This window comes from Sinohyriopsis cumingii, chromosome 11, assembly GCF_028554795.1.
Source record: "Sinohyriopsis cumingii isolate HCF-2022 chromosome 11, ASM2855479v2, whole genome shotgun sequence".
In the NCBI taxonomy this organism is placed as follows: Eukaryota; Metazoa; Mollusca; class Bivalvia; order Unionida; family Unionidae; genus Sinohyriopsis; species Sinohyriopsis cumingii.
In genome coordinates, this window is record NC_142971.1 from 57,989,952 (window position 1) to 58,053,598 (window position 63,647).

The 63,647-nt window shown below is 35.9% G+C and overlaps 1 protein-coding gene across 4 annotated transcripts; it reads left to right on the forward strand.

Annotated features, from left to right (window-relative positions):
- Positions 1–320: 320 nt before the first annotated feature.
- Positions 321–57,563, forward strand: LOC149788516 (DNA-binding protein P3A2-like). 4 transcript variants are annotated; one of them, XM_089974513.1, is made up of 12 exons: positions 321–1,521; positions 2,508–2,574; positions 8,213–8,444; positions 10,733–10,847; positions 13,802–13,964; positions 14,577–14,726; positions 15,426–15,584; positions 31,603–31,854; positions 36,718–36,946; positions 44,610–44,773; positions 45,492–45,564; positions 51,487–57,563. In XM_089974513.1, the coding sequence occupies exons 3-12, from the start codon at positions 8,285–8,287 to the stop codon at positions 51,513–51,515; spliced, it is 1,494 nt and encodes a 497-aa protein (XP_089830639.1). In that variant the 5' UTR covers positions 321–1,521; positions 2,508–2,574; positions 8,213–8,284; the 3' UTR covers positions 51,516–57,563. The 4 variants fall into 4 exon arrangements, with proteins under 4 accessions (XP_089830639.1, XP_089830642.1, XP_089830641.1 ...); XM_089974516.1 differs by having other exon boundaries at positions 13,832–13,964; XM_089974515.1 differs by having other exon boundaries at positions 1,501–1,540.
- Positions 57,564–63,647: the final 6,084 nt, after the last annotated feature.

A 63,647-nucleotide genomic window follows, 5' to 3' on the forward strand; every position in this document is an offset into this window, starting at 1 on the left:
GACCGTCGTTTAATTCTTGCGCACGTTTATTTGGCTATTATGCACGCTTGATTAAATAGTCACACTGACGTTTGTTTTGGTGTCCTTTTGAGGAAAGGTAGAACCCTTTTGAAATTTTGAACCCCACCCCTAACACTTGACCTGATCCAGGGGTGCACGCAGAATTATTTTGGGGGCGGGGTGGGGTCAGCCAAAACAGGTTTGAAGGTGAAATGGGGGAGGGGGATAATTTGGCCACAACACTGACTGTAATGACTGCCATGTATAGTAAGTCTGCTTTCAAATTCAAGTCCCCTCACCCACCCACCCCGAGGCTGGAACTGTTCTTGCAATGAATTAAGAACAAAATCTATTTGTGAGAATTCGGCAGGCAGATTGAGTAGAACCTGCTCAGGAAGAAAGTATAAGTTTGGTTTATGCCATTTAATTTTCGTTCAGTGACAGGGATATTTAGTTTGGTTGTTATTTTTTTATTTTTTATTTTTTTGTTCATGTTGTTTCTTCTTTTTGTTTTTGTCGTTTTGTTTATTTTTCTCTTATCTCGCGTAACTCATGCTTTTTTTAAGTTATTTTTTTTTATTGCATTTCCTGATATCTAATGAAATGGCCCTTGTTCATTCGCGTGCATTTCTGTTTTGTTTTATTGTGGTGGGTTATGGGGGTGAGAGTGGGGTGGGCGTGAGCGAGAGGTTGGGACCTAGGGGAAATAATAAAGAGTTCTGATTTTTAAAATGATCTTATGTTATTATAAGTCATTTTGGTTGAAAATGATGTCTAGACATATACATTGTGTATAGAAATCAAGCTCAGATGCTCCTCTCGAATTTTCTCAGGTATTCTTTTCTTCCTCTTTATTTTTTTTAAATAATAAAAATTGCAGGTATTTTTAACCTGTTTATGGTTTCATGACTTCCTCCGGTGAATTTTCACGTTTGCGCAATACGATTCCTAACAACAGACTGACCGTGATGTGACCATCTCCTTTCACATACCCCCACCCCATCACATCTCTGGGACTTCGCCTAATTAACGTCCCCGACCAGGGCGCGGCCGCTGGCCCTTATCGACCATTGACATTAATTGTTTGTTGTTTTTTTTTCTATTCGACAAAATAGCAGTCCCCGTCATTGATTTCGTGTATGTTACCGGGAGAGGGCACCGTCAATTGTTACGTATTCTCATATCCTGTGACCAAAGGCAATTAAAATGAAATAGCAGCATACGGCATTAAGCAGTGGAGGAACGAATACATTTTATCTCTTTACGTACAGACAGTTCAGTAATTGGCGCCAACCTAATGCTACATGACATCCTTTTAACTGTGCAGATAATCTCAAACAAAAATCAATGAACTGGATTTAGTCGAAATTAACGTCATGAATATTGTCCTCCTTCGACGCTTATATGCACTATTTGTTGTGTACCAAAATTCAATACAGGACCGAACAACCGCAACTACATAGAAATTGATTGGCGGAAGAATATATATGGACAAACGACAATTCGGAAGTATACTACAAGGTGGGTGATATTATTGATGGTAATGCTCTTAAATCTGTTCATAATATCTTTAATATGATATTTTCCAAAGTTTTCGTGGTACTTTACGAGTACTTTAAGTTCAACGAAAGTCGCGGGAAATTCCGTACGCCGAGTTTTTATGTGCCAGCAGTGACTGATGCGCGCAAGTCCAAGCGCAGACGCATTCATAATCTTTTGGGTTGTTAGTCTTTGCGCATGTTGACACCATGCCAACGTTGAATTATATTCTGGCTCATGAAAAACAGCCATGGGTGTCAATATTAACGCCAACCAATTTCGGGAAACCTAGATTTTGGCATCATCGGCTGAAAATCCAATAAAATCAAGATGGCGTCGCCACATTATGAAGACCATGACCTTGAACTTTTTGAGCTTGTACAAAAAATAAAATATTTGCATGCCTTATTACTGTCACTGCAATAGTTTTGTATTTCAATAAATTTATAGTAATGAATATACGTTAATAGAACAAAGAATTTGGAACCTACATCAAATTACAATCTAATGTGGAATAACGAGGGGATGAATTAGTTCCTGGTCACAAATGCCATCCTATTGTTTGTAAAACTGAGTGAGCTACCGGTATTTACTCCTGTCAAACGGCACGAGAAGGAAATAGTTTTAGTGATATTTTGTGTTTGAGCTAATGACAGATTAACATAAAGTCCCAGTTGTGATTATTTTGGCTTGATTTTTTATATACTTGAACTGATCCACAGAACCATTAAAATTGTTTGTACTAAATTTCATTGCCATGCTCTTTTGTCTTTCTCTAATTACTCATTTGAGAAAATGTGCAACATAACCTTTATCTATTTCCGTATCATTTCTTTTGTTTTTCATAATTTGGTTACATTTACAATTGGGGTTCTTGGTATCATTGATAATATTGATTGGGGTACTTTAACATTATCGATAATATTTATGATGATCCTGCCTCTGATAGTCTAATTTCTAACTTGTAGGTGGAAGAACATGGCCATTTCAACTGCAGTCATACATTGTACCTTGTGAAGTGCAGAGTCAAGACAGGTACTCGATTAACACAAATCACAAAACAGTAAGCCTTCAACAGGCATGTCATCACATGGCATTAGATAACATTTGATACAAGGCCTCTTGTAAAATTGTTATTGTGTCCATGATAAAAAAAAATTCTGATCCAGCGGAAATATTTGTGAATTTTAGTGATTGTCAGCAAATAAACTGATCGTGATGCAACATTAATTTGAAGCCCAGGATTATTTTGTGTTATGAGGGATGCAGTTAAGGAAGATGATGTACATATGGGTTACATTGAGCTTAGTGCCATGTCCACAGATACATAATAGTAGCCAGCTTTGTACTCTTTCGCATTGTGTTAGCCTTTCATGAAACATCTCAAATTGGAGTAGAAACTTGGCACAGGTATTGCATTTTGATTATTTGTATATTTGGATATTTCCAATTATTAAACTGGCATCTTGAAAAAGATTGGGCCAACAATGTGAGTAAAATTCTTTAGCTCACATTTTGTTTCATTTTCAATCTAAAAAGTAGGTTACATACATGAAAATTCATGTTACCAACAGTGGTATCAAGTATATTTGGGGATTTGGAAATTGTGTATCGAGATCCTGACATCAAATTTGACGATCTACAGATCGTGTACTGGAAAAGAATTTTGAGATGAAACTTGGGTTGAAAAGTTTAGTGAAATCTGCACCAAGTCAGGACAGAAATTTAACCCACACTGATTGCAAGTATGACATTTTGAACCCCTAAGCCAGGTCAGGGCAAAAATTTAACCCATACTGATTGCAACTGTGACATTTTGAACCGCTGAGCAACCTAAGCTTCATGGATGCCTTAACTACATTTACAGTTAGTTTGACATTCTAAGTATGGCAAAGTCTGATGAATTGGGGATGAGTTTTATGAAACTGTTGGACCTATAACTGCGTGTATAGCCCTGTGACTCATCATTCTCACCCAGCTCTGGATGGCAGGATTATAAAGAATCAATGTTGACAAAAGTCATTTTGATTAAATCTTTAGATAGAATACAAGTGCAAATAAATTTGTTGATTCTGTGATGGATTGAAATATCTCAAACATTCTCATTTGACAGCATGTTTTAAAGATATGTGAAACATACTCTGTCATCACATATCTGGCTAGCTCATTTCATTGAATCTTCAGAAAATTCTGTTTAAGGTGTAAAATGTGTTTAATCAATGCAGCAGTAACTGATTTAGAGTTTGAGGAACAGTAGTTTTCTGTTAAAATGATACACTGCCTTTAGCTATGATAATTCAAGGGGTCAGTAGCCATGATAATTCAAAGGGTCAGCCTCCATTAATGATCCTTGATAATTCAAGAGGTCAACCTTTTTTAATGTAGTGATAATTCAAGGGGTTAGCCTATTGTAATTTGTCTCGTTAATTCAGTGGGTCGGCCTTTTTTAATGTGTCTTAATAATTCAAGTAGGTCGGCCTCTTTTATGTGTCTTGATAATTAAAGGGGGTCAGCCTCTTTTATGTGTCTTGGCATATCAGCAACAAACTTAAATTGATTAAAATTTGCAGAATTGTCAAAAAAATATTTTCCGATTGTGGGAGAATTATGCTGCATATTTTTAGGAAAAGTGAACCACACCTTATAAAAACTCAACTTGCTTATGGACAATATATTGTCACATATCCCTCAAACCTTAATACATGCCAATACCTATGGAAGTGCAACCAGTACTATAGCTGGCAGATACTTATCAATTAATTTGCAGGTTGATGTATCATGTACAAATTTAAGTTCTGAATCTGTAGCTGGAATACTTACCTAGACATAGTTGTGTATAGCAGATTTGTTACCTTTGACATTGTGATTTGAATTAAATGGTCAAGATATGTGAATTCTGAGAAAGCAAGAATTTAGGAAAATACTTTTTGGAACATTATTTCAGGTGTTTTGGTGTATTTTAGTAAATTCTTTTCATATTTAATATTAGTAGGATATGGAATTTTTACTTGCTGCTAAAAGGAAGAGATAAGAATTTTGTTAATTTTGGCAGATTATAGCTTATCAGATCAATTCAGTTTGCTTTATATGTTGTACAAAACTTGTAACAGTGTAAAATTCGAAAGAAAAATAATGATATAATGATGGCATGCATATGGTTTTGTAACTACCTAGCTGCAGGCTGATTATGCAAATTTCAGCAGAAAGTTGTACAAATGTAACCTTAGTATTTTCAAAATTTGCAATTCACAAGAAAGATATAACTTATTATTATCATTATCTGTCATGATATCAAAACCACTTTATAGAAGTGTTTCAGCAAGCAGGGATGGTCCTGGCTTTTAAAAAGCTGTCGCCAAAAAAATCGCCAACCTCAATATTTTGTCGCCAATTTTCAAAAAGTGTCGCCAGAACAAGTAGTGTACATTTTTCCAAGTGTTAATTTAGTCTATTAATGTAACAGGCAATGAAAATTACAAAAGATGAGTTAGTTAATACTTTAAGTACAACAAGCATTAACAAAGTGTTACATGAAGATCCGTCGCGATTTTAGGGTTGCCCACTTGTTGAATGCAGTTTCAAAGTCTAATTTTTCACATCTGTACATGCTGATTCTCATTAAATTCTCGAGAGATGGGATGCAGAGTTTATTTCTGATGTCAGTTTTTATGAGGTTTATCTTACTGAATCCACGTTCACAGTCTACAGTGCTGACAGGTGACACCAGTAGTCTCTCAGCAGTCGCAGATGCGCAAGGGTACGTTACCCTGGATCGCACTGCCAACTGAATCAAGTCCTTAACACCTCTATACACCATACCATTCCTGAGAACTTGAACCCTAGCATAAGCCACAAAGCCAGCCAACTCCTGACTAACCAAAGCATTATCAGCTTTAGTTGACATTTTAATAATAATAAAACCCTATGATTGTACATTGCAATGTAAGATAAGTGACATATAATGCGACCGTCGATTGCATGCATTCCGTAATTAAATGCCCCCCCCCCCCATGGCTAGCTTCACAAAGCTTGTAGTGAATTGCTTTTTAAATCCCAAGAATGATCACTGAATGTTGTATACATTTTCTCGACAAGCAAAATAGGATCTCCATTCCCACGAATGAAACTTACACGAGTCAACACCTGGCAATATTGGACCGTATATATAAGCATAAATTCACACCCAATTTAGGGATTCTTTCACTCCTGTATTTTGAGAAATAAATAATTATTTTTGTATTTATACACAGTAGTCGGTACTTCAAAGGTTATCAGTTTTCTGTGAAGGTTCAGCAAAACTATTGTATTGGTATATGTAAAAAAAAAACAGAAGGATTAGCCATTCAATTAATTGTATCTGTTCTATTCGCGTCTTCAGAAGTCGGCCAGTTGTAGGTATAGTTCGGTAACATGATGGACTGTATCACAGCATACAGTACTCGGCCCAGATGTCAGCATAAGCAGATTATAATGTAACAATGTACTGTAAAGATGGGGTTGTCAATACGAACAAAGGAACGTTTGTGTAACAGATAGATTCCAATGCATTGCTTAGTCAAGTTTGTGGCTTCCTTTCGTTCTTCCTTTTAATTTATCCAGTCCAAATCTATGATTGTATGTACAAATTAAATAACCAAAAAGTCTGTCGCCAAATAAATCGCCAGATGGGATATTTTTGTCGCCAATAAGGAAAAAAAATCGCAATTTGCGACATTGGCGAAGCCCAGGACGATCCCTGAGCAAGTATTTTCCTTGGATATCACTTTCAATAGCATAATGATTTTGTTGCTGTCATCAATTGACATTTTTATAGAAATGAAGAGAAATGTTGACTTGGTTAAAATTTGTGTATTGACCAATTTCTTTCGACAGATTGTTACATAATGACTCTTGGTGATGTAAGTATCTCACAACCTACAGGTAGTTTGCAAGGTTTAATTGCTTTTTGAAGATACCATACGTCATTATTTTTTTTTAGATTGCATGGTATTTAAAGGAGTTAGTAACATTGTGAGGCTTGTGAGCCAAAGATTCTTAAAGAGTATTGACATTTGCCATATATCGAATCTCATTGTCAATGTTTGGGTCAGTTGCCATGTACATTACTTTGTATTTGTTGGCTTTTCTTGATGACTGTGTTAGGTATAACTGTATTATACCACATTACTTGTAATGTTTGGCTTGAGTACAGTGTTAAACATATAAGAACATTTGTTGGGATATCATATCGGTTTTAGTCCTCTTTTGTTTTATTTTTAAGTTGCCATATACAGACTTTTTCTTTTGCCAGTTTGGTGCTACCTTAAATGATCTAGTATGAGAAAAAATCCTGCCAAGATGTATGAAATTTTCAACCGATTCGGTGCTGTATTATGAGAAAGAAATATGTACATAGGTTTACTCACGTTAAGAGTGAAACAATACCTGTCTGCCACATATTGATACAAATCACGTAACACGTCCTACTGTTATACAGTATTGATACACATATAAACTTGATGATCTTTTTAGCTTTAGACATTGGTATTGTTTTGTGTGTTGACATTAGTTGTATTTCTAGCATGCAAATTACAGACAGACATAGATTTAACAGTTGTTCTTATGCTATTATCCTTAGCATATTAATGAAAACTTCATAACAGTCTCTTTATTAGGTGTCATTGAATTTTATTGACACCTTAGAGCAGGGGTCTAAAACCACCCTCAGGGTGGCATAAGAGCATTTTCAATGATCCGAGAGTCGCAGTCTTTTTTATCTCATGATATATTGTGAAGCCAAATATTTTGTGGACCACAGGATATGGTTTAGCTTTCTGCAAGTGGCCTGTAGGCCACGTGTCTAAGGCCCCTGTTTTAGACCATCTCAGACTGTTCCATTGGATCAGGATTGGGAGTCATCTTAGTCACCACACCCTTTATTTTGCACTGCATTAATGCTTTTAAACAATTTTTTACCAATTTTATGTCTTCACTTAAAATTGGAATGAATTACAGTATTATATAAGCTATCCAACGGCTCGTTTTTTTATATATATAAAACTTGTAGAAGGTAAGAAAGCAATAAGACTGTTAAAACTATAACTATGATTGCTTTTTTAAAAATGTAATTCAAATTTGTATAAAAAATGTTTGATAAGTTCTTTGGAGATTATCGACTAGTTTCCAAAGGCTCTTGTCCATGGGTCAAGCACATTAAAATAAGTGTATTTGTTATGTTTTTTTACCCCATAATATTATTTGGGTCCCAAAGTTGATGGAATTTGATAATGCTAATAGAAGTGGAGTCAGATATACTTTTTGGTCATTTATGTTATATTGCCTTTTTTACATTTCTTCTCTTCAGTCATTGGAATTCACAGTGTTCTGTACGTAATTACCCTCTAACACTTGGAACACAACCTTTGCAGAGATTATTTGCAGTTACACATTTAGAGAACTTTGATCCAAAGTTATATTATCAGTTTGTATATATCTGATACAAGTGACAGCTTCCCCTTTTAAATACATGTACAGTCAAAAAAGTGTGCATGAAAACCGTTTTGGTGACCACCTGAGAGTGGTCTTAGAAAACAGTAAGTCTTTATACACAGGTGATATGTATATACAAGTGGTCACTAGAGCAGGTTTGATTGTACACAGTAATATAATCATTAGATTTTCCTTTGTTATACAGGACTACCAGTATCAAACTTTACTCCCAAAATGTTTCTGCAAGGGCTTTAGACTGATTATACTGCATTCCACAATGAACTCCCTGTCAATGAACTCGGGACACATGAGTGCTGGCGACATGATGGTGGATGACCTGTCTGAACCCAGTTCTCCAGAAAGTGACAACTATGATGCATCAGACTTGTTGAGTTCTTCAGTGAATGATGATGTTACATCACAGCTTGCAGCAGCTGGTAATTTTTCAATTCATATATATATATATAGAGAGAGAGAGAGAGAGAGAGAGAACCCTAGCTATAACAAAATCCCCTCAAGATCAAAAACTTTTTTGGTGAATTTCTCCTTAAATATCAACATTTTTTTAACAGTAAACTGAAACCTCTCTGCTGTGAAATCCCCACATAAACCATTTCAGCCCCAAATATCAATTTTTCATTCACCCCTCACACACACACACACACTGAAACTCTCTTCACACTTTGAAATATATTTTAGTTACCTAATTGGATAAAGCATTGATATTTATTGGTCCTGAAATATGCTGTGTTTGTCTTTTAAGTAAACCACATACTTGACAGAAACGGAACAAGTTTATTAAAAATCAGATACTAGATTTGGTCGCAAGGATATTATTGGTTGGGTCGGGTCACTGTATAATATATAACAATAATGAATTAGAATTATTATTCATTCCAAACACGAGTTGGACCAGTGCATTAACTAACTGCACATATAACCTAGCTCACACGTACCTGCACCCTAACCCACTCTGCCATGTGCATATCGTCCAAAACAGATGGAACAAGGATGACGACCTCTAGGTGAATAAAGAGTCACTCGCTAGGTAAGTGGAATTTGGAGCTCAGCTGTATGCACAAACCTGTCCGATTTTAGTTCAGAAAAGCAAGTTATATACATGAAATTGAATTAGAAACTATCACCAAATAGGAAGGCACTTGCTGTTGGATTCCATATTAAGTTACATTATTATATGGATACAACACAATCATAATCCAACAGATTAGAGAATTATAATTTGTTCCAAGCATGACTTGAACCAGTGTTGTGAACATGGCACATTTTTTCTTGATCTTGTGAGCTGACCACTGAACCACTTGATTAAGAGCTCATTTTTTATATATAAAAAAAAACATGGATGGAACAAATATGTGGGTAATGACTAGAGGTGCATGGGAACTTCTTTTCTAGACCGGTAAAATTTAACACTTGGCAAAAAACCCACCAGATTTTGTTTTAGAAATACAAAGGTATATATAATATGAAATTATTATTATAAATTGGCATGTATATGCAAAACAGGAAAGTACTTGTTCCATGATCTCACATTATATGTGTGAATATTGCACCTAGACAATATAGGGGTAGGTGTGGATCCCAGTTTTTCTTGTAAAATATCCAAAAAATGTAAATATTATGAAAAGAACTCTGTATACTGTAAATAGCAATACATAACAAATTATTGACTATTTAAAATGTCACTAATGCCAACACTTCATAAATAACTACCATAATACCATTTAAACAAAGTTTAGCTTTTAGTTCAGTTTCATTGTAATTATCGTGCAATATGCCCTCATGTATTGAAATGTGTCATGCATATCTGTGATGCCCATGTAGATTTCTGTGTGAACCTAATTAAGTACTAACTCTGTTTTGATATCCAACTTAGTGGTCACAGTGATATGGTAAGTCAACTCATTTCAGTTGACTAATCAAACACTGAAAATGCTGTAAGTATATCTTACATAATTAAAATATCTAATATGAATCAGTTAATTTATCAAACTCATTTGCAATCAGTATTGGCAAAGGAATCAAGTAAAGAGTGTTCAGGTGGAAATTGTTAGAAATGAGTGCCTTTTATTTCCAAACACACTTGTCAAAGAAATCCCACAAGTTAAAATGTTAATAGTTTTCAAAGTTGCCTTGATAGGCATCAAAACTCAGTCTTTGGCAAGTTGGCAATCTCAGCACATTTATAGCTCAAAATTGCCCTAAATAGGGAATTACTTGGCAAATATGTATATGAATAGTAAATGTAACTGATAAAGTAATACTATTTATTTCCTATTTGTCAAAACTGTAACTATTTGCATTATTATGTCTGCACAAGAAAATATGATCTGACAAGATAGAAATGACAGACTTTAACAGTTAATCTTGTAAAAAAAATAGATTGATAGATGAAAGAAAATGGGTTATGAGACTGAAGAGTGTTAAACTTGCAGAACATAAAGCATTCCTAAGTGAACATGATCCATATTTCTGTGACTTAAATGTGAGCATGTACCTTGCATACTTTTAGCTTGCCAGGGCCATATTTGAGTTTTTCTTGGGTGTCAGGTAAGTGGATTTGTAAACCCGTCTATTTGAATTTTGCTTAGAGGTTTTTGTTTTTGAATATTCACTGCTGTAAAAGAAGAAGAAAAGAAAAATAACATTGTTTGGAATTTGCCTTGTCATGGATAAAATAATCCAATATATTAATGATTTATGACAGGTCCAATAGGAGTTGCTGCTGCTGCTGCCATAGTGTCAAGCAGGAAGAGGAAACATCCTCATTTCTTTGAAACTAATCCATCACGCAGGAAAAGACAACAGACTAGACTTCTCAGGTTTGTACTTAGAACAAGCTTCAGAGATGATGTACATTTACCCATGTCACTTTAACCCATTGAGGCCATATGAAAACTTTCATATCTCCTTTGTATGCACAGTTTTTATGTATGGCTTGCAAATGACAGCAAGAGATGGATATACATTTTTTCTGGCCACAATAATAATGTCATTAACAATTATTGAGGCTTTCTTTTGGTTGACGTTTATGAAGTCATGCAGCAGAAATAATAATGCAGCTTGAAATTTAGATGTGTTGATTTTAACTCCTTTCGTTATAAATGATGTACTACTAAGATCATGTATGTACACTTTTTATTTTGAATCAAATAGTTTGCACTGCTTTTTTGGTATATATTTGCTTACTGCAAAACTAATTGGATGAAACTTTTCTGGTCTGGGTATGTCGAAGTCAGTACTGGCATAGGTATGTCCGTAGATTGCAGTCATGCAGTACAATGGTCCAAGTATGTCGAAGTCGGTACTGACATAGGTCTGTCCGTAGATTGCAGTCATGCGGTACAATGGTCCAAGTATGTCGAAGTCAGTACGGACATAGGTCTGTCAGTAGATTGCAGTCATGCAGTACAGTGGTCCAAGTATGTCGAAGTCGGTACTGACATAGGTCTGTCAGTAGATTGCAGTCATGCAGTACAATGGTCCAAGTATGTCGAAGGCGGTACTGACATAGGTCTGTCAGTAGATTGCAGTCATGCTGTACAATGGTCCAAGTATGCCGAAGTCAGTACTGACATAGGTATGTTGATATAGATGAAAGTGGCAGGTTTGCTGCCCATTGAAACATGCGTGATAGAAAAGCTCCCATTCAGCCTTGAACTTATCCGTCATTGTGCAGCTGTATACTGTATTGCCTGCTTTTTATTTATAGTTATTTACATGTCTATAGATTAAAAGAATATACTGATGATTTTGATGAGAAGAAATGAATACCAGATTTTTCTATTATATTTATTGATCATATCCGAATATAATTAAATATTTGACTATATCTGTAAGTGTGATTAATTCATTGTCACTACCTTTTCTCCCCTCACCCCACTCCCAAAAAGCAAATCAGACTACATAACCTCTATTACCAATGGAATAATTCATTGTAGTTGTTGCCTAAGCTGCCCTACCCCCCCAATTCCTACCCATCACTACCTCTCCCCCCCATTTCCTACCTCTCACCCCATCGCCTAAAAGAAATTACTTAAATTGTGAACCCAAGTTATCATAACTGCACGCAATCTACAGATATTTTAAAATGGGGGTGGTGGCAGTTGGCATGGAGGGGTATCTATTGGGACAAGTAACGTGCAATCTTGCCAGATCAACTTGCCACTCCGTTTCAAAGCAAAATATAGATGAATCTTTAATCAATAATCTATTCATTGTCACCATAAAAGTATTATTTTATCTTGTTAATAAGTGTTGTCCTGTTTTATTTTTTCTTCTGGTTAAATATCTTGGCTTTCAACATATGAAACTCCATATCATAAATAAATAGCATATTAACATTTTTGGAATGAAAATGTAGAATTTATTCAGGTATTTGGATGCTCCTTTGTGACAGTAAGTAGAGTATTATTAACAAGATTTTGTTTTTAGCTAAAAATTTTAAGGACATGTCGACATTTATAAATGTTACAGTTATCTTGAGGAAATGATGCCATACCATGTTTTAATTGTGAAAGCTGTGTTATTCTTTTCATTTAAAAAAATATAATTCTGATTTTTACAGACTGTTTAAGTGTGAAAATATTAACAATTACGAACAATACCATGGGTGAACATCATAAGATGGAAATTCCATCTTGAGATGCCAAATCGTATAAAATAAATTGGGCATGTTTTTTTTAAGGGGGAGGTCTACGTAGTGGGGTTAAAGTGGTTGGATATTAAATTTTAAACTTATGATTTACTGTTGAGCCAGCTAAAGAAAGTTTTCATGCAGTAATCAGTTCACTTCAGCACAGTTACAAATGTATAAATGCCTAAAAGAAAAGCACATTTCTTTGAGTTGAAACTTTAAAGCACAACCGACTATTTCTCTTTACCTGATTTTCCGGTGTGGAGGAAAATACATTGTCTATTTCAGTGCTTTATACAATGTATTTATGCTGACTGAATTTCATGGTGAGTATATGCCGGATGGACAGTCTTTTAGAAAAGAAAGAAAGAAATAAACAGTTCTGTCCCAACAAATATGTACTGAATAAAAAATAAAACATCAAGCACCATAATTTTATTAATATTTAATTTTCTTGACAAATGTTCAGAATATCTGATCATATTTTTTTAGTTGTCGAATGCAGTTACGTGTTTCCTTTTTGATGACTTAGTGTTAGAGAATTTCTGAAATACAGGTATGGGAAATTATTAGCAGATATTATTTAGTTTGTTGTCTGAATAATTGTGTTAAGATAGAGAATGGACACTTGTTTCCTAAATTTACAATGAGAAATTTATGTATTAATTATTAAATTGATGGATGCATCATACTGTATTAAAGAATCAAATTTTGGATTGTTCAATTACATTTTCATGTAAAAATATTGTCAAACTTACTGCCTTTTTAGCTTCAAAGGCATTTTGCTCCCCAGACCCTCACCAGGGCTTTGTCTTTGACCCTCAAAGGGGCCTGGTCAGCCCCCTTGACCCCATGCCTACTTTCAGTATTATGGTATTTCCCAACTTTCACCCATACAATATAGATTGAGTAAGAAAGTATGAAGAATTATGGACAGTACAGAAGTTCATAGAAAGTATGAACAATTACAGACAGTACAGATAGAAAGTATGAAGAATTACGGACAGTACAGAAGTTCATAGAAAGTATGAACAATTACAGACAGTTCAGAAGTTCATAAAAAGTATGAACAATTACAGTACAGAAGTTCATAGTTTTGTGCTGTTATGTTTGTTATTTTTATGCTAGCTATAATTGCAGTGACCAGGCGGTTGTATCTTCCATTATTAGGAAGCTGCGACACACAATAGATGAATATACAACCCGTGTTGGTCAGCAAGCAGTAGTACTGTGCTGCACGCCTGGCAAAATGCAGTCGATGCAGATGTTCAAGGTCTTTGGATCCCAGCCCTTAGAGAATGTGGTGAGATATTTACACATGCAGTTGACATATGGAGATTTCAGTATTTTGGGGTAATTTATGTAAGATTTAACAGTCTGTATTGTTTTATCATCTTCCAAGACATTCATTCAACTCATTTACCCACTAAACCAAACAATACCATGGAAAAGAATATCTTTATAATGTGATTTTACTGTATTTTTACTGATAATATACTTTAAAATTTTTTGTGTCTAGTCATCTATTCAAATGTTTAAACAAACTAATATATAATCAGTCATTAGTTGTTTTTTTGTTTTGTTGTCCAGTCCAGTTAGTAGTAAAGCAAAACATTGTGGTCAGAATTCCAATGGCACAGGCAGCAACAACTGTGTCAACAGTTCCACTGTTTCTGGTTTTCAGTTTTTTGCACAGGTTCAGTATGCAGCCAATAGCCTCTGTCTTGCGTATTTGCTCACAATTCATTGAAAGTCAGTGTGATCTTCAACAAGAAAGACTTCATGTCGGATCATGTTTGGATAGTTGTGACATGATTATATTTTGCCTTGGCTCATATTAGAGGACAATTTTGAATAATTGTTAGATGATATAAAGTTGTGAATAAGTTCTGTTAGTTGAGTGTCCATTTTCTAGATACGAAGCAACAGGAATGTAATTCTTCAGGATCTGGAATCTACATTAGCTGAGCAGGCTCCCCCGTCACAGCCCGACAACCCACACCTGCATGAGTTACCTCCCCTTGTTATTGATGGCATACCTACTCCAGTTGACAAAATGACACAGGTAATATAAGTAATAATTGGAAATCTTGGTGAAATTGCATCTTTGGTTTACTATTTGCTATTGAAAAATTTTGTGTTTTTGTTCAATTTCTTGCTGATTAATTGGATTGTTTATGAAAGTATCTTTGGAAATTAAGCGTTTAAGAGACATATTAGTTAGTTTGGATTTGGACAGTCATTGGATATTTTTGGCCATTGATGTGCAAATCAGTCAAGATGTCATAAGATCAGTTACACCTCTGTTATATTTTTAGTTATTTTCAGAATGACAAATCTCACAATTTGTTCCTACCTTAAATAATGGTTACATTCCAGTCATGATCAGTTTTATGAATACTTTCTTGACATGTACTGTCACTGTTTTGTTGAAGAAATAGGGACCAAAAATTAAAATAAAATTCCTGTTTTTTTTATTTCAATGGTAAATACTTGTCATGATAAAAAAGGTAACAAATGATCTATTCATGCAAAATAATAGCTTGGTTTTGTAAAAACAGCGATAAGTCATAACATTTAAAAAAATTCTCAAGACCTGTTATGTTATTATTGTTACATTTAACTGGTTTTATGTAGAATTTTTGGTCTGTCTTTTTTTTACAAGTATTTTACGATGATTGAGCATAATTGTTCCAAACAAACTTCTAAAGTATCCAAATTTATCAGTTGTTGCCAAAATGTGAACTTTTTTGTTCCTGTGCAGGCTCAGTTACGGAATTTTATTCCTGAAATGTTAAAGTACTCTACTGGTCGGAGTAAGCCAGGGTGGGGCAAACCTGAATGCAGACCTCCATGGTGGCCCAGCGACCTCCCTTGGGCTAATGTCCGAAGTGATGCCAGAACCGAGGAGGAGAAAAAAAGAGTAAGTTATTGCATACATGGGGCTTGAAATCACCAGTAGTCGGCTGAGGCTAGTAAATTCTCGTCAGGCTGTTTAAGTTTCAGTTGTTGCCAATCATACACGGGGCTTAAAAGCAGAAGTAGTCAGCATGCCAGAAGCTAATAATAATCTTTTCTGGCTAGTTAAGTTTCAATTCTTGCCAATCAGCTAGCTAAAGATTAGTGAATTTTCAAGCTACTGTTCCTTCCGGCTACTAATTATATGAACCATGATTTGTATTTGTTAGAAGTTAGTCTCCTGTACTTTATGTTTATCTGCCAATATATTTTATATGACACCATGAAAGTGGCAGTCAGTTAATGAATTGATAGAGATGAAATAACTACAACTACCTTTCTGTAAAAATCTTCTTGAAAATTTTATAACATTTTGATGATCTGCAGGTTGGATGAAAATTAATTCAGTTCTCAAAAGAGTGTACCTAAACAGGTTCTGTAGCACAAACTGTCAAGGTGTCAAACAGTAGGGTAAAATGTCAGATGTCCTCTTCTATAGACAAGCTTTACACTGCAAGTTTTATTATACAGACATGATTTTTCTCCGTTTTAAAACGGAATACCATTTTTCTCCTTACTTGAATAAGATTTTTCTTGATATAGTTCAATCCCATTCCGCAGCAACCCTTGTAACGTATTTGTTCCATATATTAGTTAGCCCACGACTCTTGTAAAGAGTATTCTGATTGGTCAAAAGTTTAAATTCATACAATGAATCTTCACTTAATGGAAATTGATGGCTATGGAAAGGAGAAGCGTGCTTGCAGCACAAAAAAATGGCATCCTGAGTTTTTGAGAGAGACCATGACACAAGAAGTTTAGATAAAAGTTTTGAAAAAAACGTATGGAAATGGGAATGGCTGGAGCAAAAATTCAGCGGAGATTTAATTGGTCAGTTTATAAGAAAACCGAATGCTAGAGAACTGACATTTTGTGACCTCTGCTCTATGTCAATCGCGGTTGGAAGGTTTAGGAATAGCACCTACAAAAGAAGCTGCATACAAAAAAATTGAAGCTCAAAAGGCATCTGGAAAAAGTGAAATTAATTACTGTTAGAAGAAAGATTTCTTGCACGAGAGAACAGATACAATAACAATCCTATGAAATGAAACTAAATAATGTTTTTATAATTACAATAACAGTCTTATGAAAGAAAATTAAATAATGTTTTTATAATTACAATAACAGTCTTATGAATGAAAACTAAATAATGTTTTTATAATTACAATAACAGTCTTATGAAAAAAATTAATGTTTGTATAATTACAATAACAGTTCTATGAAAGAAAACTAAATAATGTTTTGATAATTACAATAACAGTCTTATGAAAGAAAACTTAAAGGGAAAGTGAACAAAAATATTGCAGTTCTTAGAAAATCTCAAACAAATTTAGGACCTGCAACAAATTGACTTCACAGGCTTATGGTTGCAGAAAATGAGTGTGATCTCAGTATTATCATACTGACAGATTCACTCACCATCATATTCTTTGTGTATTTGATAGCGAGTTTTCATCCTGTGAAGATTGGATGAATATTTGAATACTTTTACTGGTTCTGAATGAATATGGTGCTTATCTGTCTTTAAACAAAGCAACATAGTGGCAGTATAAAAGATATTGTTGTCATTACTCGTCATGAATAAATTCCAGCATTCATTGACCTCATGACCAAGAGAGATCACCTACCATTTAAGCAGGATGGGTCACAGATATCTAACATTGCTTGGAAAGATGGCTTCCTTACCCATGTATCAGCAGGTCTTGTCCCAGTACCACCTGTTTAATTTCATCAAGCATTAAAATAACCATCTGTCTTGACATTGGTTTAGGGTACCCACGCCCGGTTTTACTTCCAAGAAGTAAGTGGGGTATGGCCCCCAATTGGAAAAGTAGTTGCATCTAGCGGGGAAGATTCCAAGGAAATTCATGCAGACATGTTGCCTGCTCAAACAACCACAAATACACCTGAATCGTGTGTTGGCATCTGTTGTCTTGAGAGACAATGGAACTGCACCCGTGAGAGATGTCCCGGTTGGTGGTTGTGCAGCGTCTGCTGTGGCTATGTAGTCCAATGCAGGAGTGGCGGCCCCTGCTGCACTTGAAGGTTGCGTCTGGTGTTGGTTGGAGCTGCTTCTTCTTCCTCTGCAATTGTCTTTCATCAGCTAGCAATCAGAGCATGTCACCAGCTTGATCTGTCTTGAGCGAGCTGTTCCCAGGTGTTGACATCGATATCAAGGGCATTCATGTCGTGCTTGCAGACATCCTTGAAGTGGAGATGTGGCCGTCCGATCGACCTTTTGCCAGAAACGAGTTCTGAATAAAGAATGTCTTTGGGGATCCGTCCGTCATCCATCCGACATACATAGCCCAGCCAGCTGATGCGACATTGGCAGAGGAGTGTGACCGTGCTGGGAATCTTGGCATGCTTGAGCACCTCGTTGTTTGTTACTCGATCGCTCCAGGTGATCCCGAGTATGCGTCGGAGCCATCACATGTGAAAGGCGCTCAGTCTTTTCACTTGTGAGGCGTACAGAGTCTAGGTTTCACTGGCATACATGAGAGTGCTTAGCACGCAGGCACGGTACACTGTGATCTTAGTGTTCAGGGTCAGCATGCTGTTGTTCCACACTCTCAGTTACAACCTGGAGAGAGTTGTTGGTGCCTTTCCAATCCGCTTGTTGAGCTCTGCATCGAGCAAGAGATTGTTGGTGATGGTAGAGCCGAGGTACATGAACTGACTCACCACCTCAAGTTCATAGTTGTTGATGATGGTGCTTGGGGGGTCCGCATCCTGAACCATCACGTTTGTTTTCTTTAGGCTTATGGTTAACCCAAAGTCATTGCATGCTTTAGCAAAGTGGGCCATCAGGCACTGAAGCTCAGCTTCTGTGTGGGTGGCTAGAGCACTATTGTCTGCAAAGAGCATGTCCCTGATGGTTACTTCACGCACTTTGCTCTTTGCCTTCAGTCGTGCCAGGTTGAACAGTCTGCCATCTGATCGCGTGTGCAGGTAAATCCCTTCTGTGGACGTCCCAAAGCCATGCTTGAGCAGGACTGCGAAGAAGATGCCGAAGAGCGTGAGGGCAAGGACGCAGCCCTGTTTAACTCCACTGCTGATGTCAAAGGAATCAGATTTTGAGACATACTGCACTGTGCCTTTCATGTCATCATGGAAGGACTGGATCATGCTTAGCAGCTTTGGAGGGCAACCAATTTTCGCCAGGATTGTGAAGAGTCCGTCTCTGCTGACCAGATCGAATTCCTTGGTGAGGTCTTTAAAGGCTAGGAAGAGGGGTCTGTGTTCTCTGTATTTTTCCTGCAGTTGCCTGACAGAGAGGATCATGTAGATTGTGGACCTCTCTGTGCCGAACCCACACTGCGACTCTGGGTACACTCTGTCAGCAAGCGTCTGCAGTCTGTTCAGGATGACGCGTGCGAAAACGTTACCCACGATGCTGAAAAGTGATATGCCCCTGTAGTTGTTGCAGTTGCTTCTGTCGCCCTTGTTCTGGTACAGGGTTATGATGTTAGCGTCTCTCATGTCCTGAGGCACTGCACCCTTGTCTCAGCACTGTCAGAGGAGGTCCTGCAGGTGTGTGAGCAGCACGCTACATCTGCACTTGATGAGTTCTGCTGTAATGCCATCCTTCCCTGGAGCTTTACCTAGGGACAGTTTCTCTAAGGCCTTCTTTAGTTCGTTCATGTAGGTTTCTCGTCCAGTTCGGCCATGAGAGGGAGGTTTTCAATGGCGTTGAGGGCATCATTGGTCATGTGGTTCTCTTTGGAGTACAATTCAGAGTAGTATTCCACCCAACGCTCCATCTTCTTGCTCTTGTTGTGGATGGTATCACCTGCGAAAGACTTCAGTGGTGCTGTCAGTTTCTTCGTGGGACCCATTGCTTTCTTTATGCCATTGTACATGCCTCTGATGTTTCCAATATCTGCTGCTGACTGGATGCTCTGACAGAGCTGAAGCCAGTATTCATTGGCACACTGCCGTGCTAATCTCTGCACTTTGCTTCTGGTAGACCTGTATGCCTGTAGTGTCTTCTGGCAGGGGGATCGCTTGTATTGCAAGTGAGCACTGCGACGCTCTTCTATGGCTGGCATGAGTGTGGCAGAGTTAGCTTCAAACCAGTCATTGGTATATATTAATGTAATTCATCAGTTGTTTATTGGTATATATTAATGTAATTCATCATTTGTTTATTGGTATATATTAATGTAATTCATCAGTTGTTTATTGGTATATATGAATGTAATTCATCAGTTGTTTATTGGTATATATGAATGTAATTCATCAGTTGTTTATTGGTATATATTAATGTAATTCATCAGTTGTTCATTGGTATATATTAATGTAATTCATCAGTTGTTCATTGGTATATACAGTCGACTCCGGTTAACTGCACAGCCTCGGGCCTGTCACGAGACTGTGCAGTTAACCGGAGTGTGCAGTTAACCGAAGTACGGCACAGTACAGCTTTAAATCAGCATGGCATGAATATAGGTGAAGAATAACGTAAAAAGATGATTAGAATCCACTCTTTCAACGTTTACTTAAATGAAACAAGATTCTACAATGAACAGCACTAATGTCATATTGTTGAATCAAACACAACGAAATTTATGATTTCTGAAAGAAATCAGCAACTGATGTCTGCACACAAGTTTTACTACTAAGTTGGTGAATTGCCGACTCTATTTTGTAAAACGGTTCAAACAGCTCACATTCTCTCTGTTCCATGAATTTGCGTAAATTCTGGAGTGAATGTATAGCGACTTTAGGTGAAACCTGGTCATCTACTGCGTCGTCGTCATCACTTCTTTTGTCCTTTTCTTCTTGTTTTGTCTCTGTAAGAGCTGCAATGATGGTTGAGTCGTCAATTTCACCTTCCGTCTGAAGACCGTCATCTATTGCAACATATTGTTCGAATTCTTCTACATTCATGCCGTGTGGCGTTTTGAATGGGGTTTTGCCGATATAGGTGGGGTCATCAAGTGACTCGTCATCAGAAGGCACCGCAAAACTGGCCCGCCTACAGCAGTTTGCTACGGTTGACTGTGTTACATTGCTCCAGGCATTTCTAATCATATGAAGTGCATCTAAAACGTCAGCTTCCTTGTCTGGTTGGACGCTTTTTCTTCGGGAGATGATCCATCAATGTCTGACAGCAGTTTTCGAATAACAAGCGATCTATAGAATTTCTTGAAATTCGCTATAATTCCTTGATCCATAATTTGAATCAGTGAAGTTGTGTTCGGAGGAAGGAAAACAATCTTAACATTTGACAGTTTGATGCCATCGCCATGAGCTGCACAATTGTCGCACAGCATAGTGATGCTTCTCTTTTGCAAATGCATTTGATTGTCAACGCGCTTCAGCCATCTCTTCCAAATTTCTGTCATCATCCAGGCGTTTTTGTTTGCCTAGTACTGTACTGGCAGCTTTTTCAAATTCTTAAAACATGCAGGGGATTTGCTTTTGCCAATCACCAAAGCATCCAATTTTTCGCTACCATCCATATTGCATGCAAAGAAAATTGTCAAACGATCTTTGGCAATCTTACATCCCAGTGCTTCTGCTCCTTTGAAAGACAAAGTCGCATCAGGTAACCACCGCCAGTACAACCCAGTTTCATCGGCATTAAAGATGTCTTTTGGTTGGTAGTCTTTAAGGATTTCGGGTAGAACATCAATTACCCATCGTTCAGCTCCAAAGTCGTCTGCATTCTGTTTTTCACCATATTGTCATTTAAATTGAATTCCATTGCGCATTTTCCATCTTTCCAACCATCCATTTGTTGGTTTGAAATCATGCAAACCCGAACCATTTGCCAATTGATTAGCTTTTTCATGCAACAGTGGTCTACTTATCAGAATCTGTCAACTGTGAGCTTGAGCGAACCACTGTAACAGCACTTCTTCAACATCTTCGGACTTGCCACCTCGTTTGCGCTTCTGAGAAGGATTGCTGTTATTTTGCCAGTCTTCAATGATTTTCTCCTTGTTCTTGAGGATTCGCGAAATCACACTGTGACTAACACCGAACTCAAGTGCAACAGAGGCCTGACTTCTGTTGTTCTCAACGCATTTTATGACCTCAAACCTTTGAGCTAACGTCAGGGATTTACACTTGGAGCTAGTCATTTAGACTGTAAAATAAATGCTCATGAATTCAAGGTTGAACTTCCGATGATTACCCCCTAGTTCAAATCACGGTTTAGAGACATGTTTCCCATGCTGTACTATGATTGTTCCCACGCTATTGCTCGCTGGTGGGCAGGGATATACATGTATCTACCATATCTACCACCTATGGCATCCTTTACATGTCAATCATTTACAAAGTCACATTTACCGGCTTAATTGTCAGCTTATTTGAAGCACTACAGCAGTGGACTGGCAATAACTGATCCTGACTATACATTGTGCAGTTAACCATAGTAAAATTGTATTGACTAATGTGCCACGGGCAGAAAATTTATCGTGCTATTATCCGGAGTGTGCATTTAAGCGAAGTGCAGTTATCTGAAGTTTGTTCCCATTGAAAAGCATTGGGAAAAAATGGGACCGGCATGACTACTTGCAGTTATCCGGAGTGTGCAGTTAACTGATGTGCAGTTAAGTGGAGTCGACTGTATTAATGTAATTCATCAGTTGTTCATTGGTATATATTAACGTAATTCATCAGTTGTTCATTGGTATATATTAATGTAATTCATCAGTTGTTCATTGGTATATATTAATGTAATTCATCAGTTGTACATTGGTATATATTAATGTAATTCATCAGTTGTTTATTGGTATATATTAATGTTTATAGATATGCATTCATTTGTACCAAAATTTTCAGAAGAGCAGCATTTCTCTTTAAAATTTTATGTAATTTCTCTATCAACGAAATAATTACTTGTTTGTTGAGGTGTTGTTTTATGTTTAATGGCTATCTCTGATTCATATCATGCTTGGGTGTTGGCATCTTACTTAAAGTTTCCTTGCATATTAAGTTTTGTTGGTGGAGTATAGGCTTTAGTGACAGCATTTTTGGTTTTCATCCTCAAGGTCTCTGATGTCTTTAACAGGTGTTGGATATAGTGTAAGGTCTATTATCCAACTTTATTTTTAGTGTTAGATCACAGCATATGCAACAAATAAAATAGGCATTACAAATTTCCTTCACTGTAAAATGATTGCATTATATGGTAGTGTGCATTACAGTATACAGGGAAGTTCCATGAGATAGCACGGTACATACATTTTCTTGGTGCCCAGCTTTAGCTTGGTCACATTGTATTAATTGTGTTGACTCTATGGTTGTTAATTATGTAACAGAAAGAAGCAAAACCAACAAGTTTTGTAAAGCATAACAAATAATTTAATTATCAAAGTTATGAACGGAAAATTTGAGAGGAAGTTAGTGTTTTGAATAGAATCCAAAAATAAGCATAAAATGTTATATTCAGGCCCAAAAGAACTGAATGATCCGAATGAATAATTCATATTAGTCCAGAGTAATATTTTAGTCCAATGAGCACTTTGTAATTCCACTGAATATCTAAACAAATGATTCCTCTCAAGTAATATTGGAATACAACACATTAACTATGCCTGAAGACTGATATACCATAAGAAATAAGATGAACTAAAATTGTCCCGCTCCAAGTACTTATATACAAGCATAAGGGGTGAAAACGTATTTTGCTACTTCTAGCTACATGACTTTTGCAAATATCCCACATAGTTTAATAACCCACCTGACCTACCAACCAATAAGAAATTACTCTATAGTTGTCAGCAGGTTTTATTATTAATTATTTTAAACACCTACATCAACAACCAATTATTGATCCTATGCAATCTACACTTTTAATATAAATCTTAAAATAGAGCTTTATACCCCTGTACAAAAATTAGCTATCTCATATCTAACTATAGATGATCATTTCAGTTTACAGTAATGAACAAAATTGACACCATATAGATACATTTATGTAGCAAGAGGTACTAAAATATAGATGGCAATTGTCATGAGGATAGCCATTTTTAGGTCAGTCAGGTCTTGATTTGACAACATCCCTATTATCCTCTCTTTCATTTAATCGAGCAATTGCCTGAGACAGATACCATTCATGTGGGCATGCTTTGAGTTCCTCCATACAAACTTTGTTGATGGATAAATCAGCGTGGGGTGGGGCATGCATTTGGCACAAAGGCATATGCTACCAGTTTCCTTTAAATAAGACCGCAGCATCTCCCTAAAATGTGCTTTGAAAACATCAGTTGGCACTACCTCGCTATTTTCACACTGAGAGGCAACAAGTCACATAAACGGTTCACATGGTATCAGAATCTGGTCCTAAAGGACTCCTAGATTCAGACAGCCCATAATGGTAAGGACTCCTAGATTCAGACAGGCCCATAATGGTAAGAGACATTACTTAGTTTTCCACCCTTCGATCACTGTGTCAGCAATATTATGATTGTTTAGGGAGTGAAACTTCACTTTGAGATAAGCACGTATATATTTAAAACATGTAAGCTTTGCTCTGAAAGGATGGTTTTCTTGTCATTTAGATTTGTTTTAGAGCCTAATCTGTAATTGTTGAGGAATATGTGTTCATTTCAGTATGTTAGAAAACTGAAAAACCTAGTTGCAAGGTTAATGAGAGTAGTGAAATTAAGCTGGTTTGCACTGTGCAGCATTTTGATTCATATCTCGGCATTTATGCAAAGTGTTAGTAATGAAAAATGGACCTAAATCAACCTCTTTTCAACCTCTTTTACTACAGTCTGTTTGCTCAGTGAATGACAGCATAGTCATTTATAAAGATATATACAGTATAGTCTTTTATAGGGATATACGCAGCATAATCAAATGTAGATGATTACAGTATTGTCTTTTATACTGATACATACAGTCTTTTCATAGTCATTTGTAGAAATATACAGAATGTCTTTTATAGGGATATATACAGCATACTCATTTATAGAGATATATACAGCATAGCTTTTATAGGGATACATACAAGTCTTTTAAGTTTTATAGGGATATATACAGTAGTCATTTATAGAGATATATACAGCAGTCTTTTTATAGAGATATACAGTAGTCTTTGATAGGGATATATACAGTAGTCATTAAAGAGATATATACAGCATAGTCTTTGATAGGGATATATACAGCAGTCTTTTTATAGACATACAGTAGTCTTTGATAGGGATATATACAACATCACTCAAAATATTATCTAGTAAACTGGTATGTTGCCATTATAATTAACCACAATTTTTTTAATCAGATTAAGAAATGTGTTGTGATTCACTGCATTTACAGAGATATCTTAAAAATTGGTTCATTTGCAATATACTGCAGTACTAGCAGGCTGTGCAAAACTGCTCACCTCTCATAGTCAGTGCTTGGATTTTGACTTTAAGGTCAGAGGTCCAGACTCGAGATTTAACTTTATTATATGCTCATTTTTTCTCCGTTAACTTTGCATTGTCAGAATCATTCAGTATTTTACGATATTGCACACCTTCATATTGCACTCACATGCAGGACATGTGTGCCCAATAGTGTATTAGGAATTACTTTTTAAACAAATCATGTACTGTCGTGTGACAGATGCTTTACGTTTTGGTTGATTAAATTTGTTTCTGAATTAACTAAAAACAGATGTTTCATGGACTGACACATACCAGCTGCTTTGCTACATTCTGTGTTAACTTTTTTGATACAATGTTTCAGATTTTGGCGATAGATGCCAGATTTCATAAAAATTGCTTGGTACTTACAAATAACATGCAAGTTACAAAGGCATAAACTGTCTCCTTTAGCTGGTAATAAGAATTGCAAAACATATATTTGCAGTTTTACATTCTGAATTTCCTCAAAATGTACTTTCTTAGTTCTGTAAATCTGAATTACATGAGCCATGTCATGATTTCTCAAGCTTGATTACACATTTCAAAATTGTACTGTAATTTCGACTATATTCCAAGTGCAGTTACATCCTCCTTATGGCACTCAAAATGAAATAAACATTAAATTCAATAGCGTCTTTCTGATAATTGCAATTGAAACACTTCATATTTTTCCCACATTATGATTTCAAATAGTCAATGACAGAACAAGCACACTTGCAGATGTAAACATGCTTCTCCCATGCTGCTTCAATCTGATGTATTTCATGTACAATTTGCACAGATGAATCCAGTCCATAATCATGAAATTTCATAGAATCAACAAAAATACCAAAATCTATTCATTCCAGATCAAATGGAAAACTTCTTGCAATCTGCATTCATACACAATATGACTTCAAATTTCAATTTTAAGTAGACAAAAACGCCATTTTCTTTCAAACTTATGTCTAGTGCGCAATAAGTTCAAATTTATCTGAGTGGAGTTAGGTGCACATTAATAATGTTGTGTAATGATGAATCTGTGCTTATGTATTTAGTTTGGAATACGACATACATTCAGTTACGTTGTTTCTTTTTTGTATTTTGTTTATATAATTAAGCCTTAGGTAGAATAAGAAAATGAGCATATAATTAAAAGGTTACTGTATTTGTATGGGAAAATATGAATTCATTTTGTCAAATGGATATACTACACTCCCAAGGTCATGCAGTATATCCATCCAAAAAAACTCGTTCATATTTTCCTATACAAATGCAGTAACCTGTAAGTACTGGCTTATGAGCTTGATAACAGAAACAAGTATGCAAAGATTTTAAAAAAATTAGGCTCAGTTTTTGGATATACAGCCAAATCAGTTTTTAGCAGCCACCCATGCGAAAAGGCAAAAGTGATCTTTGTAGACAGACAACCTCAGAAAGCAGGTTCAGCTCATAGCTTTGGTTCATGATAAGTATATGTACTATGAACCAAATATCATTATTATTATAGTTATTATTATTATTTTACATGTATTATTATTAGTATAGTTATTATTATTATTATTTTACATGTGTTATTATTAGTATAGTTATTATTATTATTTTACATGTATTATTATTAGTATAGTTGTTATTATTATTATTTCACATGTATTATAATTAGCAGTAATAGCATGCTACCAAGACAGCTTATCTGTAATTGTGAAACACATGACTGACTCCTTGTTAAAACAGTTGGTATAATTGGGCATAAATATAGGTCTTCACATTTTAAACAACCTATGGATTAAGCTGTTGTTCAAAGTCACCGGTCTGCTTTTAACAGTGTATCCCCCAGGGGTGTAAATTTGAGGGTACAAAAAACCCTTTGGTGTCAAAACTGGGGGTCAAATAAAAAATGTGGGGGTCAAAAATGTACTGACACATTTTCATACGACTCATACTTTTTCAGCTTGAAATAGGATATTGCAACTTGCACTACTCTCTCTCTCTCTCTCTAAACATACAAATACACCAACATGCACAATTAACAAACAAGTGCACTGTCCATTCAAAGAATAATTTTATTAGTTCATTTTTCTTTTAAAGTCGTACTTTTAACAGTCTCCTCAACAATATTATAGCCAAACATATTACATATAAGCCAATACAAAAAGCAAAAAAAAATCTTTTTAACCAAATGGGAGTTAATTTACTGCCTTTAATCAAATGTGTACTATCATAGGTTTCATCGTACTTTGTCCTAGAACACATTTATCCAAATATCAAGGAGGATACTGATTCATCTTCTTTCTAATAAGTTACACTTGAACTTTAAGATCTTTCTTTTATTGCAGTAAAAGTTAAAAACCAACCAAATCTGCAATGACCCGCTGACTTTGTAATCCAAATAACGCATTTGTCTCTGCAAGTTTACTGATTTCTATGTTGTGAAATAATATCTTAAGTTATAATGTGTTCTCCAGATATCTTATGGCAAACGAGGGCCAATTTTTTAAAACTCTAAAATCCTGTCACAAAAGGATTACTCACTTTTGCAGTCATGCGATCAGAAGTCACACCGGTAATCATAATGAATATTCCAGTCAAGGGAATAACTTTCTCCATTTTTCATTAAAGTTAGATCCACGGTTACTCTTTAGTGTTCTGCTTCTTTCACTTTCTTCGCTAATGCTTTTTAGTGCATGACGTTTTAATTTGGCATTCACTTTCTAGTGCAATTAGCCTTGATGTTAAATATCTAGAACAGCTTGCTGAGCTCGATGACAATCGCAAGAAGCTCACGAGATTAGGGGAAGCTACTCCGTCATAAAATTGCCTATGCTAGTCTGGTTCATTGTTTTTTATGTTCCCTGGGTTGCACTTTGCTATACGAATAGAGGAGAGCAAGGCAGGGAGCAAACAAAGCGGGGAACCAGTCAATGCCTATACGCAAAGTATATACAGTGCCATCCATCGTCCAATGCATTGGGTATTAAATAAATCCTGATCATATTATGAAAATCCTTTGCGTCATAAAAACGCAAGGTAACAAAATGTGTGCGTCAATTTTCTCCAGCATGCGTCCCTGACGCACAAATATGCGTAAAGGGAAACACTGGCTTTTGACCTTTGACGATTGGAATGAAAAGAAGCTTCCTGAAGCTATTATTAGTAACACCTAAGTTGTTGATCCAAGTTTCCTCTAACCCTTCTCACCCAATCTTTGACAGGTTTCTGATCGCTGTTCTCGGAATAAAAGTGTTGAGATTAAATGTCCTTTGTTCTTTCACAAACTGTATGTGACCCTCATTTAATATTTTCGAAGTGTTATACAGCTACGTTGGAGTGGGGTTTGTTGTTGATATTATGTGATTAGCAATGCAGTTAGTGAGTTCAAGTGAAATTTCATCAACTCTAGTTTCTTCTCCTGTGTCAGTGGATTAAAGACCTAATGATTATAATACTTGTAATTTCTCAGAAAATAAATAATTTTCCAATCAATTTCATGCAGGTATGACTTTTGATGCAACATCATTTGAAGCAGATACCCTGTGCTGTCCCCTCATGGTGGTGGCAAATTCAGGTGTTTCGATAAGAATTTGATTCTGACCAAGCATACCCATCATAGATGTCCAAATATCAGAGATTGGCTGGGAACGCTAACAGAAAACTTGATTTACTAAACCATAAGGAATGTCACTTGTGCAGTATATCTCCTATAAGGATAAAAACTGCCTTGCTTTTGGATCAGACATGTTGACACCTTTGCAGACCTACCAACATGTAAAATTTGCTCTGTCTTACAGAAATGACCCATAAAATATGAATTTACAGAATTAAAGCATAAATTATGGAAATATGCATGTGTGGGATAAAAGCCAGATACTGGCCTGTTTCTGTTTGATTGGTATTAAATTAAATGCAATTAGTCATGGAACTTGGATAACTTTCCCAGAGTGCCTCAGACATTGTAGACTGCATATTTTATGATGCAAAATACCTGCATGACTAAGTTCTTGCTAATATATTTTTTTAAATGGCATAGAACAAGCGACTTGTCAAGATGGAAGGGACAATAAAGCTCTGAAAAATATTTAATACTGCATAAGTATAAAAGGGAATATTCAGATTCTTGGAGAAGAAAGCAGGAAGGACACCAGTTATGTTTGTTATACATCATTTATTGATTTGAATATGTCACATGGAAGGAATGATGATTGCCATCACCACATGATATTCATTTTTTAAGGATTTTAAGGAATGCCTCAAGTTGAGAGATATCAAGAAGCCATTGAGTACTGTAGGGTTTATGAAACTGTACTGTAGGTTGCAGTCAAGTTTACAAAACTTCTGAGTTGAACACAGTTTTTACCTTCACCATCTTGTTATGCCTTACTAAAAACTGATCCAAACTTGCAGAAATAAATTAACTGCCTTACTGAGAAGGTCTTGTTAGAGTTTGGCAGGTCTGCCTTTGAGTTTCACTGGATTACAAAGTACAGTCGAAATATGAATATAATGATTCATGTGACATACTGTTAGATATACCATGCCTTGTTCATCATGAAGTTTAATTTGCATGCTTGGAGCAGTCACTGCTGATATGTTTAAGTGACCGCAGGAGGCAGGTTAAAACCACTGCTTGGTTAAGAAAGACATGGCCACTGATCACAGAAGACATTGACCACTGATTACATGACATTTATATAGGAATTTGCCACAGTGAAATTAGAATGACTGTTTTTATCATGGAACCACTCTACTCTGGTGACCTTTAGGATAGTGTTGTTCCGATTAACAATTATAATTGATCATCAGTTGGTTGAGCGAACCAATAACGTAATTGATTGTGAAACTCCATAATCGATTATGTGTAAAGGGAGACTACTTTTTAGTTGTATGCAAATTACAAAGGTTAGTAAAACTCCCAGCCGCTAAAGTTGACCTGAAATTTATTAATTCCCTTCACAACTACAAATATTAAACCATATGATATTTCATAGGTGCAAAATTTCATAATTAGGAACATATAGCCATTATTACATGATCAAGTTGTTAAATAGTTGAGTTAATAAATTTAAACACATTTTGATGATCTGTTTCAGTTTTAAATGCAACATTATTTGTAGTATTTGTAAACAATGACAAACAAGAAAACCATGTCCTTCTACACTTAAAATTATAGACACATCACATATGAATGAAAGGTTTTTGGGGGCTTGTAGCAGTATTTCAGTTGCATATGACTTATCAGCCATAAAAAGTTGCATTCATTTAACAAAGATGTAGAACAAAATTACACAACACAATAGACAAAAATGTAATAATATTATCAGGTTAAAGTATACATGTCATTAAAAGAGATTAAACCTGTACATTTACTAACATTTGAACTATTGATCAAAGATATAATTGAATAACAAACAAAAATTAAAATTTGCTCTTAGTAACCGATTATAATCGATTATCAGTTGGTTAAGTGGAACTGATTATCGATTGTGAATTTCTGACCGATTCCCATCACTTCTTTAGGACAGGTTTGACTGTATTTGAAGAATACACTAATGATGCCAGCTGATTAAATTGGGTTTTAAAGAAGGAAAAGGAAAATATTGATTTATATTTATTGTTATTAAAGACTTTAATTATTGATTTATCGTGACAGTGTATTATAGAGTTCAAGGTCAAAGGTCATGACAAAGAATGTGTTGTGCACTTAGATACTTCATTACAGGTATCTTGTGAACATATTAACTCCGGTATATTTGAAAATACTTTGGCTACCAAATGAAATACATTGGAGTTTCTCAAGAACATAGAAGATATATTTAATCAGAAGTTCAAGAGATTAAAAAGTCATAAGAAATGAACACATTATGTGGTCCTGGAAATTCTTTAATGCCATGCTTTTCATTGCTTTTACAGTTCTCTTTCACAGTACTATGAGTAATAAAGTTGTATAAGCATTTTTTTCTCCATTACTCCATTATTTTATGCCCAATCTTTCAGTGACAAAAGTCACAACGATGTTATTTTATGTCCAGTCTCTCTTATCCAAATTCATAGACAGAAGTCACAACCATTTATGTCCAGTCTCTTGCAGAGTTTGTAGAGACAGTAGTCACAACCAAGTTTGTAACAGTATTATACACCTAGCTGAAAACAAAATTATGAAAGGCTGATGTCCCTATGGAACTGTACAGTTAAGCTGATTTTGCAAACTTGGGCATTTAAGATTTATTCTAATCCTAATACAGCATAAACTGTTCCTCTTAAGTATATTAATTAAAATAAATTATTAAGAGTGTTGGATAAACAAACTTGTTTAAAACTGATCTATTATTATTTCTGCTTTTGTGTCTATGTCAAAACCATGGTCAAATACAAGGAAGTAAAACCAAACAGAATGACTTTATACCATCACATGTAAAAGGGTTTCAATACATTCATTGAAGGGTTGCCATCTTTGTAGAATGAATAAAACTGCAAACATAATGAATTTCTTGTGTTTAGATTGAACATTTAGACAAAAATTGTTATTAGAATATTTTACTTTTTAATTTATTTTCTTTTCTTTAATTTCTGCTACAGGTTTCATGGACAGAAGCATTAAGAACAATAGTAAAAAACTGTTATAAACATCATGGTCGAGAAGATCTCTTGCATGTATTTAATGAAGATGCTACAATGAACACCACCAGAACACATCATACAACTTATACTGGGACCATGGTCCAAACCATCAACAACCCTGATGGCACAGTTTCTATTATACAGATAGATCCAGGCCCAAACTCCGTAGTCACACTTCCAGATGGAACTCAGGCGACAGTTGTACATGCTGTAAGTCAGATTTATAGTTATTGATTACCTCCCTTCACTGCACAATTTAACTAGACAAGAAGTCGTGGGAATCATCGACTTTGTTGATTCAGATATTCAAATTTGCTGATGAAATAAAATATTTTTCATGTCCCACAGATATTTCCATTTTTTAACTTCAGCATTTATTCTGGATTAAATAACTGAAATAAAATATATAAAAATCAATAAATAGAAAATTATGCTAATTATCTGACCCCATACCAAAGTTACTGATATGTCTTATGAAACTAGATACATTTGCCAAGTTGGCATCCTGGAAGGAAGAAAAAAATGCATATAATTAATTTTTTTTTAAAACCACAATAAAGGACTGGTTTATTATTATACTAGGCAGAGAATTACTGCATTTAAAAAACAAATACTCTTGATATTTCACTCACTGGAGTGAAAAATAATAACAAACTTTTTCACTGGCCATCAGTAGACATGGATAACGTTATAGGTGCTTATACTCTCAAGAAGTTAATATGGGAGCAAATGTGGGCATAAAGAAAGTTCCATGGAATACCTCCCCCACCCCATTGCTTGTACTATTTGTCAATGGACAGACTAGTGTCTGTTTGCTGCCTTTGGTCAGATGAGATCTGGCACCTTGGAAAAAGTACATGTACTTGTATGGGAGGAGGAAAGGACCTTCTTCCTCCTAAAATCATGAACACCCTGGATCATTCTCAGAGTGGTGATGGGTACATTCAAACCCAGGAGCATATGGGCAGAGACATGAAAGGTCTTTGGACCACTGGCAGTTTCATCCTAGTTGGCATTTGTTAAGTTTATGTTCAGGGACTCTAGAAATACTAGAACTCGGAGAAAGTTGTGCCAGCCCATTAGGGAGGAACAGCATCCTCTCCAAATCCACAGCACAGTGACAGTGGAGAGTGAGCCACACACCCCTTACCACTACCCGTCTGAGGAAGGAACAGCACTCTCGCAGAGCCCATATCTCAGTGATGGCAGAAGGTAGATCTAGCTACTGAAGAATGGGAGAACATGGCTCTAGCTCAGTAAGTTCCGAGGAGTGGTCTTCCTGTAGATCAGTCACCTGACCAATTATTGACTGTTGATGAAGTACTTGGCACAAGTACAAATCACCTGTCATTAGTGCCCTTTCATTGTGGGAACTTGGAGTTACTGTACATGCACCAGAATAGGGATGGGGATAGTATCCATGTGCCCTATAATCCTTTTAATGCCAACAGAATGTAGAGGCATCCATTAGGTGAGTTGTCCTTCCTGTTTATGCACCATGGACAGCAGGGCTTTCGCCTCATAGCAGGGTTGATATTGTGAGTCACAGGCAGTCATCATTTGCTTCTTTGGAGACAAAAGGGAGAGGAGACTTCACTCCAGGAAGGTCAAGAAGTGTTCTCATTCTGCTGCCAAGTCTGCTACAATGGGCAGTCCCCTCTCAGCATAAGGAATTATGGAATGAGCCATCACCAAAACACTGGTTTTCCTTGCATCAAAGAGGCACAGGTATGCAAAATCTTTCCTCACTGGACTCGCAGGCAAAAAGGTTCTGTCAGTCTTAATGGGCTGTAATGGATTTGCCAAAGACCAGGATGAGAAGGGGCACCTTTTTCTCCTTTCGGGTTCCTTGTCTCCTCCCACATTGATTCAGGCAGTGGAGGATGAATATTTTGATACTGTGGTAAGCAAACCACCTTTTACCCCATGATTTGTGTTGCAAGCTCAGTGGACAAGAATATAGTCTCAGGTTCAGAGGGACTCTGTGGCTGCCTCATGCCCAGATCACCTTTTGCACCACCTTTTTGGCTATGGTCAGAGAGCTTTCTCAAAGGTTTGCTAATGACCAAGAGTTTGCAGTGGGAGGCTGATGGTATATACCCCATTACAGTAGGTATGTCTAACTATAAGCTGGTATCCACCTGGACCAGTTTTTGTACCACAGCCACTGACCCTAAAGAAAAAATGCCTTAGAACTGGTGTGCCTAAGAAAGAAGGTAAAAGGAGGAAGTAGTGTGTGAAATGCAGCTCTCATAACATCCTCAAATGCTGATTTCTGGGCTTTAATATCTATGCATGTAAGGTCAATCTCAATAAAGGACTCATCTTGTTCATTAGGACAATAAACCTTGGAACAGTTGACGCTGAAATAGCAGAACTGTTTAAAGTAAGGAAAATATACTTCCAACCCTTCCTTCTCCCTTTAGAAGCAGCCAAACAAAACTGTAAAGCCATAACTGGGCATGTAAATCAATTCTGAGCATCCCCAGCAAAGATACAACTGAGATGTCTATATAGAGTGGAGTTGCAGAACAAAGCTGTTTTTGTTTTGCTACAAAATCTGGTTGGCAAATGAGCATTCTGGTTGGCAAATGAGCATTCCCATAGGACCATAAACAACTTCTACTGATAGATCATGAACCTGGCTCCTTCATCTCACAGATGCCAAGGATAGCAGGAAACTAGACTTAAGGCAAGGCACATTCTTTTTTGGGGGGTAAAAGATGCCAACACACTCAAGATACCATCTAGACATTAGTGAGCAGCACACCAGTCTCTGTAGCATGAAATACCTGAAAAGGATCCAAACCAATGGCTGGGCCTTTTGAAAATCTGAGTGTGTTGGAAAAGGCTGCTCTATAGTCCTTAATAGCAGAAACTCTCTCTTCAAATAGGAATAGAATAAAATCAGTCACTGCAATCAAAGGTCTGAATGCTGTACTTTGCAACTTTGTTTGCAACTTGTCATGGCAAAAAGATTACTTGTGTTGAGCCAAATATGACGGTGAAAAATCTGGATTGTTGTGCAAAAGAGAGCCTGTGTTATGACAGAAGATCCACCCTATGAGGCCATGTTCAAGGCTAGTCTATCAACAGGTCAAGAAGGTCACCGAATAACAATGGTTGAGGCCACAAATAAACTTTAAAATGAGCTGAGTAATGGAGATCCTGACTTTGCGTGGACCATTTGCAGAATCATCCTGCATAGTGGAAATGTGTAAGCAAACAGACAAATCCACTTCATACTGAAGGCATTCCCTGCCCAGGCCAGCTGGTCTGGTACTGGAGGGAAACATTAAAAGGGAGCTTGCTTTTATCATAGTTGAAAACCAATCCAGCAAGAGTCTCTCCCCAGTCTGAACAGGTACTCTGCCATGGATTGGTGCAGTGACCAATCCATGAGGACTACCTTGCCTCTCCTGGACAGATTATCAACCAAAATATTCTTCTTGCCAGGAATATGATGAACTCAGAGGATAATAGCTTTTGAAGTTGCCCAGAAAAGGAGGTTCTAAAGCAAAACTGCCACACAAAAAGATGGAGCATGCATGCCTCCATGTTGCCCAAGGTCTGCTATCAATAATATGTTGTCTGAAGAAACCATCACACAGCAATTCCTTGTTTGGTTGATGCATAACTGCAGGGCTATAACTACAGTTCTCATTTCCAAATTGTTTATTTGCAAGGTAGATTCTTCCCAGGACCACAAGCCCTGAAGGACTAGCCCTTTGAGCTCCAAGTGAATGCCCTGAATCTTGGGAAAAACAGGTCCAGGACCCCACAGAAATGCTCACTTTGATGCCCAAACATCTAACAGGGAGGTTTAAGGAGCCTGGCAGGGGAAAGTGCCCATCAGCTATGCACAGAGACCACATATCTTAACAAAGTTTCTCTACGCCTAGGCCTATGTGCTTGCCATTGACTTGTGGTCCTGACCAGCTGCAGATAATGATTCAGTAGGCAACATACTCTTGTTTTTCAAAAAGATCTCTTTCTGCAAGGTGATTGGTTGATCCAAATTGTTTCAAAAGGAACAATTGGAACTGAATGTGTTAAGAGTCTGTGTGGAGAAGAGCAGAAAAAATATTGAAGCATCATGTGACAAGATGGTTGTCTCTTGGTAAAAGTATAAAAAGACTGCTAAAACTTATACAGTGTATATTATCAAAGAAACATAAACATTTATTACTCCAAAAATTGGTTTCAAGGACTTAACTTTTTTTTTACAATTATCTTTTATTTTATATACAATCTACAGAATTTTAAGATCTTATCTTTTATCTTGTTGTGTGCCATATTTACATTTATTGGAAAGGTTTCTCTTCCTAAAATGTTTGTTACAGTTCTTTATATTTACATATTTTGAGCTTTTTTTAATAGAGCACCATTATGTTATTATTGTGTTGGTGTGATCTTAATCCTAAATATGTACATATATTGCTATTATTGTGTTGGTGTGATCTTAATCCCAAATATGTACATATATTGCTATTATTGTGTTGGTTTGATCTTAATCCCAAATATGTACATATATTGCTATTATTGTGTTGGTTTGATCTTAATCCCAAATATGTACATATATTGATATTACTGTGTTGGTGTGATCTTAATCCCAAATATGTACATATATTGCTATTATTGTGTTGGTTTGATCTTAATCCCAAATATGTACATATATTGCTATTATTGTGTTGGTGTGATCTTAATCCCAAATATGTACATATATTGCTATTATTGTGTTGGTTTGATCTTAATCCCAAATATGTACATATATTGCTATTATTGTGTTGGTTTGATCTTAATCCCAAATATGTACATATATTGATATTACTGTGTTGGTGTGATCTTAATCCCAAATATGTACATATATTGTTATTATTGTGTTGGTGTGATCTTAATCCCAAATATGTACATATATTGCTATTACTGTGTTGGTGTGATCTTAATCCTAAATATGTACATATATTGCTATTATTGTGTTGGTGTGATCTTAATCCCAAATATGTACATATATTGCTATTATTGTGTTGGTGTGATGTTAATCCTAAATATGTACATAATTATATTGTTCAGGTTCAAGATATACCACAGCAGGAGGCCAACCAAGCTGTACACACACTAGCTGAGGTGGCATCCAATCAGATAGACATTAGCTCTCTGGGCACACATATAGTTCCAATGCATACTGATCTGGATGGAAACCCCACAACTAGCAGTCACCATGCCATGGCAGCCCTTGCAGCATCCATTGGGCAGTCGGGAGGACATGTTATATTAACTGGAGGAGACTCTTCACTTGGCAGTAAGTAAGACTAAAATGGTGATATCACATTGCTGTTGCCTATTTCAGGGATGGACATATTTGTGGCTATTTAAGGAAGATAACTCTTGAAGGTGATGATGTGAGCTAGAATGTCAGAATACGGGATATGAGAAGATATATATTTATGAGGTAAAGCAGTTGATGGGGGGGAGGAAATCCTACAATTTTATGGAGTGACCCATTTTTTAGATCAATGCATCTATGAAGATGACAAACAGTGTCCTGAAAGATAACCCGAAGCCTCTAACGTTCCAGTTATGCTGCCGCTGTTTTACTGTTTTACACCAGGACCTTGGGTGTCAGATTTTCATGCATACTTGTTCACTGACCCAAGACATCTGTGTTGGTCCCTCACCCCCTACTACTTTGTGTGGGGGGTAGGGGTATAAAAATGTAGCTGTCAGGTGACGTAATTAAATCATTATATCAGTAACAATGAGCAATTCTTCGCTCACTTTGGAATCTCATATAGCTCAAGAGCGACTGGAGGTATTTAAGAAATATCTCCCTGTCTGTGATTCTGTCATGCAGTAACTATAACAGCATCAGGAAGCTTGAGTGAAATTTTCAGAAGATACAGCAGAATTACTTAAACCAGTCACAGAGACTACTAAAGGTTTTCTTCCCACATTAGAGCAAACTGCTAAGTCAACTGGGAAACTCGTGGAAAGAACTATAAATAAAAAGATTCTTCGAGAATTCCAGCCAAGACAGCTGCTGCTCAGCCACAATTACAGCAGTTGATAGGTACTGTTGATAACATTGATGCTTAAATCGGCACTGTGAAGGATCTTGTTATGCCAGGACCAAAACCAAAACCACCAGCCTGATTTACCAAAGAAAGTCATAGACTACTTCGAGAGGAATCCATATCAGTTGCAGCATTTGGATATTCAAATAGTGATAAATTACTAGTCCAGCCACTGCCAGTGTTTCAGAAAAAAAATTGGGTTCCTTTTATATTTTGAAAATCCCGTTATTACTAGAATTTTGCTGGTAATAAATACAAGAACAAATTTGCAAATTTTGAGGGACAAGTTAACGAAGCATCATTACCTGGAGATATATTTCCAAAAAAATCACTATTGAATCCCCTTCGTATTGAGGAAGAAGAAACAACTGGAAGTGGTCTGTCCAATGCTAGCGATTGGGTCACTCGAGGTAGTGACATTGATAAACTTTGTCCCAATAACTGCTGATTTTGATAGACCACAAATTCTAATTGGTGGAAGACGAGCCCGCAATAATTCCCCAGAAATAATCAATGGAGCAGCTGCTATTTGTCAGCGATTATTCACATGTAGTATCATGGATATTAATGTTTATTGGGTACTTGTTAATGAAATTACTGATGATTACTATAGTGATTAATCTCGACATGAATCTCAACAATGACCAGGTATGAAATTAGATCAGTGACAAGAAAATAATATGATCATACATATTGCTAACTGTAGACATGTAATGGTCAGGGTGATAAATTCACAATTACCAACATATAAAGTTATCTACGAAGATGGAGTTTTTGATGTTGTACAGGGTCTAATCAGAATGGTAGGGGCAAAGGCAGTCCTGATTGCAAAGCAACTTGGAATGAAAGCTATTACCGTTGTTTGTGATAAGGCTGTTTGCACCATTGGGGATGTTGCTAGTAAAGCATTCTTAGCTATCAAGGATAAGCTAGCACAATTAATACGATGAAAATTTCAGCCAGTAAAACTGTGGAAAGTTAGACTTCTGAGCACTGAAGTTATACCAGCAGGTGTCGTTAAAATAATAAATCAAGCTGCAAATCAATGACTAATGGAGTTGGCTGGTGTGCACCTACCACAGGTAGGATCAGAAAAAGAAAAAAAATATATCTGCAAGTCTAAAAGTGGGAAGTGGTTTTCATGTTAGACAATAGCAAACAATAAAATGTTCATGCCTTTATCTGATCCAGCATTTGTCATGGTCGCACCAGTCCTTAAGAATGAATCGTTATGTGATTATCAGTATTATTCTTATGATGCGCATGTACCTTAATCATGTGGAAGTTTCAAATTACAAGTTCAGGATACAAGCAGATATTTTCTACCCAATGAAGCATTCATTGAGTTAGAAGGAGAAATTATGAAAATAGACGATACAGCATAAAAGGCAGATGTCCAAATTGGTTTTAATCTGTGAATAATACCTGTCCAAAAATAGCATTGGGGCATGGCTTATTATGACAAGCACTACTATTATCATCTATAGACCCCTTGACTATGTCAAGGCTAAGAACAAGAACCACGTAAAGGCACGCGCGACATGTGAAAATGTTAAAATTGACCATAGTTTAGACAGACAATTATAACTTCATAAAATTACTAGCCCTACCACTGACAGTGGCAGGAATTCTGACTGCGCAAAGATCTGAATCTACATTATGAAGCCAGTGCTCCACAGAACCCATTATTGATCAGTATTTCTTGTAACACAGATACAAGCAAGGTTATAACTGGATTGGTACTGTTTAATCTTAATGGAGTTATCCCCTTTCACCACTTTGATTAACAAGTCATACTGCTTAGTTTTACTGTGGAGTGTTTTCCAGGGTAGTGCCAGGGGGGCACTGGCGAGTGAAATCTGAAAATTTTATGTTTTGTTCATATTTCTTTTAAAAATGGTGAGTTATTTGTGTGATCTGCAACACAGCGTACTGAACGTCGATGAATATCAAAATAGTTTCCAGCCTCGTACATTGATGGAAATATTATTTCTTCACTTGTGTCCTGATTTAAGATTTAACTGGTCCTGGATGATTATTATTTTTTCCACTATTTCCCCATGCATAATTCTGACCCTGTGTAATAGCCTGAAGATTTTCTAAAGAATTATTAATTTTATTTGAATCATTGTGATTAATTACAGTGATTTTTCTACCTAAATCCATTGCAACTGACATCTCACAGCCACTGTCACTTTCCGGTCCTGGCATCCAAACCTGTCTTTCTGAGTGATATGAGATTATTGCTTCACTTACAGTTAACTACTCTGTATCTTTGCATCAAGCATATATTATAATAACACTATTGGAGTCCAACCACGTTCAGTTTTTATATTGCAATCCATCGGATTTATCTCTGGATTAGGTTTATTAAAATGATGACCAAACCAAACAACACTAATAGGATGAATATTCTCAGCAAACTCAAATGACTCAATTCATGTAAATCTAGTTAAATCAAAATCTGGTACTGAGCCATTTATCAATAACCTAGTCATCGCATATGTAGGATGTCCAAATCGTTTAAATACTCCTTACATTCTCCCATCCCAAGAAACCTACCAGGATAACATGCAACCATGTCAACTGCAATAACTTCATTAAAATCATAATTGGAATTCCACAACCATGCCCATACTCGACACACGATCGCTGAATGTCTTCAAGAAAGTGTCCATGAATTTGTCTTCTGAGCAAAATGAGCAGCAACAGACAGAACAGTAGTGGTAATTGAGTATCTTAAGGAATTACTTGTAATTGTTCATGTACAAATCCACATTGAGGAGCAGTTGAATCTAATCTGTAGATTGCAGGTCTTCCCGTGGATCTTACCACATTGGAAATTTTATGTGTGGTTACGCTTCAGACAGGATCAAGTGCTCTTTTTTACCACCTCCAAGTTCACCAGTTTCTTAGAAATATCTGACAATCACATTACTGAGTAATGGTTTCTGAGAGGAAGAGTAATGTTGCTGGTGCACGCTCAGTGGTATTTGTTTTTCAAGATTGCATTGATGGGTTTCATAGAAATTCGATGATTAATTTCGTTATTTAACACAGCTATCACACTTGGTAGTCTTGCAACCCATTCATGAGATCTCTTGTCTGTGGATATTTCCTGAGCATACTGATATCCAAAAAGTCACTTAGCTAGTGTTCAATTAAATTGCTTAATGGTTGCTTGATTGCGATGAATTGTAGTGTGATGTTACTGCACCATGAAATTCTTTGCAAGGATAAACCTGTAGCAACTGTGGCCATGGTAGGCTGCCATGCGGCCTGGATCCATGTTTATAAATCCGTTCAAATGCAGATGCAACTTCAGTTGCTGTCTTTGTTAATAATGGTTCTGCTTCTTTATATCTAATTGCAATGTCAGCAACAGTCAGTGCATATTTTAATGTGAGCAATTGACATCTACCAGTTTTAATAGTATCATGTGGTAAAAATAAAGTATCTGCCTGATGAACTTCAATGGGAGTGTTGACATAAAAATGTGCATACTGAACTTTTTTAGAAGGTGGTAAGTAAATCTGCCATATTGCCTGTTGTGCTAACCAATCTGCAGCAATAGGACGTGTGACTCCTGCTGCATCTGCAAGTTTACTAATCGCTGCTCTACCCCTCCAATATCCTCTTGGGCTGTAATAAATTGACTCCTTTTAATAGTTATCTATGATTAATTACCAGCCCCTAGCATTGTTTACCTTTTGTCACACATCTTATTAAAAAAATTAGCAAGCGATTCTCAGATTTTTACTTTTACAGACTTTAGAGTGTGAATCAACTTCATGTCTGCAATATGTTGTAGATCTGTATTTGTATACCTGATGTCATGAACATGGCATGCTTGATCAATTTCATTTATTGGATACTCTCCTGGACTTGGTTGATCTTTCTTGTCAAGTCAGATATCAAGTCATGTTCTAGGACCACAATAATTATACCCAGGAAGCTGTTTCTCGCCAGGATGCTTAGCCCATGGAGTTCCTGGTAGTTTTCCCAGTGAAGTAGAAATACCACCATATGTCACTTGGGAGACAAATTTGTATTTTTCGCACCACCATTTCACACACTTGTATTACCAAATTCTATCAGAGCAATTATCATTGGTCCATCTCGGTCTGGTAAGATGCAATTGTTACTTAACATGATAATGAGATGGCTTAAGTTGGATAAGATGTATTTAGCGGCACTGCTATGGTGTAATTAAGGATTTTAATGAAAATGCAAAGTCGTTGGATGAGGATGGCAATGATATTATTGATATTATCACTGACATCGATGATGTTCTATCGGTTGATGATCTTAATGGGAACATCAACAATCTCGTAGTATATGATGATATGATGCTAGACAAACAATCAAATCCAGCTTGGATATTTTCTTGAGGCAGACACAGAAACACAGATATTATAACTGTTACTAAGCAATAGAAGCAGATACTTAAAGTGATCAGAGATAGCTGCAATCTTCTGGTTGTCTTTAATGGCATTGATATGCATAATATGTTAAGAAAGATCCATCAGACCTGGTGCTCCTGGAACCATGGTTATAATTCCATTTAAAAACTTCTCATCACAGGCTCAAAAAAATTAATCATGGATTTAACACGGTAAATTTACATGATCCTCAGTCATGATATTGCATGGGTCTCAATCAAATATTTGATTGAGAATCCAGTCACCTGACCGCTACTTTTTAAATTTAAAAAAAAAACACACACACAGAAGCTGGGGGGTAGGGGAGTGAGGACCAACACAGATGTCTCAGGTCAGTGAACAAGGATGTATTAAAATTTGACACCCAAGGTCCTGGTGTAAAACACCAGGGTGTAAAACAGTGGCAGGGGTAAGTGGCATTTTAGGGGCCTCTGTTTATCTTTCTGGACCCTGTGTGTAATTTTTGTAGACACGTTGATTTTAAAAAAAATGGGATGCTTGTTAAAGTTGTAGGATTTGCCCCCCCTCCCCCACTGTTGCTACATTAGGAATGTGGAAGGATTATTGTATTTATCAGGTAGAGATAATTGCATTTTAATCTAGTGATGTTATGAGTCCAGATATTGTGATTGTGGAGTTTAGCTGTCATGCTGTTAATTAGCTTTTCAATAAATTGATATATTTTCTCCTGCTTGTTCTAATTCAGATTTTGGCAAGTGGAAATGTATGCAAAGTCCAAATACATATTTGTCTAACTTTGTGACTTTAAGCTTCACAGGTTCATTCTTCTTATGACCTGCACACTAAAAAGAGAAATAACAAAAAAGACTGAAAATGTATTTTGGTTTACAATCTAATGGAAATACATGTTCTTGAATAACCATTCTTTGGTATAATGCATGTATAATGTGTCAAATAGATCAATGGCATTGTTTGAATAGAGTTTCATTTAAAACAGTTTATCTATAATAATGAGATAATGAGAAGTTACTCTTGTCTTGAATGCTAAACAAAGCCTATCATTCCAGAGTTAATCTTGCAATGTCAGCAATCAGCATGGGCATGTTATAGAATAAACATTACTTGAAGATGGTACCCAGTCAGAATGGATGCTTATATTGACATTTTTTTTTACTAAATACATAGCTTCTCATGATGTCAAGTGGATCCTAATGGTAGCCATTCAGACATTCATTGTGCCTGTCACAGAGGCTGTCTTGAAAATCTTGCTATCACATTTTCTCCTGAATGGCTGGTTATGTTGATCTTGTGCATTCAACAAAGGACTCCTTATAATGTCTAGTTGGTACTAAATAGAAATGGTGCCAGTCTGATTCTGAATATGGCCACCATGACAGCCATCTTGAAAATCTTGTCATTACTCCTGCTTAATGGAAAGTCAAATCAACATAAACTTTCCAAGACTTCTTATGAAATCCATTTTTTGTCTCAATGAAAATGGTGCTATGCTGACAGACAAAGTGTCCACAAAGCAGTTAATTTGAAAATCTTGTTATTACTGAAGAATATCAGTGATAGTTTCAACACCCAGAAGGAAGAAATGATTTTGCCTTGAAATTTTGGAAGTCCTTTTTGGCCCATATGGCAGCAGATGCTTTGAAGGACTATTGTTTAAAATGTATAATGGTGCTTGTATGTGGTCAGCAGGGTGTTATGAGTACTTGAATTTCAGAAAAGAGTGTTTAAGTAACTGTATGGACAAAATATATAAAGTAGACTTAGATTTTTATTGTGTTGTCACATTTGGTGCTTTTACATACTCCATAACCTTTCTAGACATATATTTATTTTTTGTTGTCATATTGGGAGGGGGTCAATATATTCCAGAACCTTTCTGGATAGGTTTCCTTCTGGTGTGTTCACCACTTGTGTCCCATTTTCAAGAAGCTGCTATGCATGAGGGTGGGTTGCTGCATTTGAAACACCTTAGCTGATATCCCTCCCCATCAAACTACAAATAACAAATATACCAAGTAGCTGACATGGGTGCTGTGCTTGAAGTATGACAGCATTATCAGACTGGAGGATACTTTTACAGAGAATAACAGAAAGGAACTTTATCATGTTTATAATTAGCAGGAAGTAATGTAGCTTACATGTTTGAGAAAAAGTGAACCAAATCAATTATATGGATTGAAAAATACAGGTCTAAGAAGACAGCAAATAAAGATGTGAAAATTCTGTCTATGATATGGACCCTTAAAGGTTACTACTAAATCAGTGTAATTTTTGTCTTTGGAATTTTTTAAAATAAGCTGTAAAAAGTTATTTTTAAAAAAATGCCATTAATTTTTTCAGGTTTTGACGAATTGCAAACCTGAAAATCTTATGACATTACTGATGTTGAACCCCCTGTTAAAACATAAGATCTAACTTCCATCGGAAAACATCTTGTTTTTTTGTTCTAATCTTCAAATTTTCATTCCAGGCGTGATGACAATGGTCCCAGTCACAATGTATCAGACAGTTCAGACATTACCAGCCTTCTCCACAGCAGTTACTACCCAGAATGTCCAAATTGCCTTGGCAGCCAACTCAGACAGTGGGGATGGCATCCTGAGAGGTGTCCCAGATGCCACGCAAGCTGTTGAGGTTATTGCAGTAACTCCAGCGGTTTCTTCCTGACGTTTCTGAGGCCTTTGAGAGGCCATAATGAATGGAAAAACAAATCCTGAATGTTGTAGTCATTTTACTGGCAGATTATTCAGTCAGAGCTACACTTGAGTTTTACATCTGGCACTATAGATTCATATTGTTAGAGAGTGTTTTTTGAGAATAAGATAATCAGGAAATGAACTACACATTCTTCCACAAGGAAAACAATTGTGTCTACCCACGCTGTGGAATATGAAATTTGTACACACGTTCCACAAAACAGACAAATTGTTATGGAGTGGCGACATTGTAGCTTGCTTCCACATGGACCTGGCTACTGTCTTCATATCATTCATATAACTTGATCCTTTAATATATTACTTAACATCAGTTGAGGTTTTACTGCATCAAGATGTGTCAGTAGCCATTGTGCTACATCATATTAAGTAAGTGTTTTTGATGTCATTATAAGTGAGACAAACTTTTTCCCTTCTAACCAATTCAGTCACCAATCCAGCCAGTTGGATAAATGGCCTGAATAAAATATGTATTTCTCCAATACAATTTCTATGCAGTCATGCAGACAATGAGGATTTTAGATTGCTTCTACTAAGTAAAGGAGAGCTAGAGTAATGCACTGGCATCGGAGTCCATGCATATAAAAAGATATACATATGTGCAGCCTCATTGCATCTCAACCATTCTTTCTTCCTAGGTCCTAGGCAACAGTTTGGAGTGGATTCATAGCACCTACCCTCTGGGACAAGCACTACACCCTCGTCACAAAAGTAGGTTACTGTGACCAATATTTCAATTTTGACTGACTTTAATAAAATTTTAGGGTTTTTGAGAGCTTATTTTGTAAGCACTGCTAATGCTAGAATCATTAAACTAGACAAGTATGCATCTTTCTTAGTACAAACCTTTTCAATAAAAAAGGTCACTGTGACCTATATTAAAACTTAACTGATTTGGTTACCTTTTTGCATTTAGCTCAAGACCATATTGAATTTTTTTTGCATCCTTTATATATATTGTTGGAATGATTAAGTCAGGTGAGAGGATGCATCTTGATATTTGCTACACCCTTTCACAAAGTAGGACTGTTCTTGCAAGAGTTATTGAACTTGATTGTATGGACCTCTGCTAGTATCACACTCATACAGCAAAAGAAGGCCTCTACTAGTATGACAGTTGTACAGCAAAGGAGGGCATTTTCCTACATTATTTCATTTTACTGGCTTTGGTCAACTTTTTGCATCTAGCACATGGCCACATTTTCTGTTTGCTGTGTACATACTGTCCTATGTAGAATCATGAAACTTGGTAAGGGATACATCCTGTTGAGTCCTTGATAAGGGATACATCTCGTTGAGGCCTATTCCTTCATTGCAGAAGTACTTGGTAAAGGATACATTTCATATAAACCTTGTTATGGGATACATCTTGTTGAGACGGGGGTAAGGGATACATCTTGCTGAGGCCTTGGTAAGGGATACATCTCATTGTGACCTTGGTGTGTAATACATCTCATTGAGGGGTGGCCGAGTGGTCTGAAGTGCTCTCTGTCATGGATCATTGCCATCTCACCTCTGTCTGCATGGGTTCGAGTCTTGGGCTCGGCTAATGTGGATATGTGAGAAAGCTTGCCGGTTGCTTATCGTGGGTCAGTGGTTCTTTCCTGGGTTTCCCATTTATACTGGCCACCATGTATAGCCTATCTTGTGCTGAAAAATGGCATTAAACCCTATAACAACAACAACATCTCATTGAGGCCTTGTTATGGGATACATCTTGTTGAGTCATTGATAAGGGATACATCTTGTTGAGGCCTTGTTTAGGGATACATCTCTTTGTGGCCTTGGTAAAGGATACATCTTACTGAAACTTGTAAGAGATATGTCTTGTTGAGGCCTTGGTATAGGACACATCTCATTCATACATCTTGTTGAGGCCTTGATACGGGAGACATCTTGTTGAGGCCTTGGTAAGGGATACATCTTTTGAGGCCTTGGTGTGTAATACATCTCATTGAGGCCTTGGTATGGGAGACATCTTGTTGAGGCCTTGGTATGGGATGCATCTCTTTGAGGACTTGGTATGGGATACGTCTCATTGAAGCCTTGGTAGGGGATACATCTTGTTGAGGCCTTGATAAGGGATACATCTTGATTTGACCTTGGTAAGGGATACATCTTGTGGGATAATCTTGTTGAGACCTTGGTCAGGGATAATCTTGTTGAGACCTTGGTCAGGGATAATCTTGTTGAGACCTTGGTCAGGGATACATCTTGTTGAGACCTTGGTCAGGGATACATCTTGTTGAGGCCTTGGTCAGGGATACATCTTGTTGAGACCTTGATAAGGGATACATGTTGTTGAGACCTTGGGAAGGGATACATCTCATTGATGACTTGGTACAGGAATTATCTTGTGGAGATCTTAGTAAGGGATTTATCTTGTTTAGACTTTGGTAAGAGATACACCTTGTTGAGACCTTGGCAAGGGTACATCTTGAGTCCTATTCCCTCATTACAAAAGAAAGTTATTATGGCTCCACATTTATGCTACATTCTCATGGGTTACATTTTTTGTTTGATGTTCAATTTTTACTATGACCTATATTTAATCTTTTACTAGTTTTGGTTAAGTCTTTGCGTTTAGTTCATTGCCACATACGTTTGTGGCATGCAATATGCATAATATTCTACCTAGAATCATACAACTTTGCAAGAGGATGTATCTTGATGGGTGCTGCACCCTTATTGTAAAACGAGGTACATTGTGACCTTTATTTCATGCTTCAGTGACATTTCTGAAAAGTTAAGTTTAAAGTTCATTTGTTAAATACTGTTCATGTTAGAATAGTAAAATTTGATTGATGGTTACATATCTGTTAATAGTTCAACTTGTATCAAAGGTCACCATGATCAGTATTTATGATGGCATCAGTAGAAGTTGTGATCTTAATGTATTGCTAACAAAGTAATTGTGGCAACATAAATGATATGATTCTCTTTGCAAAATGCCCGAGTAATCACAACTGCTGATTTTCTCATAGCTGCATATTTTTATTGCATTGTTTGTAGCACATTTCGAAATTTAGCAGATTTCTCATTTGTTTATAAAATTAATTTTGGTTGTTGTGATATCTCTCTACATAATGTAAAATCCTGAAACATGATGAATTGACTGACTTTCACTAGCTATCACGATAGATTAAATGCCAATCGAGTTAGATGGCATGTAAAAAATATGACTGAAGGAAAACACTAAACATTTTACCTCAAGCTTATTGATGTCAGAAAGTTTGGTTTTATTCGAGATTGAAATATTCGATTTATATTCACACAGTTTTAAAAATAATTGGTGTTGTGCTCTGAAATGTGCAACAGCTTCAGAATATATTGATCTGTTATTTTTTATTATTAAATTCAACAAGTTTATGGTTGAAAAAGTATCATTCATGCCAAAAATGCCCCAGACCTGCCAACCCTTACAATTTTGACACAAGTCTTACGAAAATGACTCCTAAAATACTGCCTTATGGAAAAATGATTGTTGCTGAAATAGCACGATGATTGGTTCATCCGTGTTTGATTTGAATCTGGGTTTCATATTAGAATTAGTGGAATTGGTCAAGGAACCAGACTAACTTTAAAGCAGTACTTCAGATGCTTAAAACTGCAGATATTTTTTAATGCGAAGCATCTACATGATCAAACTGTTGATTATAACATTTTTTTAAATCGTGTCCAGCAAGTGATGCATGTTGAATACAAAATGGAAATTAAGCCTCTTAAAATATGTTAATAATCAGCACAGAATAATAAAAAGGAATATTCAGATTCTTGTGAATAAATGCAGGAAAGGACACAATTACGTTTATTGGACTTCACTTGTCAGTTTGAGTATGTTTCATTACTGTCATCTTGTGAAATGGAAAATACACATCCAAAATTACATCAATTTGAGAAATAGTAACATGCCATTGAGCTTCATAGGGTTTGGAACTCAAATTTGTGCAACTTATCTAGTGGTAAATAAGGTCTGTGTGTACTTCACAAACTTTTGGTTGAAATAATGTTAACTATCGCTGCATGTTTCAAAAAACAAACTTTAAAATGTTTTCCGGTTTTACTATAGCAGTTTTATATTTTGTTACACCTTACTGAAAACTGATCAAACTTACAGAAAGAATCAACTGCCTTTTTGAGATGGTCTCATCAAGGTTGGCAGGTCTGACACCCTTTAAAAAAAAAATACAATTTGTGGAAAAAGATACAGTGTGCTCAGATTCTTTTTCCCAGAGTTGCTAAGTCTGTGTATATATTCGAAATAAATGTTGAACTTAGCAGAACTTTTACACAAGGCACATGTATGGTAAAATAAGTCTACTGGCTGCACTAGTGCTATATGTAGCTGTGGACAAATTGACTGAGAACTATATGTAGGTAGAGACAACTTGACTGAGAACTATATGTAGGTGGGGACAACTTGACTGAGAACTATATGTAGGTGGAGACAACTTGACTGAGAACTATATGTAGGTGGAGACAACTTGACTGAGAACTATAAGTAGTTGGAGACAACTTGACTGAGAACTATATGTAGGTGGAGACAACTTGACTGAGAACTATAAGTAGGTAGAAACAGCTTGACTGAGAACTATAGGTGGAGACAACTTGACTGAGAACTATATGTAGGTGGAGACAACTTGACAGAACTATAGGTAGGTGGGGACAACTTGGCTGAGAACTATATGTAGGTGGGGACAACTTGATGGAGAACTATATGTAGGTGGGGACAACTTGGCTAAGAACTATATGTGGGTGGACACAACTTGACTGAGAACTATATGTAGGTGGGGATAACTTGACTGAGAACTATAAGTAGGTAGAAACAGCTTGACTGAGAACTATAGGTGGAGACAACTTGACTGAGAACTATATGTAGGTGGAGACAACTTGACAGAACTATAGGTAGGTGGGGACAACTTGGCTGAGAACTATATGTAGGTGGGGACAACTTGATGGAGAACTATATGTAGGTGGAGACAACTTGACTGAGAACTATAAGTAGGTAGAAACAGCTTGACTGAGAACTATAGGTGGAGACAACTTGACTGAGAACTATATGTAGGTGGAGACAACTTGACAGAACTATAGGTAGGTGGGGACAACTTGGCTGAGAACTATATGTAGGTGGGGACAACTTGATGGAGAACTATATGTAGGTGGGGACAACTTGGCTGAGAACTATATGTGGGTGGAGACAACTTGACTGAGAACTATATGTAGGTGGGGATAACTTGACTGAGAACTATATGTAAGTAGAGACGACTTGATGGAGAACTATATGTAGGTGGGGACAACTTCACTGAGAACTACATGTAGGTGGAGACAACTTCACAGAGGACTGTATATGTAGGTAGAAACAGCTTGACTGAGAACTATAGGTAGGGACAACTTGACTGAGAACTATATGTGGGTGGAGACAACTTGACTGAGAACTATATGTAGGTGGGGACAACTTGACTGAGAACTATATGTAGGTGGAGACAACTTGACGGAGAACAGTATGTAGGTGGGGACAACTTGACGGAGAACTATATGTAGGTGCTACATTAATAGTACTATCAGTGGGATATTTTTGAGCCTTTATTGCAAGAGCTATATGTAGGTAAGTCGCTTTGCAACAGTTAAAGACTTATTTTATTTTTTACTCTAGTTTATTTATAATTTTATTCATAACATCAATGAATATATTTAGTAAGTTTGATGATGCCGTGTTTTGTAGAAGTTGGAGGACATCACACTGTCATGATAAGCATCTTTGTCAATGTGTACCATTTGATATGGGAACAATTTTTTAATTTCCACCTATCTTAAATGTAAGTGACAAAATCAGTATATAATAATGAAGTACCTTTCAAAATAGAATTGTTGACAGAGAAAACGAATGAGGTGATATGTGGTCAGGGTTTCAAATGAAAGACATTTGAAAAGTTGCCTATCCTTATCAAGTTATTTCATGTATGGCCTTTTATATACTGAGTTGGTAAATTAGAGTTGTTACTGGTAAGAGATGTTATTTATATTGGAAACTGAATTGAAATGACACATGTAAGAGAGGTCATTTCAGCATTTGCCATGTTTCGTACTTCAGGATTCAAATGTGCACTTGAATGATTAGGATGTTGATGTTTTTGTTTTTGTTTCCTAAGATAATATTCCTTTACCTTTTTCACATCGTGCTAGCAGTATTTTAAATCAAACATTATTTTATTTATTGGTCATTAGGATTAAAAAGCAAAAGGTTGCCAAATACACCATATTTTTCCTCTCAAGTCCACATAGATTTTTTATTGTGGCCACTAGTTGACAGATAACATTTGATATATGATTACACCCTGAGCATAAGAAATTTTACTCTTAACTGATTTCTTATGATCAGTCACAGGAATTTTTCCTTGTACTTCAAACAACTGTAAATTTTTGTAGTTATCAGTCCCCACACATCCTATTGGTCAATGATTCAAATGGAAATACAAGTACAATTAAAATCCATATTTCCCATCTGTATGGTATTCTGTATTAAGAATTGAAAAAAGTAGAACTAAATGACTTTATGAAATGACAGTATGGAAATTCTTTTTTTATAAACTTGTATCAATGTTATAATGTCATGTATCATCTTCATATTTTCAGTTGCTAAGCTGTTTAAGGATGTCTGCTAGTCTACATGGCCAGGTGTGATAGCATATGAATGTTCTCATGCTTGCCCAAGCTTGGTGGTATTGTGAAGTTCATAATGATTTAGGAGTCATGATGTTCGTCAGTGAAACTCGATGTAGATCTGTAGTTTTCATGTGCAATACCTGATCGTATTCAGGAAATGAGGAATGAATACCAGATGGAAGTAGATAATCCCCGTGGTCTGGTATTTCTGAAATTCACATTGATGTAACCAAAACCTTTATTCTGTGATAGTTGTGTTATTTTAACTCAGATGATAGATGGGTAATCTGCTGTTCTGTAAAACGTCTCATTTTCACATTAAAAAATGTATGTATATTGATTTTTTTATACCACTTAGTCATAAGGCCAAATGAGGTTGTGGCACTGCATTCATCATGCATCGTGTCCCGTGTGTTGTGCCTCAGTTAGCAAGTACCACTTGACCAAATTGGACCAAATTTTGCGGAACATGATTGGATTTTTTAGAAGTTTTTGTGCAAATGATTCCGATCTGCTTTTAAAAATGACCACCATTACTGAAAAGAGTAAAATCCCTTTAAACAAGGTCTTAAAAAAACGATCAACAGAACTTTATCAAATTTGACAGCATCCTGGCATGAAGCCATTTCAGGTTTATAGAAATTACACTGATCAGCTTTTAATTTTGGGTGCTGTTACTCAAAGTAGAGAATTTTTTTAAACTACTTATCCAGAAATGCAGAACAAAATTTGACAGAAAGCATAATGGCAAGAAGACCTTTCAAGTTTGTATACTGATGTTGATCGGCCTCTATATATGGCCACTGTTACTACAAATAGAAGAACCATTAAACCATTTTTTCTTGAAAACATCCTGGCATGAAGAGTTTTCAAATGTATTCAGAGTGATGACAGTCCACCATCAAAAATGGCCATCATTACTAAAAAGAGTAAAACTTAACAACTTCTCAAAAACCACGGAACAGAATTTAATAAATTATGAAAGCATTAGGGTAAGAAGAAAGCATTAGGGCAAGATGAAAGCATTAGTGCAGTTGATCATTAGATCAGTCATTAAATGTGGTCACCGTTAGTAAAAATAGAAATATCATTAAATGAACTCACCAAAACTATACAACAGGCTAACGAAATTTTATAGAAAGCATCCAGAGGGCTTTAAAATTTATATAAATGTAACTGATCTGCTAACAGTTATGGCCACTACTACTAAAAATTACTTTTTTCACCGAAACTGTTGAATAGAATCTGATAAAAATTGTATTAAAAATTCCTGCTTGAAGACCGTATCAGTTTTTTTATATACAAAAGATTAGAATCCACTGCCAAATATGTCCACTGTTACTTGAAACAGAAAAATCTTTAATTGACTTCCAATACTGTTTATTAGAATATGACCAAACATAAAACATCCTGGCTAGCAGATTTTTCAGACTTTTACAACAGATGTGGAACCACCATCAGACATGATTGCTGATGCTAAAAAAGAAAAACCTTGAAACTTCTCCAAAACTATTGATAGAAAGCGCTAGGGCATGATGACCTTTCAACCTTGAAACCTTGAAACTTCTCCAAAACTATTGATAGAAAGCGCTAGGGCATGATGACCTTTCATTTTGTACCAGAGATGCAGATATTTAATCAGTCAGGGCTACCATTGCTAAACATTTAAAGAACTACTCAACAAAAAACTGCTCAACAACATTCAACACATTTTTTTTCTGTCTTACGCCCAATTTCATATTGCTTCAATTGATGCCACTACACCCAAAAAATCGGGAAAAATATTGGCACTGCTTCAAACACTGCTCAGCGGAATTGAACCAACTTGGTCACAAAATGTCCTGGCATATTTAACCAATACTGCAGAGCTGTCATTAAAAAAAGGATGAAGATACAAGATCCTACCCCACCCCCACACTTTGGCAACTAACCCTCCAACTGGAATGTTAGTGATGAAACTGAAGATGAATTAGATGGGGCATTGAATGTTGTATTTCAGTTTGCTTTTTGAACCCTCAGGGTAGACATGTCAACTAATATAATTCTATCGGAGGTATATAAACTGCACAATTCATCATGTAAACTCAGCCCAAATACTTCACATTTAATGAATGACTTTTTATGTGCCTGTGTTTCCATCTTGCTGTTACCAATTTCTTTTCCACACTATTACTTGAGTTTTATACCATTTATAGTTATCATAATTATATGGATGGCTTGCACTAGGGGTAAGGAAGAGTCCTATTGATTTGGGGATCAAAGGTCAAGGTCATTATGACTAAAAAGGTGAAAGTGGTTTGCACACAGTAACATTAGTCCCATATCACATATCTGAACTAGACCAAATAGATGGCTTTCACTTTGATAAAGAAGACGCCTATCATTTTGGGAATCCATAAATCAAGGTCACCCTGAAAGAGAAGGAAAATGATTTTCAGTTTTGTATGGAAAACTGTTAAACACAGGGCAAGCATATAATGTGTTATTCACAGTACTTGTGTTCATTTGTTATTGGATGTTAAAATATCAGTGACAAAATTAATTTGTATGGCTGCAGCCAACTCCTCAAAAAAAAGGTCATATCTTTACAAAAATAATAATTCAAACATAGCCAGTTCTGTTTAACCCAAATATTTTCACTCTTCAATTTTCCAAATACAATATTTTCATGACAAAAAAATGTGTTTTGTAGCCCTCAAAGAATTAAGTTTTGGTGGAAATGTTAATTTAGGTATGTTTTGCCTGAACTGTGTAGTATCTGGCTATGAAACTGTTTTGACTACCACTTTGACTACCATTTTGACTACCACTTTGACTACCTTTGATATTGATATCACATGTATGAACAGAAGATGTTTTCAGTAAGTAACAACAAAATAAAGCCAATTCACTCCACAACCCATGATCAAAGTGAGCCATGAGCTTGGTAAAGATAATGGTAAACAAAAAACAACTTTAGCACTTTAGCCTTGAGATAGCAGAATTAATAAATATTTTGATAACTGTAAAATCAGTGGTCATCAGCATTACATCAAGCCAACATGAGATTGCTGGCATTTTTATGTTTTCCACTGGAGAGTGACAAAGGGAAACAGCATTTATGGATGTAAATTTTATTGTCGGTAAACTAAACTAATACATTTATTTCAGACAACATCTTATGTGAGGTTTTATTCAGTGGCATATTTTCCATAACCTATTTTGGATGTAGTTGGTTTGGTCTTTATGCCTTAAATCAAGTACATAAAATGGTATTCTGCAATTAAATTCTTACACCAGTCAAAGTGAATTGGCAACATTTCATTTTTAGGGCAATTAAATTCTTATACCAGTCAAAGTGAATTGGCAACATTTCATTTTTAGGGCAATTAAATTCTTATACCATTCAAAATAATTGGCTACATTTAATTTTTAGGGCAATTAAATTCTTATACCAGTCAAAGTGAATTGGCAACATTTCATTTTTAGGGCAATTAAATTCTTATACCAGTCAAAGTGAATTGGCAACATTTCATTTTTAGGGCAATTAAATTCTTATACCATTCAAAATAATTGGCTACATTTCATATTTAGGGTAATTAAATTCTTACACCAGTCAAAGTGATTTGCTACATTTCGTATTGAGGGTAATTAAGTTCTATACCAGTCAAAGTGATTGGCTACATTTCATATTTAGGGCTGATATCACCATAGACCTCTCCTTCATTAGCTCCTGCACAAAGACCACATAATAGGAATGGGTGCAAATTATCGAGGTACCTCTGACATTCAGAAAGGGACTGTGAGCAATAGCGAAAAAGGGAGGGTAGTGGGTATGAGTGGTTGATTCCTTATTTTATATCACACTGGAATTTTTTTAAATTAAATGGTGAACTTGTTTACCTTTCTGTATAAGTTACCTTTATTTTCAATGTCACCAGTCTTTGTAGGATAGTTGAAAATATTTCTCACAAGTTGTTTCAAGACACTTTGTACCAGTGAAAACTTGCTTGTGAATATGGATACATTTCTAATAGTATTGTTGATTCAGAACAGAATTAGATTATCTTTTTCAAAAAACATAGTTATTTTGAGAAACAATAAAGCTGAAACTATTTTCTGTTCTGTTGTTAAATATTTAGGCTGCAATTTCATTGAAAAGTAAAATTGTGAGACTTTAAGCTAGTGTAAGGTCTGCCATCGGTAAAAGATGGCAGACATCCCAGGCACATAGATAAAATAAATAAAGTATCCACAAAGTTTAGCATGGCAATTTGCCAATCACATATTTGTTAATGTTTGTTCTAAACTGCCTGGAGGATTGCCATGAGCTTTACATGCAGATTCAACCCCTGGTGTCATTGGTCCTAAATGAAAATGAGGCTAAGATGTCTGGCAGGACCACAACAGTGGCCATCTTGAAAATCTTCCCATTGCTTTTCATGGGTTTTTCAGTTAACGACTTCTTTGTTATAATATCTATTGGTTATATATCAGTCTGGTGCCAGTCTACTTTGTTATAATATCTATTGGTTTTATATGTGTCTGGTGCCAGGCTGACAGCCATTATAGCAATCACAACATCATCTTGTTTTCACTGTACCTCCTGGCAAGGTTTGGTTTGGTGTCTTATGGCAAGATATTAATAAGGGCACACCCCAGTATCCATTCTATGCTGATATATTAACAGGATTAAAACTTGCACTCGTTTGATCGTTATCAGGCATGCTAATTTCCAAACTACAGCAACTCCTTATTCTGTCACAATGGAAAGTTGTATTGACACGGGCTTTTCACAAATGATTTCTTACTGTGTCTAGTTGGTTCTTAAAGAAAATGATGTTAATACTAATTATTATATCAAGTTATCCATCAGTAAAAGTGGTGCCAATCTTGCATCCAACATGGCTGCCATTACATTCATCTTGAGGACGTCTTTATTGCTCAATAATACTTGAGATGATATAAAGACTTCATAGATTTTTGCTATAATGTTGTGCAATCCAATAATGACAGATACATTTGATTAACGATACTCCCACAAAGGGACTGATGTTTTACGGTCTGAAAAGAACATGCAGAATTCAAGACTATTTCTTTTTAACTGCTGAGTGTTGAAATTGTCTCAGATATTCTTGAGAAAACAATTTTCAAATAGCAACAGTGACAGCCATGTTTGGTGTAAGATTGATACCATTTTTATTTAGGACTTACTAGAGTTTTCAGAAGTATTGGTGACAAGATTTACCATGTGTTCCACTGTGGCAATCACATCAGATGTCTTTGGGCACCATTTTCTTTTAGAACCAAATAGATGTAGATGAAAATCATAGGTTGATATGACCATAATTTCTGTAAGAGTAGCAATAATGACATAAAATTAGCAGCATTTTCATTCATGACCAACTGTATATTGAATGTTCAAGCAAAACCATTTTCATTATGAACCCAATAGACCTTGGGATCAATGTGCATGTAAAGTTTCATGCCAATCCTCCACGTAGTTTACAAGTAGTACGAATAACAAACTGTGTGCTTATGGACAATTGGATAACAGGCTATCCCATAAGCTCATCAGACAATTGACCAAAATAGCTAAAAATAGATACTTTGTATTAACCCATTCTTCAGGGCGTGTTTATAGAGAACAGTTTTAGTGTTGGTTCATAATGTGTAAGTGTTAAAAAAAACATTTTGTAACAATCAGACTGTTCTAAGAAGATTATGGTAAACACCAAATTTTGCCTCTTCCATTGGTGATCCTATTATGGAAATAATTTAAAAAAACTTGGTCATAGAAATTTCTGTCAGATTTTTTTAAAGATAAAAAATGCTGAAAAATAGTTGGCAAAAAGTTCTAACTAATTTAAAATGAGATTGCCTTTAACACATTTGTTATTGCGTGTATATATATAGAATAACTTGTTATTAAGTTTTCATCTGACAGAACATACTTATATTATTTATAATGTAAATTATTTGAAAGCAGAAATTGTGTTATAGTGTAATTTTTAGTGTAAGATTTTGATTTGTAAATAAAATGTTATTGAATTAAAATTTCATATTGATTTTCTCCTTTGTCATTGTACCTTATAGTAGAATCAATTTTATCCTCACATGTACTTCAATAAAATTAGAATGTTTTACATCAGAGTATACTGCTATTATGCTGACATGGTCGTTAGATATCCAATAAAGATTGTGGCATTTTCAAGATCCCAGACCAGTATGATTAGATATCCAATAAAGATTGTGGCATTTTCAAGATGCCAGACCAGTATGATTAGATATCCAATAAAGATTGTGGCATTTTCAAGATGCCAGACCAGTATGATTAGATATCCAATAAAGATTATGGCATTTTCAAGATGCCAGACCAGTATGATTAGATATCCAATAAAGATTATGGCATTTTCAAGATGCCAGACCAGTATGATTAGATATCCAATAAAGAATATGGCATATTCAAGATGCCAGATCAGTATGATTAGATATCCAATAAAGATTATGGCATTTTCAAGATGCAATATCAGTATGATTTGAGGATGCTTTCAGTAGACAATATGTTGCTGCCAAATCAACTAGGGATCAATAATAATGTTGGCATGGTCTAGCCTTGAAGCAATTTACAGGCACACTGGGCACTTGTCTGAAGATTTGCCTTAATGTCCATCTCCTAGTTGAATGCCATTGCATCGTATACAAGTTCAGTTCATCATATTAGCACATTGGATAAATATCTGATTTGATATAATGTATTATGGTAACATGATTGATCAATGAACTGGTGAATGCTCATTTATTTCTCTACAATGAATTATTGAGGAATTCTAGTTTGAGTTGGATTATTTTTTTCCCTGGGATGAATTGATGAGGAATTCTAATTGGAGTTGGATTGGTTATTTCTGTAGAATCAGTTGTTGAGGAATTCTGGTTTGGGTTGGATTGGTTATTTCTCTGGGATGACTTGTTGAGGAATTCTAGTTGGGGTTGGATTGGTTATTTCTCTAGAATGAACTGTGGACAAATTCTAGTTTGGTTATGTGCAAATTGTGGGAATTCTAGTTTGGGTTAGATTGGTTATAGGCAGATTGTGGGGAATTCTAGTTTGGGTTAAATTGGTTATAGGCAGATTGTGGGGAATTCTAGTTTGGGTTAGATTGGTTATGTGCAAATTGTGGGGACTTCTAGTTTTGGTTAGATTGGTTATGTGCATATTGTGGGGACTTCTAGTTTGAATTAGATTGGTTATGTGCAGATTATGGGGAATTCTAGTTTGGGTTAGATTGGTTATAGGCAAATTGTGCCATTACTAAGAAGTTTATGCATCTCTGGAGTGGGGGTGGGTATATGGCATGGATAGATATCATGCTTACTGATAACTATTCATTTTTTATCTCTCCTTTCTGTAGATCATTGTTCAGGATATTCATAACATTAACATTCATCCCCCGTATTTTAGGGTAAGGAAGATGTATGAAATGGGGGAGGGTGTCTCTCAAGAGCAAGTCATTCTCAAGTATCTGCATTCATTCAAGCAAATTGCTATTTATAATTTATAATATCAAATAGGTTTGAAAGATGTCAACTTTAGCTATTGTGTTCGTGTGAAGCCCATAATACTGAAACAGGAATTACAAAATTTAAGAATTGGATAATTTGGAGGAATTCAACAACAAGTATGGAATTATACATTTCATAAACACATCTGATAGGTCAAAAACATTCTGGCATGTCCATTTCATTGCCGAAGTTTTCTATTTCAGTTATTAGTCCAGTTCATTTTATTTCAATTCTAAAGAAAATGCCCTTAATCTAGTACAGAAATATTTCGTATTTCCTGGAGCATTTTGGTCTTGTGTATATGTTCACCTTAGGCAGAGATTCAACTTCTCCAGTTTTAGTCACAAATCCAGCGTTTTAATACTTGTTAAAATTTCCAGTGGACTTTTTCTATTTTTTTTTTAAATTGGATATTGTTTTCATGGATATTTCCAAAAGTTGGAAAGTAACAAAACACAAAAGCACCAGAAGTTGATCATGCACATAGGAAGATTTCATGGTTTCATTATTTCTGTGTGCATTTTCTTGCAGCTTTGACTAATGTCTTGTACAGTCTAGATCTTTTGAAGTAATATCTTATCTTACGGAGAATTTAAATTCATTAAAAGAGGAAAATTTATAGAGAATTTAAATTCATTAAAAGAGGAAAATTTATAGACATCAGTAAATTTTTACCAGTAAGTAAAAATTCAATTCAGATGGAGCTAGATAGAACAAAAAGGAGTTTTTTCAGGAATATTTTTGGAAATTGGAGGATGCATGGAAAATTGTCTTTATTTATTTTTGAGACTGTTTCCATCCTTGCACAAGGCAGAGCATATTTTTTGTGATTATGTCCGTCCATTTGCCTATTACTAATATTATTTCTGCATAATATCTCAAGTTCACCATCAACAGATGCCATACTCTATGGAAATCTTGCACTTGGGGTAAGTAAGGATTATATTAAGGGTCAAAAGGTCAAGTTAAGTGTCAATGAAAGAAGAATAATGGTGTTTGCACAACATTTGTTCCATTTACCAGCTCATTACCTTGTCCAAAGTTTGGATGGCTTGCACTTGCACTTTTAGGGTCTATAGGTCATGGTGACTCACTAGAAAATGTTTTGCAGAATTATTTTTTTCAAGAGCATATTCCTTAAACAAACTTTGTGGATAAGTCGCACTTAGGGTAATAAAGAAACAGATTCTGGGGTATAACAGTCAAAAGTCAGTCTGGCAAGGTTTTCATTTCCCATTCCAAACTGCCATCACTTCAACAGCAGATATGGCACGTTCTGCTTGATAATATCATGGAATAAAATCTGTTGATTGTCAATTATAATTAGTATAGGCATTATTAAGCTCTGAAAACATCTCCAAAACAGGATATTCTTTGAAACGGACAAATGTTTGAAAACATCCTCTCCCACATTTTCTTTAAGAGCTCTACTGGTCATAGACCATAAAAACTTATGAGATGGTCTTGTCTGTTGTTCATACATCATTCAGCCATACATTTGCTCAGGTTCTGTGATACCACTGCTACTGAACTATCTGCCATGAAATTTGCACACATTCATCCCATGGTCTAGTTGGTCCTAACTGAAAATGATGCACCTGAGACATCCAATATGACTGCCACATTGGCCATCTTGGAAATCGTGTTATATCTACTCCAAAAGATAGGTCACATTAACATAGTTACTAAATGAAAATGGTGCTGATCTGACATCCAGTATGGTTATCTTGGAAATTTTGTTATAACTACTCAAAATGGATGGTTATATTAAAATGGAATTACTTAATGAAAATGGTGCTTATCTAAAGTTCCATCACAGAGGCCGTCTTGGAAATCTTGTCATAGCTATTCCAAAAGAAAGGTCACATTAACAGGATTTTCTAAATAAAAATGGTGCTAATCTATTGTCCTGTATGGCCATCACAGTGACAGTCTTGAAAACCATGTACCGATAATTCTGAATGAAAGCAATGCTGCCATGTGGCTAAGTGAAAATGGTGTTATCTGCACATCCAATATAGCTACCTCATTGGTCATCTTGAAAGTCTAGTTATCACTACTCCCCCTGAATGGATGGTCATATCAACAGGGTTTGTACTAAATGACTTCTTATAATGTCCTAGTACATGTAAATAAAAATGATGCAATCCACAAATCCATCTTGAAAATCTTTTATTATTACTCCTGAATGAATGGTCATAATTGGATCACTTTTTCCAAGCTACCAGGAAATTTTGGTACAATTAGAAGAATACATTGTTCACGGGGGGGGGGAAGCTTTAATTTTGCAGATATTAATCAAAAGTTTTGAGGTGAAAAACACGGGCATTTTCAGCCACTACTTTTGCACAGACAAATACGTAATGGAGTCGTAATGGAACAGATTCCATGTAAAATGTATTAGCTAGTTCAGGTACAATTGCTGTATTTATTACTTGCCCTGATCATATTTATAGTCAGTCCAAGTGCCCAGGTGACTGAGATGGGTCTTGTAGACCTGTAACAGCATAATCAGGACCGTAACTTGTTTTTTGTAGGAATTATGAAGACAAGTCTAGCATCATATTGTGCCAACATCTTATTTCAACAAGAGGAAAATAAAGCTCACCAACCCCAGTTCCCCTTTTGGCACGTAATGTTAACAGAAATGCACCATAATACATCTTTGCTTAATATTTGGGAGTTAATACTGGGAACACTGTTAAACATTGTCAGAAGTAACCTGTGAAACCACTCCCACACCAACTTCCATTTGCAGTGAATTTACAATCAGACCTTGCTAAATATGTACAAATCTGCCTGGGATTTTTTAATGCAGAATTCCATTTTTTTTGGGCACACTCTACAATGGTTGCAATAAACAAGATATAAGTGGATTATTTTTAAACATTAAATCCTTATTTTTATTTACAGGTGTACATACTTTTTAGGAGCTTCTTGTGACAATTTTTAACAACCCTTTCCTAAAAGCTTTCTTCAAACAAACATATGCAGCTAAGGAGTCAACATTTTTATTCTCTAAAATTAACAAGTTACTTGCAGATTTTTGATATTTTGATATTCTTCTTTCTTGTGATAGATTTTGTTGCTTAATACATGATTATATGTCTGATTCCAATGTCATGGGACAGTCGCAAGCAAGAAACCCCTTTTGATGGTAAAAATAAACACTTTCAAAGACAAGTTGGTGTTGATTCAATTTAGAAAGGGTAAGAAGTGAACATTTTCATCCTGGAAAAGAACATTTTTCTTTCAGTAAGTGTTGGAACCAGCTAAAGACTTATGACTAGTCAGTTGTAAATGAAAATGGTGCTAATCAGATGTCCAAAATGGCTGCCACATTGGCCATCTTGAAAATCTTGTCACTATTTCACCAGAACAGAAAGTCATATAAACATGGGGTTTTCATCAGCAGAACAGAAATTCATTTAAACATGGGGTTTTCATCAGCAGACTTCTTATAGTGACCAGTTGTTATCATTACTTTTTCTAGATGGCTCTTTTACTGATAGTATTTTTACCCCCAAATATGTCATCATATCCAGTTTGCTCTAAAAGGAAAAGGTGTCTATCTGATGTCCAAATTGACCACCAGTTCTACCTTCTTGAAAATCTTATCTTCTTCAAAAGAAAGTCACATCACATTGGGTTTCCACTTATGATGTTGTGTTAGTCATAAATGATGTTCTGTTTTACAAAAATTAAAATGGTGCCATTAATTAGATCCTTGTTTATGCCAAAGAATATAGAAATGGTTTCAAGCACTCGGCAATTAAAAGAAATAATCTTGAATTCCTGGAAACTCTATCTGCCAGTAGAGCATCAGTCTCCAGGGGGTCATCTGTTTCTTGTTATGGATACATTTTTGAGAACTCTAACTTTTCCAACCATGATCATGAAAGGTGTACTTAGTTAAAATAAATGTCTTTCACATGACATGGCAGGTATAAAGTTCTTTGATTTCAACCAGGTTTGATTTAACATATAATGTATGTGGTAGAAAACATATTTTCATTTTATTATGGAACTTGAAACATTAAATGTACATTATTTGGAACATTGTAACTTTTGCAGAACTGAAGGGATTACAATTTCAAACAAGCCCAGATTTTTTTATGTGGAACAATTTTTTGTACATTTTGTACAATTTCTGTTTTACTGTACAGCTTTTATTAATATATAAATCTGTTGGAGAGGGAAAAGTGGTCTAAAATTGTGCTGGTGATATGGCTAGTGGGATTTCATTGGCACTTTTGCAAACTGTAGTTTATTGTGGTGTCAGACTTAAAGTTCATTCAAATTTATATCTGGCCCCATTTAAATTACACTTCTCAAAAATGTCTCGGGTGCTGAGTGGTCTAAAGCACTCACCATTATGGATCATTGCCATCTCACCTCTCTCTGCATGGGTTCGAGTCTAAGGTTTGCCAAATATGGGTATGTGAGAAAGCTTGCCAGTAGCTTCTTGTGAGTCAGTGGTTCTTTCTAGGATTTTCCTGGGTTCTTCCTCCACCATTTACACTAGCTGCCATGTAGACCACTTGGTTACTCGGGGCCTCATGTACCTATGTAACGGAGTACCTATGTTG

What these genes read in the sequence shown, in the direction of transcription:
- LOC149788516 (XM_089974513.1), top strand. Translation starts at nt 8,285, where the DNA reads ATGAACTCCCTGTCAATGAACTCGGGACACATGAGTGCTGGCGACATG. An exon ending in CCGAGGAGGAGAAAAAAAGA is followed by an intron (nt 15,585 to 31,602) that starts GTAAGTTATTGC and finishes TTTCTGCTACAG; the next exon opens with GTTTCATGGACAGAAGCATT. An exon ending in ACTACACCCTCGTCACAAAA is followed by an intron (nt 45,565 to 51,486) that starts GTAGGTTACTGT and finishes TCATATTTTCAG; the next exon opens with TTGCTAAGCTGTTTAAGGAT.